At 52.2% G+C, this 68143-nt stretch overlaps 4 protein-coding genes across 10 annotated transcripts; 2 read left to right on the top strand and 2 right to left on the bottom strand.

Annotated features, from left to right (window-relative positions):
• The first annotated feature begins 20588 nt into the window (after positions 1–20588).
• On the top strand, positions 20589–31485 carry MAD2L2 (mitotic arrest deficient 2 like 2). Of its 4 annotated transcripts, none has more exons than XR_010321299.1 (8): positions 20589–21131; positions 21219–21337; positions 23113–23184; positions 23701–23801; positions 24869–24963; positions 25288–25361; positions 25842–25947; positions 26203–31485. XR_010321299.1 is itself a non-coding variant. In XM_003413166.4 (8 exons), exons 1-8 carry the CDS (start codon positions 21092–21094, stop codon positions 26242–26244), a joined length of 636 nt encoding a protein of 211 aa, XP_003413214.1. In that variant the 5' UTR covers positions 20592–21091; the 3' UTR covers positions 26245–31485. The 4 variants fall into 4 exon arrangements, 3 of the variants coding, with proteins under 3 accessions (XP_064137350.1, XP_010591420.1, XP_003413214.1); XM_003413166.4 differs by having other exon boundaries at positions 20592–21131; positions 25855–25947; XM_064281280.1 differs by lacking the exons at positions 25842–25947; positions 26203–31485 and adding an exon at positions 25741–25836.
• LOC100662009 (F-box only protein 6) lies at positions 26201–33820 on the bottom strand. The gene is made up of 6 exons (XM_003413167.4): positions 33749–33820; positions 31348–31642; positions 28975–29101; positions 28227–28322; positions 27223–27358; positions 26201–27109 (listed from the first exon to the last, which is right to left on the bottom strand). The coding sequence occupies exons 2-6, from the start codon at positions 31610–31612 to the stop codon at positions 26873–26875; spliced, it is 861 nt and encodes a 286-aa protein (XP_003413215.1). The 5' UTR covers positions 31613–31642; positions 33749–33820; the 3' UTR covers positions 26201–26872.
• A 4059-nt stretch (positions 33821–37879) lies between these two features.
• Positions 37880–43430, bottom strand: LOC100658974 (F-box only protein 44). 4 transcript variants are annotated; one of them, XM_010593120.3, is made up of 6 exons: positions 43356–43430; positions 42102–42399; positions 40611–40737; positions 40371–40466; positions 40125–40260; positions 37880–39172 (listed from the first exon to the last, which is right to left on the bottom strand). In XM_010593120.3, exons 2-6 carry the CDS (start codon positions 42364–42366, stop codon positions 39029–39031), a joined length of 768 nt encoding a protein of 255 aa, XP_010591422.1. In that variant the 5' UTR covers positions 42367–42399; positions 43356–43430; the 3' UTR covers positions 37880–39028. The 4 variants fall into 4 exon arrangements, with proteins under 4 accessions (XP_010591422.1, XP_064137349.1, XP_003413512.1 ...); XM_064281279.1 differs by having other exon boundaries at positions 42102–42866; positions 43356–43427; XM_003413464.4 differs by lacking the exon at positions 43356–43430 and adding an exon at positions 42573–43059.
• A 513-nt stretch (positions 43431–43943) lies between these two features.
• On the top strand, positions 43944–49939 carry FBXO2 (F-box protein 2). The gene is made up of 6 exons (XM_003413465.4): positions 43944–44053; positions 47469–47855; positions 48298–48427; positions 48497–48592; positions 49106–49244; positions 49455–49939. Exons 1-6 carry the CDS (start codon positions 44032–44034, stop codon positions 49587–49589), a joined length of 909 nt encoding a protein of 302 aa, XP_003413513.2. The 5' UTR covers positions 43944–44031; the 3' UTR covers positions 49590–49939.
• Positions 49940–68143: the final 18204 nt, after the last annotated feature.

Raw genomic sequence — 68143 nt, 5'->3', positions numbered from 1 at the left:
CTGTGCACATGGGACGTAGTCCTCGTCCTCATCGCCTGTACCCAGTTTCATCAAGGTCACCTGCCTCCCCACCATCTTCACCCTTGAGTGCACTCAGGTCCCAGGAGGGGGACCAGACAGGGCAGCTGGGAAAGGAAAACATGGAGGGGAAGGGAAAGGGGCTTATCTCATGCCCCCTCCTACCCCCATCCCATGGTGAGAGCTGGAACTCTGCGCCAAGCTGTCTCCACCCAGGAGGCTCTGGGAACAGCATCATACACAAAGGAAGGCGATTAATCAAGCCTGGAGTCTGCTTTGATTTCTGAGCTCCTGCTTCCATTCAGGGTGTGCTATTTAGGGGCCAGGAGACGAAGGGGGCTCCTGCCCTACCCTCCTGAGACAATGGTGGAGCAGGGTCATCTCAGGACAGCTGTAGGGCAACGTCCCACCTTGCAGAGTGGGTTGGGAGGGGGCAGGGGAGAGTGCAGGGAGGGGGAAGGGCCGACTGGGAGGAGCTGGGCTGGGCTAGCTGTGATGTTCTGATGGAGTCCAAGGCTTAGGATGCTGGTCCAGGCTGTGAGCCAGACCCAACTTTTGGTTAGCAGCCGACTCTGTAACACATGCAGTTGCCATGAGATAGCAACGGGTTTGGTTTTTTAATATTCTCCACTTTTAGTCAGAAGAACAAATCTAATCACTTGCTTGCCTGCTCAAAAATTTTCAATGGACATTTCTGCACCACATAGAAAAAAAAAAACAAGGGATTAAATACCTTAACAAAAAAAGAACTTTCATTTCCCCTCAGCCCAGCACACCCCAGCCTGGGAGCCCTGGGGTGGGCCAAGGGTGGTATCCCCAGAGCCAGTTGGCACTCAGAAGTATTGTTGTTAGGTGCCATCAAGCCGGCTCTGACTCATAGCGACCCCATGTACAACAGAACAAAACACTGCCCTGTCCTGCACCGTTCTCACAATTGTTATGTTTGAGCCCATTATTGCAGCCACTGTGTCAATCCATCTCGTTGAGGTTCTTCCTCTTTTTCTCTGACTATCTACTTTACCAAGCATGATGTCCTTCTGCAGGGACTGGTCCCTCCTGATAACATTTCCAAAATAAGTGAGACAAAGTCTTGCCATCCTTGCTTTTAAGGATAATTTTGGCTGTACTCCTTCCAGGACAGATTTGTTTGTCTTCTGGCCACCATGGTATATTCAATATTCTTCACCAACGCCATAATTAAAAGGCATCAATTCTTATTCAGGTTTCCTTATTCCTTGTCCACCACTTGTCTGTCAGTTTGCTGTAGTGTGGTAGCTTGCATGTTGCTGTGATGCTGGAATTTATGTCACTGGTGTTTCAAATATGAGTAAGGTCACCCACTAAGAAGAAGAACCTGGTGATCTCCTTGTGAAATGAAATCAGCGAGTGAAAACCCTATGAATAGCAGAACTAGGACTTATTTCGTTAGATGCAGACATGGCCTCTGATTTGAAGTTTCCAGGCTGACGTGAAGATTTTAGGGATGCTTTAACTTGCGCTTGACAAGGCCCAATTCTTCTCACTAGGCCCCTCATCAACCCAAGGACACTTCCTAGAATGGCTGCAAGTGGAGAATGCAGATGGCTGTCCCAGATCCCCAATCTGCTCAGAGAACAGTGGGGCTGCCCTGAAGCCAGCTCTGCAAACCTTCAACTCCTGTTGGCGGAACTTAGCACTCCTGGCCCCTGGGGGCAGCTCCTTGTCTTATTTGGTGGGGCTGACTCCCATAGGGCTGGAAAATGGGTAATTATGCATTCCATTAAAATAGTTACATCCTAGATGAGAGTGGGAAAAGCCGAAGGCGGATTCTAAATTCTTCCTGGGTTCTTCCCAAGGCTATTTGGGATGAGACTGTCCCTCTACCCCTGTTGTGGATTGAACTGTGTCCCCCAAATGGCTAGGCCATGATTCCCAGTATTTTGCGATGGACCATCCCATCATTTTGTCATCTGATGTGATTTTCCTTTTTTTTTTTAATCAATCCTACCTCTACGATGTTAATGAGGCAGGTCTCAATCTACAAGATTGGGTTGTATTTTGAGTCAATCTCTTTTGAGGTATAAACGAGAGAAGCAAGCAGAGAGACAGGGGGACCTCCTACCACCAAGAATAAAGAGCCAGGAGGGAACCACACACTTTGGACCTGGGGTCCCTGTGCTGAGAAGCTCTTAGGCCAGGGGAAGATTGATGACAAGCGCCTTCCCCCAGAGCCGACAGAGACAGCCTTCCCCTGGAGCTGGTGCCCTGAATTTGGATTTCTAGCCTCCTAGACCATGAGAGAGTAAGCTTCTGTTTGTTAAAGCCATCCGCTTGTGGTATTTCTATTTTAGCAGCTCTAGATGACTAAGACAACCCCCTGCCCCTGATCCCTCCCACCATTTTACCTCACCATTAGTCTTAATTTTCCTATCCAAGAAATGGGATTATTAGCCCATCGTGAGTTTCGACTACTTAGGAAGTCACTGTTTCTCTGTGTGTGTGCGCGTGCACGTGCACGTGTGCGTGTGTGTGTGTGTGTGTAGAGCAGAGGCAGCACAGTGGGGTAGGGAACAGTGAAGATGAGCTCACTGGTGGTATGTGTGAGCCTTGCACCTCCCGCCCTGGTGGGTACTCACTGGCATATCTGTGCCTTGACAGTCCTGGGCTAGCCCTGTGCATTTCTCTGCCTCCTGGTGGCTCTGCACCTACAAAGTGTTACTGTCTCAATACGAAGTGGCCTCTCAACTCCCCACCTACCCTTCCTCAGGCTCGCTGAGCACCAGGTGCTTGTTTGCCATGGGGACTGCCGGCGAGCGTGAAACTAGTCTCAGCCACTTACTGAGCCCCTCTGAGGGGGAACCTGCTCCTGTCTGAAGACAGGGATGCAGCTTCTGCTCCAGGAAACTTCAAGTCTGAGGGAAGAGACCCTGCCCCACCTCCCAAAATCAGCCAGTCAATGGAGAAGACACAACGCTTGCTCTGGTGAGCTCCCAGTGTACAGACATAAAACCAAAAAAACCAAACCCTTTGCCATCATAGCGACCCTATGGGACAGAGTAGAACTGCCCCATAGAGCTTCCAAAGAGCGCCTGGTGGATTCAAACTGCTGACGTTTTGGTTAGCAGCCATAGCCCTCTCTATCTAAAGGTTTAAAGGTGAAGACAGACCTCCTGCCCCTAGGGATTTCCCAGTCTGATAGGAGGGACAGAGCTCTGGCCTTGGGAAGACACACCTCTTTACTTCAGGAGCGGCAAGTCTGCTGGCAAAGACACAGTCCCTGCCCTCCAGGTATCCCTGCTGCTCTAACTGAGAAGCCACAGTCCTGGAGGGGAGGTCACAGGCCTTTTGATAGATTGAGGCACAGACATAACTATTATTAATTCGAACACACAGATGTCACCTCAAACCATTAAGTTTGAGCCAAGTGAAAACAGCCCTGTGACCTTGGGCACAGCACTTAACCTCCCTGCACCTGTTCTTCTTTAGAAAAGATAAAGGTACGTAGTAAGTGCTCCAAACTGGCTCTTTATTCTTGGTGGTAGGAGGTCCCCCTGTCTCTCTGCTTGCTTCTCTCGTTTAGACCCCCAACTCATGGCAACACCATGTACAACTGACCAAACTGTTGTGATCCATAGGGTTTTCACTGGATGATTTTTGGAAATAGGTCACCAGGACTTTCTTCCTAGTCCATCTTAGTCTGGAAGTTCTGCTGAAACCTGTTCAGCATCATAGCAACACGCAAGCCACCACAGACAGATGGGTGGTGGCTGTATATGAGATATACTGGCTGGGAATTGAACCCGAGTCTCTTGCATGGAAGGTGAGAATTCTGCCACTGAACCACCCCTGCCCCCCAATAAGTAGTAACTGTTGCTTTAATGAGAACAGAAAAGAGGAAGTAAGGCTGCCAGGGGAGAGGTTTTCTGGAAGCATTCGTGCATCCGTGCCTGTGTGTGCCGGGGACAGGCGCAGGTGGTTGTGTCCTTGGATGGGGTGATGGATAGCTTCCGTGGGCAGGGCATGACAGGCTGAGGCCAGCCACCGGAGGCGGAGAGGACCATTGTCTCAGCAAATGAGGTTTGGCTTCCCCACAGGGCCAGCTCCATCTGCTTTTATTGTTACCAACAGCAGCTTCAGGAGTTCCCATCCCCCAAGGCCTCACACCTCAAAAAAGCCCACCTACAGAGGCTCCTGGCTTTGGGCTTCCCTCACACGGTATTCCTCACCTCACCTCCTGAGGCTGAGTCTCAGCTCTTGCTAGATTATGAGTACTATCACCTTTCTTCCTCCTTCCCCAAACATTGTTGGGGGAGGGGAGGGACAACCCCTAACACCCTCTCCACCCAAACTTCATTATGTTGGTGTCCAGACAGTTTAACATCATTTGCTGTTTGGCCAGAACCACCAAACCACCTCTTAATCACCAAGTGACAAAACATCTGCTGTTAGGCTCTGGCAGAGGCCCAGTGTAGAGTGGAAACACACCTGGGATTCAGACAAGCCTGAGTGTGAAGGCTGGCTCCAGTGCTTAAAAGCTGTGTGACCTTGGGCAAGCCAATCAACCTCTCTGGGTTTCAGTTCCCACATCTGAAAAATGAGTATGTTTGTCTGAGTATCATTTACTGGACAGCTATAATTCTATCCCTAGAGCTTTACATGCATTATCTACTTTAGCCCATGGAAGTAGATCATTTTTGCAGATAATAATGATAGCAACAATAGCTCACACCTACTTCGTGTTTACCTTGTGCCAGGCACTGTTCTACAGGTTTCCCGTTTATTACCTCATTTAAGGATTAGCCAGTTGCTGCTGAATGCACTCTGACCGATGGGTTGGTTGTTAATGGTGACCCCACGTGTGTCAAAGAAGAACCATGCTCCACAGGGTTTTCAGTGACTGATTTTTTAGAAGTAGCTTGCTAGGCCTTTCTCCTGAGGCACTTCTAGGTGGACCTGAACCTCCAACGTTTCAGTTAGCAGCTAAGTGCATCAATCATTTGTACCATCCAGGGACTGTTTAAGTATTTATAGCCTCATTTAATTCTCCAGTAACTTTATGAGGTAATGGCTGTATTTGTTCTCATTTTACAGATAGGGACATGGAGACAAAGATTTGAGGGATCTGCCCAACGTCAGGAAACCCTGGTGGCGTAGTGGTTAAGTGCTATGGCTGCTCACCAAGAGGTTGGCAGTTGAAATCCACCAGGAGCTCCTTGGAAACTCTATGGGGCAGTTCTACTCTGTCCTACAGGGTCGCTATGAGTTGGAATCGACTCGACAGCAGTGGGTTTGGTTTTTGGGTTTGGGCCCAAGGTCACACAGGAGAGTAAGTGGTAGAGCCGGGATTTGAATCTGATGCCCTGGTCTTACATGACATTCTGCCACCCCTCTCTGGCTGAGAAAAGCTGAGCCTTGAAGACTTAAGCCATCCACAGACGTAAGTGGCAGAGCTGAGATTTGAACTCATGGCCATCTGACTTCAAAGCACTCCTCACACTACACCGGGTAACTGATACTAGTGCAGCTGCTGTGAATCTCAAGATGACATGTGCTGGGGGCCTAACCCAGAGCCAGGGAGGAAACCTAAAAACCAGCAGGTCCTGAAATTAGCTCATCCCAGTTGCCTTGGGAAGGAGCCCTGGTGGTGCAGTGGTTAAGGACTCAGCTGCTAACCCAAAAAGGTCAGCGGTTCAAATCTAGCAGCTGCTCCGCGGGAGAAAAGACCTGGCAATCTGCTCCCCATAAAGATTGCAGCTTAGAAAACCCAATGGGGCAGTTCAATTCTGTCACATAGGATTGCTATGAGTCAGAATTGACTTGATGGCACACAACAGCATTAACAGCAGCTGCCCTGGGGGAGTCTTATTCCAGGAGAGCCCTCTCCCTTGCAACCCCCACCAATCTGGGGATGTGTAACCAGGTGGTCAATGCCAGGCCATGGTGTTGGGGTGCAAGGGGGACTGCCGAGGCTGGGACCTCTTCAGGGTGGGCAGGGCCTCCCGTGGCTAAGATTCAGCCACCTTCCACGTCCTTCTTGGGGAGAGTCTGCTGCCCCATGGGCCACAGATCGTGGCCCCCACAGAGGTCCACCAAGAGGAAGAGCTGGTGTAGGGGGGTCAAGCTTCCCCATGCCAGGGCCTCGAGGCAGCAAGAGAGGCAGATCCCACTTCAATGGGCTGACAGGGATGCTCCAGTGTGACCCCCCTCTGGAGGGAGTGCCTACTCGTCCCAGGTGTGGAGTCAGGGAAGACGGTGCAGATCCCTGCTCCTCACATTCTGGGCTTGGCTCCCTCCAGGTCACACAGCTGCTGAGTGGTCAAGCCGGGATTCGAACTCAGTTTGCCCTACTCCAGCCCTGGCGATGGAAATGAATACTTCGGCCTTTGCAAGTCACTTCCCTCTTGGTGTGTTTTCTCCTGTATAAAGCAAGCACATGAATCCTCCTCATATCCAAGGCAATGAAGAGCCCCCAGCACCACAAGCATTTTTCCAGGCAGCTCCATCCTCCTCCTCTCCCCTCCCCTCCTCCCTCCCCAGCCAATCGTCCTTTGCTCCAGGGCAACTCTGACCCCACCTGCCTGGGGAACCCGGTGATAACCAGGCCTTGCAGCTTTTCATTCATTCCTGTCCCCTCGGCCAACCGAGGATTCCATTCAATACAAAATGAGCACAGAGCACCTAGTGTGTGTTCAAGGCACTGGAACCATGAGTGGAATAAGACCTAGCCCCAGCCCAGGGAGAAGGAGATCATGCTGTACAGACCACGAGACACAGGCAAGGAGAACAGGAGGATTTCCCATGGAGCACACATCTGCCCTTGGCCTGCAAGGATGTGCAGGCTGTGACTCCACCCCAGGGCAGGGAAGACATTTCAGACAGAGGGAAGAGTCCTCGCAAAGGTTCAGAGGAAGGCAGGGCATGGAGGTGTTTGGGGAGGTGACCAGCCCTTCAGCGTGGCTAAAATGCAAGATGCTGATGGGAGCGTGGTGAGAGGCAGACGGGGTATGGCTGAGCCTTGTGGAGGTCTCTGCAGTTAATTTAGGGGCAGCAGGGAGCCATTGAGGGGTTTGGGGCTGGGGAGAAGGGAGGGATTGAAGGCAGAGATGGTGCCACCATTTTTGTGTGGACCAGAGGCAAGGAGGGGCGGAGCAAGATTCCTAGAGAAGGGTTGCAGGAGCTGCAAAGCTGGCTGTGGGCTGATAAGGCAGGGGGTCAGAGATGGCGGGACTGCCTGGGCCATCAAAGCCAGGCCTGTCTGCCAGGCAGGATCCTGAGCAGGAGGCTGGGTGGCATGGCGTGTGTGTGCATGTCTGTGTGTGTGTGTGTGCATGTGTGCCCCCAGCCCTGTTCTTGCCTCCCTAAAGAGAAAGGCTCCTCTTGCCAGCCCTGGCTGTGGCTGAAACAAAAACTCAGCCAGGGGAGCCTGGAACCTTCCAGGCTGTGACAAGATCCCTCCTCTTCGACAGTTGTCTCATTAAGCCACTTAGCCCACATCACTGCCAGATTCCCAGAGCGATGGTGTGTCACCTGTTATGATGACACAGATGATGGTCAGGGAGCTTGGGGCGATTACACAGCAGGTCCTGGATCCAGCAAGATAATCCTCCTCAGAGGACAGGAAAGGGCTTGTGAGCTAGCACCATTCAAAAAGAAATTGGTGCAAGACAGGTTCAGAACTGGGGCTGAGTCACATGGACACTTCATGACGGATGGCCAGCTATTGGCAACATCGACATAGTCAACCTGATCTCATTTAGAGAGCAGAAACCATTTTCACCCTGATTTTTTGACTCTGATTTTCAGAAGCAAACAGAAAGAGGGAGAAAGAAAGAGTGACCATAAGAGGGTGGGTGCCTGCTGGAAAAGGGAGGTGACGGTGACAGGTCTGTGATGGGGGAAAGGTCTGTCATCGGGTTTCTCTCCAGTGTCTCTAATTCTTGAGTTTTTACCCTCTTCTGTTGCACACTTATCCCCACCCCACCCAGGGACTGCTGACCGCCTCCCACCCCACCCGCACTATATGAGCCATCACTGTGGGTCAGTATCCTGCTGGCACACACATTCCAAAGACACCCCTATTCAGTAGGTCCTATTATTGTTCCTGTTTTAAAGGGGGGACACTGAGGCTCAGAGAGGTGCATTCTTTTGTCCAAAGTGACTCCCAGAGCCAGGGTTTTAACGCCTGTTTGCCTGATCCCAGAGCGATGGTGCTGAACCAGTGCTGGGGCACTTTTTGTGTGGTCAAGTACTGTCCTCCCGTGGGCAGCAAAGACTGCCGCACGTAGGCAAAGGCGAGGGTGCCCGCAGCGCAGGAGGGCAAGGAAGACTTGGCGCGAAGCCCAAGTGCTCTTGCGTCTCAAGCCTCGGCTCCCCGCCGGCTGCCGAGACCCCGGCGTGGGGATGGAGAAAAGTGGGCGGCAGGGAGGGCGAGGGGCTCGGAGCCCAGAGGAGGGAGCCCAGTGCTAGGGCGTGGTACCGGTCCGGGGCTCACCCAAATCCCATCCACCCACCCACAAACTCCAGCCCACTGGGTGGTCTGGAAAGGAGCAAGTGGGCTCTGCTCATCTCTGCCCAGGGCTCAGAGTGTCCTCGAAGCTCCTTCCAACGGTGGCGCACTGGGGTCCCTGTTCCCAGAGATCATCCAGAGACTCAGAGACACACAAAGAGAGAAGCCGTTCCGGGGGTGGTGACCGCTGGGGCCAAAGAGGAGAGTGGGCGAAAGCCGGAACCCGGAGAGGGCGGCGGGGGCGCGCGCGAGGCAGAGTGTCAGAGCGAGGAAAAGTGAGCGTCCGGCGGAAGGTGGGCGAACTGGGAGGCCAGGTGCGGAGCCAGGAGCCAAGGTAGGACGCGGTGAGGAGCGGAGACAGCACACCGACGGACGGGTTCGAGGGCAGGGAAGAAAGCATCATCCTAACCTCCAGCCTCCGTCCCCCGCGCACTCGCCCCTGAGCGCGCCAGGTAGCCCACCTTTGTCTGGGCGCGCTGCCAGGTGAGGCGGAAGGGCGGAGCCAGGGGCGGACAGAGGCTGTGCCTTACCTGTCCGGCCGGCGGGGCGGGGGCCAAGAGGTGTGGGGCCGTGCGCCCGCAGGAGCCGAGCGCAGCCGAGGGCCAAGCGGCAGAGTAGAGACGCCAGGGAGAGGTGCGCGGGCGGCTGGAGGATGTGCCCAGGCTGAGAGGGGCGGCAGGGAAGGGGGCGGAGAGGGAGAAAAGGGAGGGGGCGGGAGCTCGGGGAGGGGGCGGGGGAGGAGCAGCAGGGAGCGGGCGCTGCTGCCCCCAGCCGAGGGGCAGCCCCGGGCCGGGCCGGACCCGGCGCGCTCCCGACCCGCGCGCCCTCACCAGCTGCGCTCGGCGTTCCCGGCCCGCTCCCCAGAGGCCTAGCCACCGCCGCCGCGAGGGCGCGGGGCAGACAAAGGAGGCAGACAAAGGCGGGCGCAGTCGGGCGGCCTTGTGGGCACCGGGCGAGGCCGTCCCACTCCTTTCGGTGCGTAAGAGCAGCCACCACGCGGCCCGGGACGCGCGGGACGGGCGGGGCTTGGGCAGCGGTGGCGCATCTGGAGCCGCCCGGCGGGGAGCGGGCGACAAAGGACCGAGGCGGGTTGGAGGGGGTTCCTGGTGAACCCCAACAATGGATCAAGGCTGCGCGCTCAGCTGCAGCCGCGTCTTGGCGGGCAGGGGCTGGTCTGTCCCCAAAAGGATTATTCCGCCTTGGCTGTCAAATGGGACGGAAGAAATGCCTCGGGCGGGGGAGGCGGGATGGGGCCCGTCGGGGCCTCTGAAAGTGCGCCGAGTGGGGGGCGGGGGTCTCTGAGAGGTCGCTTTTCGCTGTCGGGGGGAGAAGGGTCTTCAGAGCGCTACCGTCTCACCTGGGGCACCGATGGCTGCACCTGTGTTCCCCCACTACAAACCCTGGGAGGGAAGGGAGAAAGACAAGTCCCCCACCCAGCACACACACACTCACACACACTCGGTCCGCCTCGCGCCACGCCCCATCCAAAGCAGCCTGCTGCCCTCCCCAGCCCCGCCCAGCTGGGGCGAAACCTGCCCCCGGGGCAGGCTCATCCATCACCGCGCGGGGCGCGGTGTCCCGCCGACGCTGGGAGTCCCGGAATGCTGGGTTATGGGTCCCGCGGCCCCCATAACTCCTGGCGGGGTCAGTGGGGCCGCAAGCGCTGCAAAGATCAAAGAGCAGCGGGGCGGGACCGGGCGCGCGGGAAACAGAGGGATCTCGCCGGGCGCCCAAAGCTCGCCGGCTAACTTCCATTTCGACCGTTTTCTTCTTTCTCTGAAATGTGGCAATTTATGGCTCAGAGGTTTAAGAGCAACTCTCTGGAGTCAGGCTAGATGACTGCATCCTCTTCTGGTGCCATCTCCTCGTGACCTTGACCAAGTCGCCTAACCCCTGTAAGCGCATTCTTATCCGTAACTTGCAGGGCTCAGGGATGCGTGTGTAAGGAGATAACGTTCCCAAGGGCCTGGCCCATAGGAAATGCTCCAGGAAAATTACCCGCCATTGTTACTGTAGCATTCTTAGCCGAAGTGGTGAGAAGGCAGGACTGCTTACTTACTGGAAGGTTTCAGTGATCCATCCCATAAACACCTACTGAGCACCTACTACGTGCCAGCACTGTTCTGGGCACTGGGGTTACAGTAGTGAATAACCTGGACAAAAATGCTCTCACAGAGGTGCATTCTACTGAGGGAGACAGAAGAAAAACACTGTATAAATAAATATATACTGTGTCAGGTGGTGATAAAAGCTATGAAGAAAAATAAAGCACTTGTGAAGGGGCAGGGGCATTATTTTCCATAAGTTTGTCAGAAACAGTCGCTTTGGTGAGGTGATTTATTTCCCCCCAAAGAAAATGAGGGAATGAGCCATGTGGCTGTGGGAGAAGAGCGATGCAGGCAGAGGGAAGACCAGTGCAAAGGCCCTGGGGCAGGAGCGTGCTTGGTGTGTTTGAGTGAGGCTGGGGCCAAGTGAGTGAGGGGGAGTATTGGAGATGAGGGAGGAAGACCGGATAGGATCACGTGAGCCGGAGAAGGCCACAGTAAGGACTCAGGTTTTAGTCTCAGTGAAATGGAAGACATCGGTGGGGGGGGGGGTTCGAACACAGCAGACAGGTTCACTCTGATTTTTAAGGTAGAAAATAGACTGCAGTGAAGCAGGAACAAAAGCAGGGATACCAGCTAAGAGCAGAGTCAGTGGCAGGGAAGAGGGGATGGGGGCTTGCGCCTGGGTAGGAGGCTGTGAGGATGATTCTCTTCCAGAGTGAAGCTGTGGCCCTGCATTTGCTGAACCAGAACCCAAACATTGGAGACGAGGGTTCAAATGGCACCACGGTACAGAGGCATAGTGAACGGGAGGATGGAGGGGGGACTTGCCCCCAGGCACAAGTCTAGGGGGCACTAGACAGGGCGTGGAACGATTCTGAGACACCATAAAATGACAGGCACCTGCCTGAGGCAGCCAGACGAGAGGGGAAAGGCATTTTTGCTGAGGCGTGCTGCTATCATCATTTATTCGTCTTGAGATTGGGGGAAGACACAATTTAGAGATTGCCCTGGGCGCTCGAATTGAGGGGGCAAAATTTATAGATGTTGCAACATCATGATAAACGGAGAAAAGATTGCAGTTGTCAAGGATTTCGTTTTTCTTGGATCCACAATCAACATCCATGGAAGCACAGTCGAGAAATCAAAAGACGCTTTGCATTGGACAAATCTGCTACAAAAGACCTCTTTAAAGTGTTGAAAAGCAAATATGTCACCTTGAAGACTAAGGTGCGCCTGACCCAAGCCGTGGTGTTGTCAGTCGCCTCATATGCGCGCAGAAGCTGGACAATGAATAAGGAAGACTGAAGAAGAACTGATGTCTTTGAATTGTGGTACTGGTGAAGAATATTGAATATACCATGGACTGCCAAAAGAACGAACAAATCTGTCTTGGAAGAAGTACAAACAGATGCTCCTTAGAAGCAAGGATGGCGAGACTACGTCTCACAACTTAGGACATATTATCAGGAGGAATCGGTCCCTGGAGACATCATGCCTGGTAAAGCGGAAGGCCAGTGAAAAAGAGGAAGACCCTGAACAAGATGGACTGACAACAATGGGCTCAAGCATAAGGATGATTGTAAGGATGGTGCAGGACTGAACAATATTTCGTTCTGTCGTACCTAGGGTCACTATGAGTCGGAACCGACTCGAGAGCACCTAACAATTTAGAGGTTGCCTCTGGGCGCTCGTTACCTTTACTAAGTCCCTGCAGCAGTGGCTGTTCCCCAGGTGGGTGATCTTGTGAAAATGCTTGCACTCTCTGTTCTCCAGGTTCTCCCAGAGTGATACAGTAGAAAAAAGTAGCTGTTAGTAGAGTTCTGGATTCCTATTCCATCTGGATCACGGTGACATTGGGCCTCAGTTTCCCCATCTGTAAAATGTGACAGTTGAATAGCTAAAAAGTGGAAACAACCCAAATGTCTATCAACTGATGAATGGATAAGCAAAATGTGGTATATATCCACAAGGAAATGAAGTACTGATCCATGCTACAACCTGGATGGATCTTGAAGACGTTATGCTAAGTGGAAGAAGGCAGACACAGAAGATTCCATTTACATGACATGTCTAGAATAGGCAAACCCGTAGAGATATAAAGTAGATTAGTAGTTGCCAGGGGTTGGGGGATGGCGGGGCTTGGGGAGTGACTGCTAACGGGTATGGGGTTTCTTTTTGGGGTGATGAAAATGTTCTGGAATTAGATGGTGATGATTGATGCACAACTTTGTGAATATACTAAAAACCACTAAATTGCCCACTTTAAAAGGGTGAACTTTATGGTTTGTGGATACAGCTGTTATTAACAAAAAAAAAAAGGTAGAAATTAAGCTGGATCAAGGCTTTTTACCCAGTGGTCCAGGGTGGCTTTGGAGGGGCTGGGAGTTCCTGAAATTGTGTAAGACATTTAGTGTCTCTGTGTATTTCTCTGGGGAAAGGTTCAAAGTTGAAGAGATGATCTGTAAGGTGCCCCTGACCAATGAGGGATCAGTGACTGAATGACTGGAAGCAGCCTGGGATAGTAGCCTAAGGTCAGGGCTCTGGCCTGGGTCTGAGGTCAGTAGTGGACCTTGGGCTCTGAGGCAGCTGGGTAGATCAGGCCTCATCAGAAGGCCGGGCAAGGGAGGAGCTGTCAGGGGGCCACAACCCTTTGACTTTAGGCATCTTGCTCTTTGAGGATGCATGTCCAATCTTAGGGCACCTTGAGGGTTGCCTGCTACCTTGAGAAATGGGAATGGTGGGAGCACAGTTAAGAAAGGGTTTTGAGGAAGTGTTGGAAGCATGGTGGCCGGTCCAGAACGTTTGTTCTATGGGCTTAGATAGTGCGTGTAGTTTTTTAATTTTTTTTTTATAATTTATTTTGTTGTTGAGAATACACACAGCAAACATACACCAATTCTGCAGTTTCTACATGTGCAATTCAGTGACACCGGTTACATTCTTTGCATTGTGCAACCATCCTCACCCTCCTTTTCTAAGTGCATATAGATCTTAATTGTTGTTATTGGTTGCTGTGAATTGGTAGGAGTACTGGCGGTTTTGCCTGAACTTGCCTAACTTCAAGGGGATAACGCAAATCAAGATCGGTCCGAGGCTGATCGCTATGAGGTGGAGGTCAGACATACCTCCACTCTCTGACACCAGCCATTCCTCCCATGTCACTCTCTACTTCTCTTCTGGGTTCGATAATCCATTGTAATGACCACACAGAACTCACAGACCGTACTTACTGTTAAGTGGTGTATTAAGGAAGAGACTACAATTCAGGATCAGGGTCAGGATCAGGAAGCATGTAGGCAAAGTCTGCCTTCTTCAGTGTAGGACAGCTCTCTCGGCTCCTCTCAGTTGTGCAGGCCACCTCCTGGCTCCTTGAGGACAGACTCCTCTTGGCCCCCTGAGGACAGGCTACTTGGCCCTGCCAACTTTCACTGCCAGCTTGCCACTGGGCCCCTTCTGGACCTGTCCCCATCGTCAGTGTTACAGTCTGTCGTAGTTATTGAGTGCTGCTTTAACAAAAATACCACAAGTGGATGGCTTTAACAAACAGAAATTTATTCTGTCACAGTCGAGGAGGCTAGAAGTCCGAATTCAAGGCACCGGCTCTAAGGGAAGGCTTTCTCTTTTTGTCGGCTCTTGGGGGGAAGTTCCTTGTCATCAATATTCCTCTGGGTCTAGGAGTTTCTCAGCACAGGGACCCCAGGTCCAAAGGATACACTCAGTTTCTCACTCTTCTTTCTTGGTGGTAAGAGGTCTCATTTTCTCTCTGTTTGCATCTTTATATCTCAAAAAAGATTGACTCAAGATACAACCTAATCCTGTAGATTGTGTCCTGCCTCCTTAACATGACTGCCTCTAATCCTGCCTTATTAACATCGTACAGGTTAGGATATACAACACATAGGACAATTACATCAGACCACAAAATGGAGGACAACCACACAATACTGAGAATCATGGCCTAGCCAAGTTGACATGCATTTTGGGGGGACTCAATTCAACCTATAATACAGCCCTTGAGCTGTGTTACAGCATTTTTAGGAGATTCCTTGCCTTCTTTCTCTTTCTTCTTTTTCTTGCTCTTTGTCTTCTTGCTTTCTGTCTGAAAAACCTCTGTGGGGTAGATTGCTTATATACACAACTCATTGTCAATTTCAAAGTATGGTCCCTCCCAGTGGAGGGGGGCGGGCACAAACTGACCAAGCCCTCTCCATAGGCCACAAACATTTTATTTGCATAGTAGGCTACAAGTCACCGCATTTGCATAGTCCATTGAACAATCTCTGCAAGGTACGTAACAATCACAGGGCAAACTGCAGCCTAGGACCAGACAAAAAGCATCAAAGCCAAGTTGTTTACAGCTTACCCAGGAAATGTCAATCAACCTGGACAAAAGTAACAAACCCTCTGGGGTAGAAAACTAAGCAAAGGTAACTCCTCAGGGTTTAGGGGGAAAACCTCTCAAGCTGTTTTTCCAAAGAACCAAGGCAAAAGCCCATATAAAAGAACTCATTTCATAATGGAGGATGTCCTTTTCTAATAATTGGTCTTTCCTGATGACATGTCCAAAGTAAGCAAGGCGAAATCTTGCCATCCTTGCTTCTAAAGAACATCCTGGTTATATTTCTTCTAAGACTGATTTGTTTGTTATTCTGGCAGTCCACTTTGTGTATTTGGTATTCTTCATCAACACCACAATTTGAATGCATCAATTCTTATGTCTTCCGTTTTCATTGTCCAGCTTTCTCATGCATATGAGGCTATTGAAAAGACCATGGCTTGGTTCAGGTACACCTTAGTCATCAAAGGGACATCTTTGCTTTTTAAATATCATTGTCATAATGGCTATAATTGAACATTTATGTGCTGGGCATTCTGCACTTTATATTTTTGCAAACAATATCTCATTTACTCTTCGCTAAACCCTGTGTGACTGGTGCTGTCATTATCCCCACTTTACAGATGAGAAAACTGAGGTTCAGAGAGGGAAGGGTCTTGCAGCTATTTAAGGGGCAGCGCTGGGGATGTGTCTGTGAGGGAAACAGCAGGTTGGACCCACGAACAGGCCCTGGGGTGGGAGTGTGGTAATGTAACTGAACGCCTCTCAGGTTCTCATTCTGTCCTATTAGCCAATTGAAATAAGACAGGCACCGGTTGCAAAGGAAACAGAAAGTGGCAAGTTCACTGTCTGAGCAGGTAAGGAGCAACACAAGGTTTAGTGACCAGAAGACTGCAGGCTCCCTGAGTTGGGGATTTGGGGATCTTTTATGGGGAGACTGGTTCCGGGTCTTACACCTCAGCCACCCTTAGCCCACCCATGGTTGGAATTCCCCTCCCATGTACAGGTTTGGGAGTCTGGTTGCCAAGTCATCTTGGGCCAGATATACTGGTGGATGGACCTCTCACCCCAGAATGGGCTCTGAGTACAATGGTGGGCTGGTAATTGCGCTCCCCTCCAGAGGAAGGTTCTGAGGGCAGGTTCTTTGCAAGTGTGGGTGGCCGGTTAGAGTTGGTTCTCAAGGTGCAGCCTTCTGGCCTGCAAAATGTTACTTAAGAAAATGTTGCCTAGTGCATATTGCAGTTAGTCCTGAAGAAAAGGGAGTTAATGGGCCTTGCACAACAACTCTGTCTTACCTTGGGGTGTCTCTCAGGAGCCTTTAGCAAGGGCTTCAGGACAGCACCATGTTGAACATTCCACAGTCCTGGCTTTGTTTTCAAAAAGTAGCTCTTCCCCACACCATCACCACCTGCAGCCCAAGCGCTGAAATCAGAGGTCTTTGCCCCTCCTCCATTTGGTTCCTGGGTGGCTCAAATGGTTTGCCCCAGGGCCTTTGCCCTGGCTCTTCCCTCTGCCTGCATCGCTCTTCTCCCACAGCGCATGGCTCATTCCTTCATTTTCTTTGCCAAAAAAGTCACCTCACCACAGATACCTTTTCTGACAGCCTTATGTGAAATAACACCTTCTCCTTTGTTGTTGCTGTTAGGTGCCATCGAGCTAATTTTCAACTCATAGTGGCCCCATGTGACAGAGTAGAACTGCCCCATAGGGTTTCCTAGGCTGTAATCTTTACAGAAGCAGATTGCCAGGTCTTTCTCCTGCAGAGACCCTGGGTGGGTTCCAGTTGCTGACATTTCAGTTAACAGCTGGGTGTTTCACTGTTGCCCCACCAGAGCTCCCTCTTCTTAACATGCTTCATAGCCCTTGTCACCACCTGACACGGTATATATATATATTCACTTGTTTACGCGTTAATTTTCTGTCTGTCTCACTTGAATGCATGCTCTGTGAGAGCAGGGATTTTTGTCCTTGTTGTTGGCTACTGTATCCCCAGTGCCCAGAACAGCGCTGGCACGCAGGTTAGTAGTCCGGCACAAACGGTCTCCTCCCTTAAATTGGTCTCCTTTCCCCCTTCCTGGGATGTGTCTGATATCGCTACTGCAAACTGCATACTTGCTTCAGTCTAGCAGCCCTTTTCTTCCTCCTCTATTCATTTTGCCACTTCTAATTGGTGGGGGACTTGGAAACCATTCAGACACAATTTTTCGTTTGAATCGTGTATGAAAAAGGTTCCAGGGTAGCCCAGATGATTTGCACTTGGCTACTTACTGAAAGGTTGGCAGTTTGAACCTACCCATTTGGTGCCTCAGAAGAAAGGCCTGGTGATCTGCTTCTGTAAAGATTACAGCCAAGAAAATCCTATGGAGCTCAATTCTACTCTGTAACTGATGGGGTCATCATGAGTCAGAATTGACTCGATGGCAAAGGGTTTGGTTTTGGTTTGCCCTTCATCCAGACTACATTTTCAAGTCAGCCTCTGCCATTTGTTTTATTCATTCATTTAACATACAGTCACTGAGAACCTGAATTGCACCAATATTGGGCAAGGTGTTGTACTAAAGGGATGAATAAGGCTGATTCACTGCTTAGGGTGTGTCCCAACAGGCTGATCCCCCAAGCATCAGGGTATTCGTGGAATTGCCACCAGCCTATATATGGCTGCCTCTCTGTGGCTCCCCTCTCTCCCACTGTGTTTGGTGTCCTGGGAACCTCAGACAGGGATGGGATAGATGACATGTCCCATGATCAGCCTGGCAGGTATAGGAGGGGGGTTTGGAAGCATCCTGGGGGTCTGGACACGTCAAGTTCATTGCCTGTGGGTTTACCCAGTTCACTCCTTGTGTGTTTGTTCAGCAAGCCCCTAGGAATCTGCCTTTACCCCAGGGTGCTCACACCCTTTGTAGCTCGCCTTCCCAGTTCGCATTTAAATGTCTCTTGGGAGTGATTTTTCCTTCATCCTCACTGCAGACCCTCAGGGACCCACTCCAGTTGGCAAATAAGCTCTCGCTCCTTCCAAACATCCATCCTTCCCTCCCAGACGCCCTCTTACATATTGTCATTATGGTGGAAAATATGCAAATAACTTTGACAAACAGTCTCCCAGCAAACGGGTATTCAAAAATGTAATAAATTAACCCCATAATGCAATCTGGGGGCCAGGACCATCTATCATGCTGATCCGATTAAGATATGAATTAAGCAGATGCCACGGAACCTGATGGAGATGACAGATGGGTCCTCACAGCACTCCCTCGTGGGCCCCTGCTGACTTGGTCCCCTGCTCCAGTCCCAGCTTCTCTGCCCCCGTGGACCCCAAGTCCATCAGAGGTTTAGGGAACATCTGGTCCCTCCTGTTCATTTCACAAATGAAGAGACTGAGGCCTTTTAGGGTTAGGGGTCAGATCAGTCTGAATCCCAGCCTTAGTTTCCCTGTCTATGACAGGCACTGAATCCCAAGCCCCAAATCCAGGCGTTTTTATCCACAGATTTCTAGTTGATAAGGTGGGTTCTCTGGTACAAAGAAAGGCAGTTGAGACCTCAGATTCCTAGGGGGAAATGGGGGTGTCGAGTGGTATATTCTCTGAGGTTCTTTGACTCTGTGTGTCAGGACACCTCTGTGTGGCTTGTCCTGTGACCTCTCAGGACAGGGAGCTGGAGGTGGGGTACCATGGAGGGAGGGCCTGGACTGAGCCCCCTTACCCCTCACACTGTGCCCTGGGGGCCACTGCACAGGAGTAGCTGGGCTCTGAGCTTCCCAACCCAAAGGGACACTTTACAAGGAAGTGCCCCCTACCACTCTCTGTCACCAGTGAAGAGCTACTTGAGCAGCATCCAGAGAGGGACAAAGAAGGACCCTCTTACCCCGGGTGCCAAAGCATCAGCAGTGATTACATCCCAAGGAGCCAGGGGACATGACCTACAAGCCAGTGAGCTGGATGACTGGCTCCATGTAGAGGTGGTCCTCTCCTACAATGCATGACTTGGACAGGGTCCCACGTCTTTAGAAGGATCTCTGTGCCCAACATGTGCTGTCAGGTGCCTCAGTTCTTAAACTAAATCATCCAACTCTTTGGGTTAAGCACTGCAATCTTAAGAAATGGAAACATTCCCTGGGAACAGCCCACCCCAGGGACACCCCTTGTGGGTGAGTCCCACTTTTTTGAGGGCATCAGAGCCCCTGGGAAGCTTGTTAAAGGACCAGTGCCTTGCTGTGCACCAGGACTCTGATCCCATAGGTCAGGGCTCCTCAGAGATTCTGATGTGGATTTCTAATGATTGTATTTTGAGAAATGCTTTGCTAGCATTCCTGGCTTCATTGGTCAGGCTATGTCATCCTTTCCTTCCCTGCGCCCCGTCATAAGGGTGTAAATGAAGGCTTGAAGCAGCTGGGTGTGTGTTTGTGTGTGCAGGTGTCCAATACCGAGCTGTAAATGTACATGTTTACACAGCAGTGTACAAGTTGCTGGCTAGATCTGTGTATAAACAGATGGGTGTGACTCCTAACAAGCCCTTGCATCCCTGGAGGTCAGAGGCAGGGTCCCTTTGGCTTCTGGCCCTTCTTGTGGCCCATCACTCCACAGCCACCGGTCTGACCTTAGCTTTCCCACCTGTCAAATAAGGGGGGACTGGCCTTTGACAGCCCTGTAGTCAGAATAGGAGTCAGAACTGGGTCTGAATTTCGGCTGTGTGATCTTTGTGAATTCAGGAACATCTCTGGGCCTGTTTTATCATGTATAATATGGGGCTGTAAAATGGGTTCTTAGGTCCTAGGGTTAACGAGGAATTAAATAAATCAGTGTCTGACACATAATAAACGCTCAAGCTATGTCAATAATTAATATTATCAGTATCACCTAAGGGCCTTTCAGCTCTTCCAGATTGAATCCTGAGCTCCGGGGATCTCAGGAACAATAAAGGGAAATGGCAGAAGGGACCTCCTTGACAGCTTCGTCCCCCTCCCATTCACTAGCTGTGTGACTCAGGCAGGTAACTTCACCTCTCTGAACCTCATTGGGCTCATCTGTAACAATAGGACAATCACAGCCACTACTTCATGCAGTTGTTTTGAGGATTCGGTGAAATAATCCTCGGGGACACTTAGCCCAGTGCTTGGCATACGGCTGGAGCTCTAGAAAGGTCGTCTATTGCTAAGACGCATAGGGTTGGGAGGTTGTGTGCTCTTGAGCGGTAAAGCCGGGCTGCATTTAGGCTCGGGGGCTGTCCCCGCTGCACCCTTGTCCTCTCTGACCCCGCCCCGGAGCCGGCGGCTTGGCTCTTGGCTGGGCAGCTGAAGGTCCAGAGTTGATGACTCTGTTGTCAGCAGTAGGTGTCGCTGCCCTTATTCCCAGCTGTGCCCTTTACCTGGCTGTCAGCAGCAACACCTACCTGCTGCCCCCTTCCAGCGTTCCAAAACGAAAGAAATGGCCTAGAGAGGAAAAGACGTAGAGATCCGATGTGGAGACCAAAGTTATCTTTTCCTGCTCCCACTCGTGGAAGGAGGGAAGTGGCGTGGCGCAATGGCAGCCACTCAGTGGCCCGGGATCGCCTCTCCAGGGCAGGTCCCCAGCCTCTCCCAAGCCCCGCCCCCGAGGCCCGGACCCGCCCTGTGCGGAGCCTCCGCGGGACTGGGCGTGGGGTGGGCGTGGCCTGAAGGCGGACGCTAGGACCCGCCGGAGCGCCACGGACGTCAGCGAGCTGCGCAGTTGCCGCGGGTAGAGCCCCGGGCGCGCGTGTAGCGGCTGGCGGCTCCCAGCGCCCGGGGCGGAACTGGTACCGGGGAGGGCAGAAGGGCAGGGTCCCCGGTGGGGAGGGATCTGGCGGGCCAGGGCGGAGACTCAGTCCAACCTAGTTTCACTTTCCGGGTGTCCCGCTCTGCGCCCCGGCCCTGCACTTGCAGCTGTCTCTGCACCCGCAGCCCGGCTCTCCTGCGGGCAGAGCGCCGGCCTTTCCTAACCCCGAGACAGCGCGACGACGGGGGCCGGCGGCCGGTGGACAGACGCTGGTCGGCGCGCGCCTGATGCCCCTCAGCTGCGACGCCAGCGTGGAGGGGTCCCTTCCAGCTGCTCTATGTGAAGGCGCTCGTCTTGCCCGAAGCCTCCCGAAAGAGGGGAGGGGACAGGAGGTGGAGGCGGGCCCTGCCCCTGCCTGGGCCTTGGGAACTACAGCCTGTCCCTGTTCCTGCCCCAGCCCCAGGTGGCGGGAAGGATGACCACGCTTACGCGGCAGGACCTCAACTTTGGCCAAGGTAGGGAGGCTGGGCCTGTGGCCCGGGGTGGGGAGGTGGGTCTGGACCGCCCGCCCCTGAGCGCTTCGAGTTCTGCCCCCTCTACAGTGGTGGCCGATGTGCTCTGTGAGTTCCTGGAGGTAGCAGTGCACCTGATCCTCTATGTGAGAGAAGTCTACCCGGTGGGGATCTTCCAGAAACGCAAGAAGTACAACGTGCCGGTCCAGGTGCGCCCCGCGGTCGGACTGGGGCCACCGGGGAATTCCTTGCGCGCCCGTGTCCACTGTGTTGCCCCAGAATCGCAGACTCGGTAGAGGATTTTTTTTTTTTAACCTTCTTCCACCTTCAGGCCCAGCCCACTCATTCCCCAGAGGCCGCTCACGCCTTCCAGTTCCCCCAGCAGCTGCAGAAAGCTCGACAACCCCCCATCCCCCCTCACCTGTATGGCATTTGCATCCCTCCCCTCAGAACCTGGAGTTCCCCCTGCCAAAAGTTAGGGCCGTGATTAGAGTTGCCCTGGTGGCATGCTTGCATTTTAAAAGTGCCCACTGAAGGGATCGAATCATTGGTTTGGAGAGGGGATTTCCATAGTCTCAGGCACCTTCCCCTCCCCTCACTCACCCTGAACTGTAATGGGTTGTTTTTGGTTAAAAAAAAAACAAAGCAGTAAATGTGCACTGCTCTGTTTCCAGTGTCTAGATGTGCCTGCCACTCAAGGCACTCAATAAATACTAGAATAAATGCCTGAATACCAGAAGGTGGGGGAACCTTAAAGAATATACAGGGAAAAGGAAAAATGAGTTAGCATTTATTTAGCACCCACGGTATACTTTATTTATTTTACTTAATCTCACTCGTTAAAAATGTTTCTTGTGCTTTAAGTGACAGTTTACAAATCAAGTCAATCTTCCATAAAAAATTCATACACATCTTGCTGTGTACTTCTGGTTGCTGCCCCCCTAATAAAACAGCTCACTCCTTCTCTGCACTCTGTATTCCCTGTGTCCGTTCAGCCAGCTTCTGTCCCCCTCATAATCCTCACTTTTTCCTCATGAGATCTTCACAGATGAAGTAATTGAGGCTCCAGAAAAACCAAAAACCAAACCTAGTGCCGTGGAGTTGATTCCGACTCATAGCGACCCTATAGGACAGAGTAGAACTGCCCCATAGAGTTTCCAAGGAGCGCCTGGTGGATTTGAACTGCTGACCCTTTGGTTAGCAGCTATAGCACTTAACCACTACGCAACCAGTGTTTCCAACTGAGGCTCAGAGAGGTTAATTGCCTGAGGCACACAGCTCCTAAAATTTCAGATTCTTTATTTTGGAAATTTGATTCTATTTCTGGATTCTTTGGAAAAATGCCCATGTGCACAAATACACACAACTTCGTGTACAGTTTTAGGGACATCTTAGACTCTGGAGGGGTCTTGGATTCTGAATTGTTGCTAACTGCTGTTGAGTGGTTTCCTGACTCATGGCTACTCCATGCACAGCAGAACAAAACATTGTCAGGTCTGAGCCAGCTCCTTGATCTGTTGCTGTTATAATCCATAGGGTTTTCATTGGCTGAGTTTTGGAAGTAGATCGCTAGGCCTTCATTTTCCGGTCCATCTTAGTCTGGAAGTGTTGCTGAAATCTGTTCAGCATCATAGCAACATGCAAGCCTCCACTGACAGATGGGTGGTAGCTGCACATGAGGTGCCTTGGCTGGGAATCGAACCCTGAACTACAGCATGGAAGGCGAGAATTCTGCCACTGAGCCACCGCTGTTCCCGGATCCCACATTAGGAGCCCCTAATGCTGAATTAAATGCTAGTGCTGAGGTTGAACGTTTATCTTCCGCTTTCTCTTCCTCATCGATAAATTCACAGTTCTTAGCCTCATTACAGGAAGTTGGGTCTCTCAGGGTAGGGAGCCCTTAGGGAGTTGCTGGGCCTGGGTGTCGGGTGGTTCCGCATCCATGCTGTGGGCCTCACCAGCCACCACTGTGGGTTGTGCACAGATGTCCTGCCACCCGGAGCTGAACCAGTATATTCAGGATACGCTGCACTGCGTCAAGCCACTCCTGGAGAAGGTGAGGGCACCAGGCCTCTGCGGACCGCTCAGCCCCCATCTGCTCCTCCCCACTCATAGGCCAACTCCAGATGGGGTGATGCTGGGCCTATGTGGGGTCCCCATGGCTCCAATAACCAGAAGCCTAATCCTGAATCTGGAGGCCATCCGCATCCAGGGACAGGTCTTGAGGCATGTGGACCACATTCAGGGTGACTTGGGCCCAGGAGCTTGGGTTAGTGAGGCTGGCTGTTGATGCCTACCCAGGAGGGTTCTGTGTTCTAGCCACCTCTCTCTCTCCCCCTGACTTCCTTAAGTTCTGTCTGGGCTCGGCCCCCTCAGAGTTTCCTCCTATCTTGTTCTGGTCCCCAAGAATTTCTGGGACCCCGTGCAGAGCCCAGGCACCCTCTGTCTCAGCCTATATCATCCATGGATAGGATGCCAACTTGAACTTCTGAGAGCATGCTGTTTCCATCCTTCCTTAGGCAGGGGCGGGGTGGGGTTCGGGCTCTGTAATGGGTGATTCCTGTCCTTGCAGAATGATGTCGAGAAAGTGGTGGTGGTGATTTTGGATAAAGAGCACCGCCCAGTGGAGAAATTCGTCTTTGAAATCACTCAGCCTCCCTTGCTGTCCATCAGGTGAGCTGCCTCTGCTAGCTGGTGTGAGGTCCCTAGGAGTACCCACCTCCCCTGCTCCCCATCTTCCACAGGGAAGCTCCTGACTCCCTTGGTCAAAGACCTGAGAGGAGAAATGACAAGATGTGCTTACCTAACAAGGCTTCGGCCTGTGAGAGGCCAAGACACAGCCCAGCTGTCTGGTGGCCTCTGTGGACAGTACACAGGTTACACAGACCTTCCTTTTTCACACCTGGAAAGTCACAGCACTGGTGAATGGCTGGTCCCCACCTCACATCTCTGAAATCAAGGTCCAGAGAAATGATATGAGCTGTCCAGGGTCACCCAAGTTGTTGGCAGAGTCAGGACACAGACCCAGTTTCCCGGCTTCCCAGCAGAGCATCCAGTCCGTAAAAACAACTTGAAGTTGACTTTGGCCAGGTTTGCCTGGGCCCTGGGATCTGGCACAAACTTGTCTCACTTGCTGTGAGGCCTTGGACAAGCCCTTTCCCTTCTTGGCATGGTGTCTTGGTGTGAAGAGGATGTGTGAAGAGGCTTGTGTTGTGTCCTGGTTCTCAGGCCTGGCTGCATGTATTATTTTTTTTTTTTTTCCAATTGCTGCTGAGTCGATGCCGACTCGTGGCGACCCCAGGTGTGTCACAGAAGAACTGTATGTACTTCAGAGGGTTTTCAGTGGTTGCTTTTTCAGAAGTAAATTGTCAGGCCTTTCTTCTGAGGTGCCTCTGGGTGGACTCAAACCTCCAGTCTTTCAGTTAGCAGTCAAGCACGTTAACTGTTCACTGTACCCAGGGACTCCATTAAAACCACCTAATGAGCTCCCTTCCCCCTGCCCCTGCCCCGATTCTGAGTCTGGGGTGGCACTGGTCATTAGTTTTAAACTTTCCAGGTGATTCTAACTTTGCAGACTCAATAGGTAGCCCAGCTCTTAGAAGCCAACATTCTCAGAACCACTGGAGGGACCGTGGCCCCCCAGGCCTATTTCCAGGGTTGATTGCCTAGGGTTGTGGGGGGAGCATAGGTGGTGGGAAGGGGTCCCAGTATGGTGGGAGACGCTCCTCTCTTGTTCCCAGTTCAGACTCCCTGCTGTCTCACGTGGAGCAGCTGCTCCGAGCCTTCATCCTGAAGATCAGTGTGTGTGATGCTGTCCTGGACCACAACCCCCCAGGTGTGCTCACCCCTACTCCCTCTTAACCTGGGTGCTTCCATAGTTCCCTGGGGTTGGTCTGTGCTTGCTACACTGAGCCTCATCTCTTCCTTCCTGCCTTCAGAACCCCTCTGAAAGTCTACCTCCTCCAGGAAGCTTCCCTGATTTACTCTACCTGGCTACCGTCTCCCCTCTGACTCTGCATTTCTTTAGCGTTTTGTTTTCACTCTGTTCTGTGGGGCTGGGGCCCAAGCCTGGGCAGGTGGCCCAGCTAGGGAGGTGGAAAGAGGCTGTGCCTAGTGCCTGGCATGACAGCTGGCCTTGACCTACCTCTTGCCTCTCTAGGCTGTACCTTCACAGTCCTGGTGCACACGAGAGAAGCAGCCACTCGCAACATGGAGAAGATCCAGGTCATCAAGGTGAGATGACACTGGTCTGGGGGTGGGTGTAGCTGAGAGCCTCTGAAAACCTGGTGTTGCTGTCCCGCATGGCAGAGTGTGGCCTGTGGGACGTGCAGCCACTCCAGTGCTTATAGCTGGGCCTCCCTGTATGTCAACTATGTGGCCACATGCCTGTCACTGCCCCATCTCTGAGCACTCAGAGATGACAGGAAGGCCAAACCACCTGCTGGAGCTGTCCTCTCACCCTAGCTCCTCTGAAGCAGGGCTTCTCAAGGAGGGGGTCCTTGCCCACCAGTATCAGAATTGGTGCTTGGGGCTTGTTAAATCACACAAGGTCCCAGCCAGACCTACAGACTCGGCTGCTCTGGTGGAGCCTGGGAATCTCCGCTGTCAGCAGCTCCCTTGTGATCCTGCTGTCCCCTGAAGTCTGAGGACCCTAGCCCTGCAGAAGGTTCCAGAATGATGGCAGTCCAGCCCCCTTCTGCCCTCTCACCTCAGTCCGCCTCTCCAGGACTTCCCCTGGATCCTGGCAGATGAACAGGATGTCCACATGCATGACCCCCGGCTAATACCCCTGAAGACCATGACGTCAGACATTTTAAAGGTGGGTTTTGGGAGGCTGGTGTGGGCAACCAGGTAACTTGTACTCAGAGAGGGCTTGGGAGGTGGGGCTGGTTCTGAGGGCTAGCCAGAGGGTCTGTAGATCAAGGCTTGGGGGAGATGACCCTCACTTAACCCCTCGCTCTGGCTGCACCAGCCCCACCCTTGGCAGAGACCTGTCTGCCAGGGGTTTGGGGGTCTTCCAGAGTAGATACCCTGGCTGTCACCCTGACCAAGGCCGTTTGCTCTTGTGTATCAGATGCAGCTCTATGTGGAAGAGCGAGCTCACAAAAGCAGCTGAGGATACGCCTGGCCCTCCACTGATGCCACACCTGTCGGACTTGAGGGCCCCCAGCCTAGGGCAGCACTGCAGGCCCCCTGATTCCAAGTGCTCTTATTGCCTCTACGTGTAGACCGCCGCCCTCAGCCCAAGGCTGTGCAAGTCTGATCACCTTCGTGGACTCTGGGAGGACAGTGAAGGGTGCTGGGACCTTGAATTCTCAGCTTCCTCCAGTTCAGCTGGCCAACACTGTCTCCAGTACTGTGCTGTGAACTGTTTCAATAAAGGGGCTCCAAGGGCTGAGCTGGGCTGTCACTCACTGGAGTGGGAGGGACTGGTGCAGCCAGATTAACCTGGGGAAGGGGCTGCTTCTCCACCAAAGTGCCAGGCACCTCCTGCCCCCACCCCTAAATCCAACCCCAGGCTGATTTTAATGTAAACATTTATTGTGACAAAATGTTGAAACAATATGACAGTTAAGTCAGCACAAACTGGTGGGTCTGCCCAACACTGGAACTGGGCAGTAGCTCCCAGGACAGGGGCCTCACTACCCAGTACAGGCTCAGGTCTTGCCTGGAGGGGACCTCTGGCCCTCGGCTGGCCCAGACAGAGGACGGACGGACGGATAGATGGTTGGATGGGTGGCCAGTCAGATAATGGAAGGATTTCTGGAGAGGACAAGTGGGCAGCCTTCTCCCACCCCTGCCTTGTCTTTAGGCTGAGTTGTTGGCGAGCCCGAGTTCGTGGTCATCTTATGGCTGATGACTATGCTGCTGTTGGTGACACGGGGCCCGTACCAGCCGGCCCAAAGCTGGGTGTCCTTGCCTCCATGCTGGAACAGGATGTGGCGGACGCCTGGAGGGTAGTCCGAGAAGGTGTAGGAGACCTGGGGGAGGGGAGAGGCAGTGACCACTGGGACTGAGAAGGAGGGCGACGGAGGAGCCAGGTCCCATTGGGGAAAGGTGGGTGGGCAGGGCAGGCAAGCAGGTGAGGCCTCACCTCTGTCCACTTGGCGTCGTTCCATTGGTGGATGATCACGGGTGGTGGCTCGAAGGAGGCCAAGACAATGTAGTCAGCGGAGGCCAGCTGCACTCGGAGGTGATAGGTGCAGCCACAGTCTGCTCTGGCAGCAAACCTAGGGGAGGGCAGGCCTGAGGGCTGGTGCTGGGGGCGGGGCCAGCAGCAGGCCCTCAAATGAGAACTAGGGGTTGTTTTTCCCTAAGTTTGGCTGAGGTCTTCCGTCTGTCAGCAATGCCCTACCCATGAGGCCCAGCCTGTTTTGGGCTCCCTATGCTCTGAGGTGGGAGGCAGCAGTCTATCCATCTGAGAAAAGGGACAACTCTTAGGTATTCTAGTGAAGATGTCATCCCCAAAAGTAAAAGGTCCCCTACAGAGACCAGGGCCCGGTCCCTCAGAATTATGTCACCTGTACATTATAATGGATCAGGCAGTGGACTTAGTGGGAGATTCATGGGGTTGGCTTGCGTGATGGGGGTGCCACAGAGCTCCACCTCTGCTTAGCCCTGTCCTCACCCTTCAGACCCCACCCCTTCACACTTCAAGCAGTGGCCCTAGTGTCTGGCTGAAACTGGGGTCCTGCCTTCTGCTATGGGCTGAGCCAGGGCCTTGCAAGCTCTGTGCACACAGTAGGCACTGGGTAGAGTTGTAGGGTAAGTGATGAAAGGAGGTGGGCAGGCAAGAAAGCATGTGAATGTCTATGAGGTTCCGGGGAGGGCTGGGGTCCTGGGCATCTCTAGTGACAGCTCATCTGTAGCCCTCAGTCTCCCCAGCTGTAAACTGGGCTAATGTCTCTCACAGCATGATGGGGAGGCTGAGAGGAGCTGCTGGACGGGCAAGTGCTGGGTCTGCCTGGCTCTAGGACAACCCTTGCCCCCAGGACATAGCCAGGCACAGACTGGGTACTCTCTGAGGGTTTTCTTACCCACTGAATGTGGCAGGAAGGGAAGGGTGCAGAGTGTGGGGACATCATGGGCCCCACTCACCAGTCCTTGACGACGATGTCAGGCCGGAATGTGTCCAGCAGCTCCTCCCAGTAGCCCTCGGCCTTGAGGTCCACCAGCTGGGACTTGAGGCACATGCTGGGGACAGAGGAGAAGGCTTGTAGTCCCAGGTGTGTTCCACATGGCCCTGCCCAGGCCCTGGCAGCCACTGTGGCCCCATGGAGACAGTCTGTGAGCTAGCCTCAGGCTGGTCACCTTGGCCCTGGCAGTTCTGTCCACACCTGGCAGCATCCCCCTGACTACTGCAGGACAGGTACTGGTGGTGCTGACTCCTGCTCCTGCCCCAGCACAGGCCTGTGGGGACCATAGCAGGACATCTGATCCACTTGTGTGTGGGTGGCATTTGATCCCGGCCCGTGCAGGCACGATGCGGTCCGATGCCAGCTTCCTGCATTTGGCCCAGGACACCAAGGAGACTTTGGGGTACCCTCCGTGAGCTCACGTTCCTACATGAGGGGCAACCTGTAGACATACAGATTTACCTTAACTGTCTATTGGAATCCTGGCCTCCTGAAATGACCTCCACCCCCACTGCCTACTGACCCAGCCTCTGAGTTTCCTCCTGCTCCAGGAAGCAGTAGACCCTGAGCTGGTGTTGGAGCCAGCTCCCTCAGGCTTCACAGGGAGACCTTTACTTAGGCCTGAGATTTGGCAAAAGATGTCCTGGTCCTCTTCTCCCTCAAAAATCCTGCCAGAAGCCCACAAGCCTGCTCGGTTCAGTTTGTCTTACCCGTAGGATGTGACAAAGTACTTCTTGACTTTGGGGTCAGGAAAATTTGTCCCGTGTTCTCCAGGGAGACTCTCCACCTTCCAGTGGTCACCTTCATTGGAGTCAATGCGCCAGAATCCCATATTCTCTAGGAAAAACAGAAGCTGAGGTGACATCCCCTACGTCAACTTAAAGTCTGGCCTCCCCATCAGGCTCCAGAAGGGAGGGAGGATGGTTAGCATTCCTTCCAAATGGCAGGGCTTGGCTTCTGCTCAAAGATCTCTGGGGCTGTGGACACCCAGGGGTTAACCAGTTTGTTCTTTCTGGGTTAAACAGCCCAGGTCAGCTCCTCATCATCCCACCCACCTTGAAGCACCCCTACAAAGCTCCCCTCCTCCATACTTTCCCACTCTCCTAACCATAGCCTCTCAGATCTGGGACCCTCTCCCTCCCACTTGGTCCCCAGCTGGCTTGACGTGAAGCTGGAAAAAAGAACATTTCCAGAAATTCTAAAACAAACCTTTCCTCTCTCCCATTGTTGCTCTGGGGCTTAAAAAATTAAATTTCATCAAGGCCTGTAATGAGCCTACTTGGTTCTCAATGGCAGGTGTAAGTTTGTCCGGTGGCTAATGAGCTGCCCTAAGGAGGGAGGAGCCCTTGGTTAACTGAGATCTGCGGAGTCTGAGAGGCCTGACTAATGGGTTTGTTATGGGTGTTGGGAACCTACTCTGCTGATGGGATTCAGCCCCCTCTGCCTAGGGCGAGAGATAACAGGAGGACAGGGAACCTCTGGGGTGGAGGCATGCCATGACCCCAGTGTTTGTGGAAGGATTGCTTGGCAGGTTCAGAGGTGCAAAGCTGTCCTTCCCAGCCTTCCCCTTCAGGATGAACTTAGAGGACTGTAGGAAACAACAACAGCTCTCTCCCAAGGCTGTCCATAATAATCTAGGGGAGCGTTTCCTTTCCTGGTCCCCTCACCAGGAGCCCACACCTCTTTCCCAGGTGCCTAGGGGGGCCCCCAGGTGAGAACCGGAGGAACGATACAGAAATCCAGCAGCTGGGTTGGCACTGTGCATGGGCATAGGGGGAGAGCAAGGCCAGGCTGACCGCTGCTGGGCCCAGGGTCAGTGCAAGGCCAGGCTAGAGTGGCTCTGCAGGGAAGTGGGAGCTGAGCTGAGCAGGGGTGCCCGTCTGGGCAGCTTCTGAGCAGAATCGGGGGCAGGCAGAGAGACTGTGTTTGGGGCATTGTCAGTCAGTGGGGCCTTTGAGAAGGGCCATGAGGCGTTTATCAGTCCGGCCCAGCCTCAGAGCTGGGGAGTTCTTGGTCCTTTGAATATTCATCTCAGGGTCTCAAGCTTCCCATCTATAAAATGGAGCCAACCCTACTTATTCAGGTAATTCCCAGGATCCTTGTGAGGATAGAGAGAGAAAATGATACAAACACTATGCCTCTTCATCAACCGCTGCTGCAGCCCCAAGCAGCACAGTGTCCGGCACAGAGTAGGTGCTAAGTGAATGAGGGGGAAAAACCCTGGCAAACACAGGAGAACATTACCTATAACTTAAACAGGAGTCTCTAACTATGTTATCACAGTTGCCTCTCGAGATCCTTGTTTGCTTCATCTGTATAAGGGAGATATCTGGACAGTAATTACATGTGTGGAGTCCCTGGGTAGTGCCAATGGTTCATGCACTTGGCTGCTAAACAGAAGGTTCGAAGTTTGAGCCTGCCCAGAGATGCCTCGAAAGAAAGGCCTGGCAATCTACTTCTGAGAAATCAGCTACTGAAAATCCCTATGGAGAAGAGTTCTACTCTGATACACACATGGGATCATCAAAAGTCAGAATCAACTTGGTGGCAACTGGTTTTAATTACAATTCTAAGGACCTCAGACTAGTGCCTGGCACAGAGGGAGCCCTCAACAGATGCTAGGTAGCTCGGACTGAACCAAAAGGGCACGGTGGGTCTGCATGGTGTTCATTCAGCAAAGATTTCTCGAGCACCTGCTGTGTGAAGGCATTGTTACAGGTGCTGGGTACAGAGCGGCAGACAAGATCCATTAGGTCCCTGGAACTTGATGTTTGTGGCAGAGGAAAAAAAAAAAAAAGTAAAACATCAATAATTACAGGGTATGCAAGTGCTCTGAAGGAATGAAATGGGGGTGGCATGATAGGTGTGGGAGTACTGTTTTTAGATGGGGGTCAGGGCATGTCTCTGACCTGAGACCTAAAGGAGAAGGAACCTGGCAGACCATGCCAAGGAGGGTGCTGGGTGTTGCCTGTGTGGGAGAATAGTCTAGGTGGTGTGGGAGTAGCAAGTACAAAGGCCCTGACGTTCAGGAAAGGGAGGGAACCAGGCCAGCGGCACCACCCTCCCCTCCCCTCACACCCCACCTTCAGCGCAGGGGTTGCGCAGGAGGTTCCTGCTGAGGCTGCGGAGGAAGTAGAAGATCTTCCAGTCAGCCACGGGCTCGTCCCAGTCCTTTGTGATGAAGCCATCGAGCAGGCTCTTGCGCTTCCAGAGGGTCACCACATCAATGAGGTCTCGCCACAGGCGACAGACTGGTCGGCAGTTCCGCAGCAGCTCCCGGGCAGGCACGTGGGTGAACAGCTCCATCAGGATGGTTTCTGGCAGCTGGTTGATGCTGACCACGGCCATGGCTGTGGTGGGGCAGGTGCATGCACAGGCCTGCAGGGGGCGACAGTTAGACTTCGCTGTCATCCTCCGCTTCCTCTTTGGTGCAAGATTAGACACGGGGCTTTTCTAAGGGTCCTTCCAGCATATGGTAAAAAAATCAAAATACGAAGTGGTTGCATACATTTGGAAGAGGGCAACAAAAACATTAATAAAATTTTTAGGGACAATTTCTTTAAAATGCCCCCACCCCCATTACCCAACCCATTAGGAAAATAATAATGGCTTAATTTTGGAGCCAGCAGGCCGGGTGGATTTGGTTTTCTGAGAGCTCTGCAAACTTCTGCGAAGGTTCCTGGTAACTGTTGTTCTGGTAACTGTTGTTCTTTTGTTTTAATGCTGTGAATTCGCCGTTAGAATATAAACTCTTTTCCACATACCCAGACCGTGCCCTCCAACTGTTCATTAAGTGGTAAGGCTAGTGCCTAGAAGCACCCTCCTTCCCCCAGATCACTTGCTTTGGCCTGGAAGCTAATGAGACACAGGAGGTCCCTCAGCTCCAGGCTGGACTGCGTTGAGATGTCAGGCTGGAGCCACTTTGAAATGCCCAGAAAACAAAAAGGAGATTAAAGCATTGGAGCCAGACTGCCTGGGTTCCCATTCTGGTCTGCACGGACAGGCTGGGCGGCTTTAAGGAGATGGTAACTGTCTGACCTGAAGCTAGGAGGCCTGAGTTAGCATAAGTAAAACATTTAGCACAGGGCTGGTAGAGAGAAGTGTTCAGCACACATTACCATCACATTATAAATATTTCTGTCACACTCCTATGGTGGGTTGTAGTTATTGTCCCAGGAACACATTCCTCCTTTTACATCTGAATTGCACAAGGTTTTTGGAAAACTCCCAGACTGTGCCACAGCCCTGGCTTGAATGTGTTGCCTGAATCTAAATCTACACACGTCCCAGGTGGGTCGGGCTGGGCAGGCAGCTGCCAGGCTTTGTTCTATCACCCAGGTAGGTCTCATCTGATCATGATTCATGAAGGAGGGAACACTGTCTGTATACAAGAAGGGAAAACTAAGGGAACTTCTGGCCTCTTCTCATTTTCCACAGAGACTTAGCCAAAGAAGCCAAGCACTCCCATCCCAGAAAAATGAGGATGGGTGCGCCCCCTGTCCCCACACTCTGGCTCCTGCCCCTGGAAGGGCATTTTAGCGTGGCACATTAAAAACAATAAGCACATAAGTAAGATACCAAAACCAAAACCAAACCCAGTGCCGTCGAGTCGATTCCGACTCATAGTGACCCTATAGGACAGGGTAGAACTGCCCCATAGAGTTTCCCAGGAGCGCCTCGTGGATTTGAACTTCCCCATAGAGTTTCCCAGGACCGCCTCGTGGATTTGAACTTCCGACCTTTTGGTTAGCAGCTGTAGCACTTAACCCCTATGCCACCAGGGTAGTCCCCAACAAAAAGCCCCAAGGTGGCCCTGACCCTGGCCCCACCCGGCACCGTCATGTTTCTCCCCAGGCCAATGAATGTGGGAAACTGGGGCGTGGGGTGGGGCGGATGATAAAACGCGCCGGTGCGTAAGGAGCTACTTGTAATCAAGAAACCCTTGTTCGGAGCCTGCGACTTGTATTTGGCCTAGACATGCTTCTCCCAGTTGACAGTGTTTTAAAAAGGACATTTCATATGTTAAAAATTTTATTACAGTTGGTTCTGAAAGCTCACTGGGTTTTAGTTTTTCCCGTCATAGCACTTTGCACAACCTATTAGTATCTTGGAAACCCACTTCTAAACAGCACTCCGCACACGGATTAGGCTCCCCACATACTAGCGCCCTTCTCCAACGACACTCCCAACGACCTCCTCCCCCCACCCCAGGCACTGCGGTTATCTCCGTTCCAGGAGTAGTGGCCGCGGGAGCCGAGCCTCGGCCTGGGCCGAACCGCGGAGGGCCCTGGCCAGAGCGGGGGCCCGGCTGCCCGACATCCCGCGCGGATCCAGCAGCAGCGAACGGCCCACGCCGCCCGGAACCCCGCCCGACGCCGCGTCAGCGGGCTGTGACAGCCCCAGCGCCCCCACTCCGCCGGGGACCCACGTCCCTTACCGCACCTGCCGCCCCACACCACCCCCTGACCCTGGTTAGGCAGAGACCTGGGTGCGGGGCGGGCGCCCGGGCGCGCCCGGAGCTGGGGTCGGCCTGGAGTCAGCCAGCAGCCTCGGCGTGCTTCCGCTCTCAGGCCGCGCTCGGGCCGCCCCCTGGGCCGCCCGGCCACGCCCGCGACGGGCCCGCCCCCTCCGGCTGGCCACGCCCCCGTCTGCACCGGGCCCAGCGAGGGGCCCGGTAAGGGAGCGTCGGGAGAGAAGGCTGGGCCTCCTGCCCTTTTACGCGCTGACGGACACGGGACCTCGGCCTACGATTCCCGCCTTGCTGACTTCTTCCCCAGGCGCGGGGCGGCTCAGCAGTCTGTACTGACTTGTTAGGTGCCCTTTCTTGGGTTCCGACTCATAGCGACCCCATGTACAACATGTACACGTACAACCCCATGTACAACAGAAGGAAACACTGCGCTCTCCTCGCAATTGTTACTATGTTTGAGCCCATTGTTGCAGCCACTGTATCAATCCAGCTTTGCTTTTTGTCCAGGGACTGGTCGCTCCTGATAACATGTCCAAAGTACAGGAGAAGTCCCGCCATCCTCATCTCTAAGGAGCATTCTGGGTGTACTTCCGAGGCAGATTTATTTGTTCTTGTGATATACCCAATATTTTCAGCCAACACCATAATTCAAAGGCACCGATTCGTCTTCTGTCTTCCTTTCCTGTGCATAAGAAAAAAAAAAATTGAAAATACCATGGCTTGGGTCAGGTGCACCTTAGTCCTCAAAGCAACATCTTTGCTTTTTAAAACTTTGAAGAGGTCTTTTGCAATAGATTTGCCCAATGCAATATATCGTTTGATTTCCTGACTGCTGCTTCCACAGGTGTTGATTGTGGATCCAAGTAAAATGAAATCCTTGACAATCTTTTCTATGTTTATTATGATGTTGCTTATTGGTCCAGTTGAGAGGACTTTTGTTTTCTTTATGTTGAGGTGTAATCCATACCGAAGGCCGTATAGTCTTTGACCTTCATCAGTAAGTGCTTCAAGTCCTCTTCACTTTCAGCAAGCAAGGTTGTGTCATCTGTATATCACAGGCTGTTAATGAATCTCCCTCCAATCCTGCAGCCACATTCTTCTTCATATAGTCCAGCTTCTTGGATTATTTGCTCAGCATGCGGATTGAGAAAGTATGGTGAGAGGATACAACCCTGACACACACCTTTCTTTCTTGACTTTATTAAACCATGCAGTATCCTTTTGTTCTGTTCTCTTGGTCTAAGTACAGATTTCTCATGAGCACAATTAAAGGTTCTGGAATTCCCATTCTTCGCAATGTTATCCATAATTTGTTATGATCCACACAGTCGAATGCCTTTGCATAGGCAATAAAACACAGGTAAACATCTTTCTTTGCTTTCAGCCAAGATCCATCTGACAACAGTAATTATATCCTTTGTTCCATGACCTCTTCTTAATCCGGCTCGAATTTCTGGCAGTTCCCTGTCAATTACTTCTGCAACTATTTTTGAATTATCTTCAACAAAATTTCACTTGCATGTGATATTAATGATATCGTTTGGTAATTTCCACGTTTTGTTGGATCACCTTTCTTTGGAATGGGCACAAATACGGATCTCTTCCTGTCGGTTAGCCAGGTAGCTGTCTTCCAAATTTCTGCGCATAAATAAGTGAGCACCTCTGTTGAAACATCTCAGCTGGTCTTCCATCAATTCCTGGAGGCTTGTTTTCCCCCCATGCCTTCAGCGCAGCTGGGACTTCTTCAATTCTTTTGATACAATGACCCTTTGTGTTCCTTCCATCTTCTTTTGATGCTTCCTGTGTCATTCAATATTTTGCCCATAGAATCCTTCAGTATTGCAACTCAAGGCTTGATTTTTTCCTTCAGTTCTTTTAGCTTGAGAAACGCTGAACATGTTCTTCCCTTTTGGTTTTTGAACCCCAGGTCTTTGGACGTTTCCTTGTAATTCTTTACTTTGTCTCCTCGAGCCGCCCTTTGAAATCTTATATTCAGCTCTTTTGCTTCTTCATTTCTTCCATTCGCTTTAGCTACTCTACGTTTAAGAGAAAGTTTCAGAGTCTCTTCTGACATTCATTTCTGGTTTTTTCTTTCTTATGACCTTTTCTTCATGTGTAATGTCCTTGACTTCATCCCACAACTCATTTGGTCTTTGGGCACTAGTATTCAACGTGTCAAATCTATTCTTTAGATGGTCTCAAATTTAGGTGGGATATACTCAAGGTTGTATTTTGGTTCTCATGGACTTGTTCTAATTTCTTCAGCTTCAATTTGAACTTGCATATGAGCAATTGGGAAGCCCTGGTGGCATAGTGGTTAAGTGCTATGGCTGCTAACCAAATGGTCAGGAGTTTGAATCTGCCAGGCGCTCCTTGGAAACTCTATGGGGCAGTTCTACTCTGTTCTATAGGGTCGCTATGAGTCGAAATTGACTCCACGGCACTGGGTTTGGTTTGGTTTTGGGTTATGAGCAATTGAGGAAACCCTGGTGGGATAGTGGATAAGTGCTATGGCTGCTAACCAAGAGGTCAGCAGTTCGAATCCGCCAGTCGCTCCTTGGAAAGTCTATGGGGCAGTTCTACTTTGTCCTATAGGGTCAGTATGAGTTGGAATTGACAACAGTGGCTTTGATTGGTTATGAGTAATTGATGGTCTGTTCCACAGTCAGCCCCTGGCCTTGTCCTGACTGAAGATATTGAGTTTTTTAATAGTCTCTTTCCACAGGTATAATCAATTTGATTCCCGTGTATTCCATCCCATGAGGTGCACATGTATAGTCACTGTTTATGTTCAAAAAAGGTATTTCCAATGAATAAGTAGTTGTTGGTCTTGCAAAATTTTATCATGCCATCTCCCTAGTCATTTCTATCACCAAGGCCATATTTTCCAACTACTGATCCTTGATTCCAACTTTTGCATTCCAATCACCAGTAATTATCAATGGATCTTGATTGCATATTTGATCAACTTCAGATTGCAGAAATTGGTAAAAATCTTCAATTTCTTCATCTTTAGACTTACCAGCTGGTATATCAATTTGAATAATAGTTGTATTAACTGGTCTTCGTTATAGGCGAATGGGTATTATCCTATCACGGACAGCGCTGTATTTCAGGATAGAACTTGCTATGTTCTTTCTGACAACGAATATACCATTCCTCTTCAATTTGTCATTCCTGGCATAGCAGACCTTATGATTATCTGACTGAAAATGGCCAATACCAGTCCATTTCAGCTCACTAATGCCTAGATATCAATCTTTATGTATTCCATTTCATCTTTGACTTCTAATTTTCCTAGATTTATACTTCGTACATTCCATGTTCTGATTATTAACGGACATTTGCAGCTGTTTCATCTCATTTTGAGTCATTCCATTGACTTAGGTCTCCTCTTTTGTTTTTCCCTCAAGGGGAAGCCTGCTGAGCCCCCACCCAGGCACACCCATCCCCTGTGCTGGCCCCCTCCTAGCCCTTCTACCTGGTCTCTCCACTTGTAGTGGTGGAAGTGGAGCCAGCTCCCACCCCATCCTGGCGCTCCTCTGTCAGGGATGAGAGCTGAAATTCTGGGCATGAGCCTGGCTGTGTCTTTCCTTTGGGGTGTGACTTCAGGCGGTCCTCAATTAACTTAAAGGTAAACACCTCTCTGGGTTTTGGCCTGGATTAGTTTATGAATTCCTGCCTTCATTCAACAAATATTTATCAAGCACCAACTTTGAGCAGTCACGTGGTTGTGCATGTTGTGCACTGCACAAGGGCACCTGGCCCAGGCCACATAGGTAACTCTAGCCAGGGCTGCATCTTCCACAAGGTAAGGCTCCCTTTTTCTAACTTGTTGAAGTGCTGTACAGCTGGTGGTGGTTCCTACATTGACCCCAGACAAGGCCCTAACCTACCTTATTATTAAATGAGATCCTTAGATTTAATGAGTTATTTACTGAGTACCTACTGTGTACGAGGCAATATTTTAGATACCTGGATTTTATCCAGTGTCAGTAAAGCTCTTGCCACAGAGAGAGTGCTCACCAGCAAGCAGTGCCTGGGACAGCACAACCGACCCATCATAGGGACAACATCCACAAACCCCCTACTCCCAGCCTTGTGGCCAGGCCTCTTCAGATGTTTGGGCAGCAGCTTAAAGGGTCTGTCTCATGACTCCTGTTCTGTGATCTGAAATGAAATGCCAACTCCTGTCTGTGCTGTGGGCAGAAGCCACACACTGCACCTTCTGCAGGGCCCAGGGCAGGGCCTCCCACCAGGTCTGCCTTTCCTTCCAGAAATCGTAGTGCACTGTTTGGGTTGGGAACACTTTATTTGGCTGCATGCACAGGGGTGGGTGGGATCAGGAGGGGACTGCTGTCCTTCCAGCAGGAGTGGGAGGCAGGAGGGTGGTGAGGAGGGGAGATCTGGGAGTGGCAGTTCGAGAGTGGGGTGGGCGCTTGGAACAGTCTCCAGGCCACAGGGAGCCTGGCCGGGGTATGGAAGTGGACGAGTGATCCCTGGCAACCCCCTACCCACTCACCCAGGGCTTACTTGCTCCAGCTCTCACAATCAGAGCTCAGTCCTGCCCCCGACCTGCCCTGGGTCACCCTGGGCAGGATTCAGGGGGTCCTTTGGGGAGCCCAGCCTCTACCTGGTACTCATCTGGCTTCTGGGGCTTCACTGATATGAGGACAGTCCAAACTCAGGCTGGACCCCTACCCCACCCTGGGCCAGCCCATCTCAGACTAGGCCTGAGCCTCTGGGGCAAAGCTAACTCTTCAGAGCAAAATGGCTTCGGAGTGGCAAAATGTAGCCATGGATGTGATTGAAGGGCCCTCCCTCTCCTTCCCTGTCTGAGTGACATAGTCACCTCCCAGCATCTGAACTATCTGGGGCAACCACCAGCCTGCCCAACTCCCTGCTTGTCCCTGCTCCAAGGGCTCCAAAAAGCAGAGAGAAAGCCCCTAGGAGAAGAAGGTAGAGATGCAGATCTAGGTTGTATCTGAGCTTGGAGACTCACTCTCAAAGGAGCCTGGGGGAAGACCCTGCATCTCTCTAGCCTCAGGGGCCCTGTCTGTTAAAGGGGTCCATGCAGGCCTCCTTGCCATCGTTTAAGCCAAGACCTTGGGTGGGTGGTGAGCTGGCCCCCCGCAGGAGGCAAGGGCTGCACAAATGGAGAGGCACCGCAAAAAAAGGCAACTGGGGGGCAAGGATGAGCTAGGGGGGTTGGGGCAAGGGTCTGCCCTCCAAGCCCTGTCCTTTTCTGACAGCAGTTTACCAGTCGGGGTTCGGCAGGTGGGGGCTTGGCAGCGTCAGGGCAGTGGGGGCCCGATGGTGATGCTGCTGTTGGTGACCCTTGGGCCGTACCAGCCGGCCCAGTAGTGAGTGTCCACGCTGCCATGCTGAAACCAGATGTAGCGGACGCCGGGTGGGTAGTTGGAGAATGTGTGGGAGACCTGGGGGCAGGCAGAGAGAGGGAGAAAGGTCAGAGAAGCTGACCCTAGGGGTAACACTGCTGGAGGGAGCAAGGGAGTGAGGAAGGGGTGGAGCTCTTAGTGCTAGAGAAAGAACTCTGGACTAGGAGTCAGCAGAATCGGGTTTCAGTCCTAGCCCTATAATTTTGGGCAAACCAACTCTATTCTCTAGGTTTTTGTTGCCTCATCTGTGAAATGGAGCGACGTCCTGCCACATCTAGTCTGCAGAATTATCATACAGATCAATGGAGCTGAAGGCAACCTTGTAAAGGACCGAAGGATTCCTAGACCTGCCACGTCCAGTAAGGTTGTCACTGGCCAATGTGGCCATTAAAATTAAAATAAAAAATTCAGTTCCTCAGCCCCACTAAACAACTGGCTTTTAAAAGCACTCAATAGTCACACATGGCTATTGGCTACCGTCCTGGACAGCACAGATACAGAACATTCCCGTCATTGCGGAAAGTTCTATCAGACAGTGCTGGTCTAGATCAGAGGTTGACAAACTTCAGCCAGCAGGGCAGCCACTAATTTTTGTAAGTAAAGTTTTACAAATTTCATTTACATATTGTCTAAGCGTCCTCTAACGCTGCAACAGCAAAAGTGAGTAACTGGGACAAAGACGGTATAGTCTGCAAAAGCTAAAATATTTATATCTGGCCCTTTAAGAATACCTCATTGACTCCTGGTCTACAGAAATAGCTGATATTACTAATCAATAGTAGCCAACTTTTTTGGACATTTCTTCGGGCCCGGCTCTACCAGCATCATCCCACTGACTTCTTTCAGAACTCTGTGAGCTCCAGAGATGAAGCAACTGAGGCTTAGACTAACCGAAGCTCAGGTGAGAAGAGCTGGGATTTGAAGCCAGGCCTGTCTGACTACAGTCTCAGCCTTGGGCAGTGTCCCCCACCTCCACCCCCGGCCCACACACCTCCCTCCATTTGGCATCACTCTTCTGCTGGATCATTGCTGGGTCTGGCTGGAAGGTCCCCAGAGGTGCGTGCGCTGATGACAGGAGCTGAACGCACAGCTGGTACTTGGACCCGCAGTCCGGCCTGGCTGCGAACCTGCAGGCAGAGGGAGGGCCCATCAGGACCTCGGAGGTGGGGGGCAGGGTGGGGGTGGGGCGACGGAGTGGCAGGCCCCCCCTCCCCAGACCCTTGCCCCAGGCACTCACCAGTCCTTGACCTCGATGTCTGGTCGTGTGGTGTCCATCAGCTCCTCCCAATAGCCTTCCGCCTTGAGGTCAACCACTTGGGACTTGAGGCAGGTGCTGGAGGCAGGTGGAGGGATGGGAGGGGCTAGGGCTCACCATTAGGGCGCTGGGGGCTAGGACAGCCTCTCCCAGGGGTAGAAGAGACCCCGGGGGAAGTGACTGGCTGCCCCCCACCCTGAGACCCCCAGCATTGAATCTTACTAATAAGAAGTCACGAAGTATTTCTTGACCTGGCCATTGGGGAATTCCTTCTTCTGGTCTCCAGAGAGATCCTCCACCTTCCACTCATCGCCACCATTCACATCCAGGCTCCAGAATTCAAAACCATCTGACAGGAAAGCAGAGTTCACATCAAAGGGGAGCCCCTTGGTGGTCACCTCTCAATTGCCCCCTCCTCCCTGTTCTTCCTGGATCTCCCCAGCCACCCTACAGCTGCATGTTGTGGGGCACTGCAGATCAACAATGCCCACCTCCTGTTAAGTACCTCCTGTGTACCAGGCACCAGGCTATGTGATTTCCACAAAACCAGACCTGGTCCTTTCCATGATGGGGAACGCTCTAGCCTAGGCCAGACAGACCTGGGTAGTAGTCCCCGCTCTACCACTGCTGGGCTTAGTGACCTCAGGCACATCGCTTTCCTTCTCTGAACCTTGGTTTTCTCTTCTGTAAAGGGGGGTCAGAACAGGGGCTGGCAAATTTTTCTGTAAAGGGCCAGATAGTAAATATTTTAGGCTTCACAGATCACGACTGTCTCTATTGCAGTCTTTTATTTTTTTTTCTCCTAACCCTTTAAAAATGTAAAAACTGTTTTTAGCTCCTGGGCCAAACTTGGCCAGTGGACCACAATTTGCCAACATGATTGCTGGGAAGTCAAATGAAACAAGGCACCTGAAAACTCTGGGCAGCCTGGAGGGGTTATTTTATCATCAGTTTGTTCCAGAATTTGTCCATGTACTGGAAGACTAAGTTCCCAAATCTTTTCGACTAGTTACAACCCATCAAGGTCTGATAACTGCAGAAACCTTGTTTTACTGTTACTGTAACATGCTGTAAAGAAGGCTGGAGCTCCCGCTCCTCCACAAGCAAAGGCCTCTTTGCCCTCTGGGATAGTCTCAGTAGGTCTAACCCTGGAATCTGGGATCTAGGCCAACAAAATATGGCTCTGACTTCCTGGTCTTATATCTTTGGCATGAGTAGTCCCAGTCAGCCAAATTTCCCTCTCCTCGGAAAGGTCACAGGGAAAATAATCTTAAGAGTGGGATGAGAAATGCCACTCTTCACCTCAGTTTGCCCATCTGAAGAAAGGGTACACTAACAGTACCTACTTTTTACAGATATTGAGAGGATTAAAGAAATTAAACCATTCAAATTAGCTGGTGCCCAAACCCAAAGAAACCAAACCAGTTGCTGCTGAGTCCTGACTCATGGTGATCCCATGTATTTCAGAGTAGAACTGTGCTCTGTAGGGTTTTCCACAGCTGTGATCTTTCAGAAGTAGGTCATCCAGCCTTTCTTCTGAGGTGCCTCTGGGTAGATTCGAGCCACCAACCTTTGGTTAGTAGCCAAGAGCTTAACCGTTTGCACCACCCAGGAACCCCAGCTCATAACACATCCGCAACAAACGTTAGCTGGTATCATGACTAGGGCCCACACTGGGGCAGGAGGGCATGACAGATCCACTCTGTCCCCCACCTTCAGCGCAGGGGTTGTGCAGAAGGTTCCTGTGCAAGCTGCGTAGGAAGTAGAAGATCTTCCAGTCAGCCACGGGCTGGTCCCAGTCCTCTGTGATGAAGCCCTCACGAAGACACTTGCGCTTCCAGAGGGTCACAAGGTCGATGAGGTCACGCCAGAGGCTACAGACAAGGCGGCAGTGCAGTAGCAGCTGGCGGGCGGGCAGGTGGGTGAACAACTCCAGCAGGATGTTCTCAGGCAGCTCGTTGATGTTCCCCACGGCCATGGCTGGTGGCTTTCAGACACTGTCCTGTGGATACTGAAAAGCTCCGCTAAAGACCAGGCCTTTTCCCCAGGACCCAGTATTTGCAGTACACAGTGGGGGTGGTGGTTCTTATCCCAGCTCTGTCATTTACTATCTCAAGAAAGTCACTGTGCCTCTCCAAGCCTCAGTTTCCTACTCTGTAAAATGGGGCCATGAACAGTACTTACCTCTTAGAAGGCTCAGTTCAACAGACGGGGGCACAGCAGGTGCTCAATCAAAGATGAGCTCTGATTTTCTCACTGCACCTCACAATGGCCTCTACGGAGCGTAAGGGGACCTGGAGAGGTGCCAGGACCTGCCCAAGGTCACACAGGCAGGGGCAAGGTGGGAAGGGGCTTGGGTCTGCTCTGGCTCTAGAGCCAGCCTTTTTTCATTAGACTCCTCTAAGGTTAGAATAACAACCTGCAGCTCCGCAGGCACTCCTGCCTGCCACGTCCTTTATTCTCTCCCATCCTCAAGACCTGCAGAGGGGAAAGTGGGTGTGGGATGGGAGTAATTATCATTGTCTCCGATGGAGACGCAAAGGGATCAAAAAACTTTCTCAAACTCACAGGCGAGATAATCTGCTAAACAGACTGGAGCGTGGGTGGGTGACCGCGAAGGGCCTTTGCTTTTGCTATCCCCAACCCCATCCCCGTGGGTGGACTTCAGCCCCAAGTCCCCAGCGAGCCCACACCCACCCCCCCATCGCCACACTATGGCTTTAAATGCTTCCATGATCGGGACTCGAGCTCCTGCGCCTCGATGCGGAGACCCCAGCCCCCGGTTCACGCCCGCGCCGCCTCTCGTGACTGCAGCTCAGCCTGGAAAAGCGCGGCGGCCTCGGCCTTGCCCGCGCCGGGCCTCCCTCTGGGCACTGCGGAGCGGCCGGAAACTGACGAGCACCCCAGCCGCTCCCCACGGGCAGGTGCCCTAGCCCCGGCGCCCCCGCTCCTCCTCCTACTGGTCACCTGCGCCCGGCCGCCGCTGCGTGATCCCGCTCCGCACCCGGCTGTGCTAACCTCGTCCTGAGGTCTCCGGCGTTGCGGCCCCGCCCCTCACCAGCCCCGCCCCGCCCCTCACCCAAGCCCCGGCCCCGCCCCTCAATCAGGCCCCGCCCCGCCCCTCATCCAAGCCCCCGCCCCGCCCCTCACCAAGGCCCCGGCCCCGCCCCTCCGCGCCGCTCTGCTGAGCGCAGCGTGGGTGATGCGTCCCCCATCGCAGCGTAGGAAAATTACCTGGAAGGGGACCGGGGCGAGAGGAGCCTCCAGTCCTCCCCTCCTTCCCCCGGGTGGCAGGTCCCGCACCCTCTGCGTGACCCAGACTCTCTCGGTCCCCGCGCCGCCTCCTCACCGCAGCCACCCAGGATAGTGCTGGAAGACGCACCCCCAATACAAAAAAACCGACCCCTGACCTTTCCCAGCCTCCTGGGTCCGCGGCCTCGGGCCCACCGGTCCAACCGCTGGGCCTCCCGGCGCGGGGCCAAAGGCGGGGCGGGGCGGGGCGGGGCGAGGCGGCAGCCTTTAAGAGGCACCGCCGGTCGAGGCCGACCCAGACTCTGGCAGTCCCTGGACTCGCCATCGCCGCCGGGGACTCGGCAGCCGGGCAGCGCTCCGGCTCCTCCTCTCGCGACCGCCCTCCGCAGCGATGGACGGAGACGGTGACCCAGGTAGCCGCCGCCGCCCGGACCCACTCGCTCCAGCCCGGGAGGGGAGACTTGCAAGCGGTGGAGTGCAGCAAAGAGGGGGGTCACCGAGAGCGAGGGAGCCCCCCGAGACCCAGCACGGCAAACTCACCCAGGCAAACAATTGACACAATCCCAAAGAGCATAGTCCCCACTCTGGTATCTTGGTCTGGCGTGAGGCCCTCTGAGAGATGTCAGGCAGGGAGGGAGGACTCCTGGATCCCATTTACCCAGGAAATAACATTGGAGTCATCCCACGTTCCCACTTCCCAGTTTCCTGAGGGGCTGGGGGCTGGGACGCGTCTAGGATGGAGGAGGCTGCAAGCTTTTTTCTTCCACCAACTTCTTCCCTTTGCCAGTTCTGGTCCGTAAGCTACCTGAATTCCTGTGGGTCTCTCATAATTAACGGCCTCCCCCCATCCCAGCCTTCCTCTTGTGCTCCCTTGTTGGGGGAGGGCCTTCCTTTCACCCCGGCGGTAGGAAGCCCAGAGGAGACCAGGCCAGTTAGGAGGCAGAGTTTGGGGCCAGCTCTTGGCCTGTGCTCAGGGCCCTCTGTGTCTGCCCAGTCATCTTCTCTGGCACCAAAGACCCCCCATCCCCCCAACTCCCACTGTGCCCACAGGGATTGCCTGCTGAGTCAGGGTGGGATCAACATCACCCCTTTCTCCCCAGGCCCAGCTGAGGGTGGGCGCTGCTTGGGGAAGGCACTGGGATACCCAGCCCTGAAAATCCGGCATCCCAGGATCCTAGTCTGTGCCCCCCTTGCCACACCCTTTGTGGGGCCCCAGAATTGGCTCCTCCTTTTTCCCAGGGCCCAGCTATTCCCTGGACTCTGGGGCCCAATCCAGGTGAGTGACTCAGCCTCGGAGGCAGTGTCCAGGGGCCAGATAACTTTCCAACAGCAACAATGTGGGGAGTGTTGTGCGTATGAGAGGGGGTGGGGGCACGGTAATTGGATCTGGGGCCTCAAGTGCCAGGCCCAGGGCCAGAAGAAGGGGACTGGGTGAGATGCACCTTTCGGGGAGCATCAGGTGTCCACCGGGGCCAAGGCAGGGGTGTGTGTGGCGGGGGGTGGGGTGGGAAGGTGAGGACACTGGGCCCAACTCTCCAGAGAGCGGTGGGCAGTTCATGGGCAGGCGAGGTGGCTTCAGAAGTTGGCATTGTTCTCTCTGCCTCCGCTCTGTTCTACTAAGCGTCTCTGGGCCTCAGTTTTCTCTTTGCCAAAGGAAAGGGGTATACTCCCCATCACAAAGATGTGGCAAAAAATTATATACGATGAAGAAGGGAAAGTGCTGTGTTAATACTGTACTAAGATTCACTCAGTGTTTGCTGAGGACTCACTGTGTGCTGGGCTTCCAATCACCTGGGGGATCTTGTTAAAATGTAGATTCTGATTCATTATATCTGGGGTGGACATGCAAATTCTCAGTACAGGGTCAAACCCAGAAATAACTGGTTCAAAGCCCTGGCTCTGAGAGGAGGTAGTAAGCCCAGATCCAGCTCTTAAGGGGCTGACTGTGTGGGAGGGGCAGAAAAAGTTGCATGTGAGGAGGTTAAGGGTTGGGGGGTACGGGTCCTGGGCCCTCCCACCTGCCACCTCCCTGAGTGCCTGGCCTACTTCCATATTGCACCCCACTCCGGCTTTGCAGGGCCCAGCTTTCAGGAACTCCCCATCCTGGGTCTGTGAGGTGTGGCCTCCCCCATCACTCAGAGTAGCCTCATCTCCTCCCCACTGTTCCCTCCCCACCCCCCACCCCCCACACTGGGCACTCAGTATCTGCTTACTCAAGGCCGGCTGGGATCCAGGACACAGCGCCTCACCTCTGCTCACCTTGTGCAGCTTATAATGTCCTTGCCCCCTCTTTAGGGGTTTTGAGCATGAGCCCAGTCCAAATGGCATGGCACAAGATTACCCCCATTTTATGGATGAGGAACTTGAGGGCTAGGGATGGGAAAGAAGGGGTGAAGGAACCATCCCTTCCCAAGCACCTGCTAGATACACATGGTCACACTCCTGTGGCTGTCTGATGGACCGCTGCTGTGTCACTGGCCCCTGCTCTTCCTTCCCCGGCCTCAGATCCCATGTCCCCTGCCCTAATACTAACAGTGTGACCTTCAGCAAGTCACTTCAGATTTCTGAACCTGTGTGTTTTCATCTGAAAAGTCAAAATCATAACAGTGCTTACTAGTTCAATGAATTATTTTATCAGGGCTGTTGTGGTAGTGGTTAAAGGTGGCTCTGGAACCAGACTGCCTGGGCCCAAATCCAGACCCCAACCACTTACTAGCCATGTGATCCTGGGCAGTTTACCTCTCTGCTCAGTTTCCTCATCAATGACATAGGGACAGCAGGACAGCAATAGCAGCAACCTCAAAGAGATGTTAAGTCCTCACGGATTTAAGGAGTCCTGGTGGCACAGTGGTTAAGAGCTACGGCAAGGTACAGCTGCTAACCAAAAAGTCAGCAGTTTGAATCCACCTTGGAAACCCTATGGAGCAGCTCTACTCTGTCCTATAGGGTTGCTATGAGTCGGAATTGACTTGATGGCAATGGTTTTTCAGTGGCTTCACAGACTTAAAGAGTAAATAAAATTGTAATGCTTAGAGCAGTGCCTAGCTCTTTCTAAGTGCCCAATAAACATAGCTGTTGGCAGCCTGCTGGACAGGGTGCCAGATGCCAGGTACTAGGGGTGAAGCAGGGAGTTTCCCAGACCTAGATCCTGCCCTCATGGAGCTTGGTCTAGTCAGGAGAGAGGCGTTTATCACACCATCTCACCCTAGGACAAAAGCTAGCTAGGATGGATATGGCCTGTAATGAGAGAAGCCCAAGAAGGCTACCCTGAGACGATGACAGAGCTGGGCTCTCAGAGGATGGTTGGGAGGACTGAAGGAGTTCAGGTGTGAAAAGCTCGTTAACCAGTTGCCATCTAGTCGATTGCACCTTATGGCAACCTTATGTGTGTCAGAGTAGAACTGTGCTCCATAGGGTTTTCAGTGGCTGATTTTTTGGGCACTAGATTGCCAGGCCTTTCTTCTGAGGCACATCTGGGTAGACTTGAACCTCCGTCTTTTTGGTTGGCAGTCGAGCACATTAACCAATTGCACTACCCAGGGACTCTGAAACAGTCCTTAGGACAATGCAATAGATGGATGCCATTAAGAACCATATCATCATTGCTGTTATCTGCTCAGGTATAGGGTTTACTGACCAAGCAGGGGAAATTGAGGCCTTTGAGGCCCCTCTTCGGACTTGGGGGCTGGTGCCTTGGGCCTCCTCTACTGGGCACCAGTCCTTGGGTTGTCTGAGCATGGGGGAGTTGGATACCCACCACGTCGCGGGTCTGGGGAATGGAGGGGCAGTCTGAGGAGTCACAGCTCCCTACCCGCCCCCTGCCCACAGACAGTGTAGGCCAGCCTGAGGCGGCGAGCCCGGAGGAGGTGTGCGCGGAGGAGGGGAGCGCAGAGGAGGACCGGCCCGAGGAGGAGGAGGAGGAGGAGGAGGAGGAGGAGGAGGAGGAGGAGGCAGCGGCGTACCTGGCCGAGCTGCCCGAGCCACTGCTGCTGCGCGTGCTGGCCGAGCTGCCGGCCATTGAGCTCGTGCAGGCCTGCCGGCTAGTGTGCCTGCGCTGGAAGGAGCTGGTGGACGGCGCCCCACTGTGGTTGCTCAAGTGCCAGCAGGAGGGGCTGGTGGCCGAGGGCGGCGCCGAGGACGAGCGCGACCACTGGCAGCAGTTCTACTTCCTGAGCAAGCGGCGGCGCAACCTGCTGCGAAACCCATGCGGGGAAGGTGAGGGGCCACCCCAGGGGGCCCGCTCTGCCTGGGTGCTCAGCTCCTCTTCTGTAAAGTGGGCCATCTCAGTACCAACCTGTTTGGCGGGTTAAATGAGATAAAGTGCTTGGCACAGTGCCCAGCACAGAGCAGCCCCAATAAATACTCCTATTATCTCCCTGGCTACCTGCCTCCACCCCAGCGCCCTAGGGGTCTCCTTCCCAGGTCTTTCTACCCTCAGTGAGCTGGGAAAGGACAGGTCCCATGGAGGAGGTTGTCAGGAGGGAGACTCGGGGGCAGACAGGAAGTGTCCACCATTCAACCCTCACCATCATCTGCCCACCCTGGACACCATTAAAGTTCCCCGTCTCTCTTGCCCCGCACTGTGGGAGCAAAAGCCACGCTCCCACGCCCTCAGCAGGGATGGGGTGACCAGGATGGCGCCGTTGTTTCCCCACAGAGGACTTGGAGGGCTGGTGTGATGTGGAGCATGGTGGGGACGGCTGGAGGGTGGAGGAGCTGCCTGGAGACTCTGGGGCGGAATTCACCCAGGATGAGAGCGTCAAGAAGTTCTTCGTCTCTTCCTTTGAGTAAGGAGAAGGTGTGTGGAGGGGCTGGGGCAGGGGGCATCCACTCCGTCTTGACCCCAATTCTCCCAGGTGGTGTCGCAAAGCGCAGGTCATTGACCTGCAGGCCGAGGGCTACTGGGAGGAGCTGCTGGACACGACTCAGCCGACCATCGTGGTGAAGGACTGGTGAGTGGCCGCGGGGCTAGGGCTGCTCAGAGAGGAGGGAGTGGGGGCAAATAGGAGCCGGTGCCCTGCCTCAGGGGTGGTTGCCCCCAACTCTAGGGGTCATGCTCACGTAGGCCAAGGGCCTTTGAGGAGTGACAGCTTCCGAGTTTTCAGGAGCAAGTGGAAATCTGCTCCTTCCCTCCTGAGATTTAAATGTTGGCGAGGCAAATACGTATATTTAAAAAAAATTGCGTATCAGTCTTCGGTTCAAAAAACGTGTGTTTTTTGGCCCCAAGGTTGGGCCTGGTGGACCTGGACTTTAGGCCTGGTTGTTGGACCTTGAGCGAATCACCTTCTCTGTAAAATCGTTTTGCAGATAACGGTTTCTTTATCTGTAAAATGGGCTAATTGGTCGCACTGGCCTGCTGAGATTGTTGGCCTTGCATTAGAACGTTTGTAGAAGGCCCAGCCTATGGTTCGCGCCCAGCCGTGCTGAGGCCGCGCCCTGGATGCACCGTTCTCCCCTCTGGAAAGGTACTCGGGCCGCAGCGACGCCGGCTGCCTGTACGAGCTCACGGTGAAGCTGCTGTCGGAGCACGAGGACGTGCTGGCAGAGTTCAACAGTGGGCAGGTGGTGGTTACCCAGGATGCCGACGAAGGGGGCTGGACCGAGGTGAGCTGGAGGGGCCGGGCTTAGACGCTGGGGGCGGGGCTCGTGGAGACCCCGCCCACGGCGCGTGTGGGCGGGGCAGGGCTGGGACGGCGGAGGGTCGCACTGGTGCTGAGAACGCCCTTGGGGATCAGGGGTCGGTTCGTGCGCCCGCGTAGGGGGGCCTGGAAGCCCTGGGGCCTCCCAATGTGACCTGCCTGCCTACCTTCCTAGATTTCTCACACTTTCACCGACTACGGGCCCGGCCTCCGCTTCATTCGCTTCGAACATGGGGGGCAGGACTCTGTCTACTGGAAGGGCTGGTTCGGAGCCCGGATGACCAACAGCAGCGTGTGGGTGGAGCCCTGAGTGACCATGCCCCTCAGCTGCCGGGGAGGGCAGAGGCCGGGGGTAGATAGGTCTTAATTTAGTCGGTAGCATTCTTGCCTCCCCTACCCCACTCTTCTCCCGACCTTTGCCCCCATCCCCCGCAGCCCCACTCCTCTCCTGCCCCTTGTCCCAAGCCCAGCCCTCCCACGCTAGGAGAGAGAGTGTTCTTTGGGTATAAATCTGCATATATTTGCATCTCATTGCTAGCCCGCAGCTAGAATGCAAGCTTTCAGAGGATGTGGGCCTGGGGTGGCCCTCACTGCTGTATCTCCCGCTCATAGCACAGTGCCTGCCTCTCTGTGGGTGCTCAATAAATACTGTTTGTCGAAGGAAGGAATGAATGATCACATGGATAAATGAATACCCCTTCCTTTGCTCACTTCCCGGTCTCCTGCGGGGCCCTGGCTCAGGCTGGAAAAATACTTGGTGAGGCTCCAACTGCCCCGGTTTCCAGGGCCCTTGGGCCTGTGTGGAGCCAGCCAAGCCAGGGCCACAGGGCCGGACAAAGGCCAGAATTGTGAGGGCCAAGGAGGGGCGAGCGGGGCCTGGCGCCTGGTGACACCCAAGCTGCCCAGGGATGGGGGGTGCCCTCCAGGGCTCCCTGCCCAGCGCTTATTCCAGGCCTGGCTGCCCCTCCCCGCCTCCTTTCTGAATGCAGGATGGTGGTGATGGCTGTGGCGTTAGGACTAGAATACAAATTCTCCTGGGCACAGGGGTGGTGTGTGGTGGGCTGGAGTGGGGCCCAGAAGGGGTCAGCAGAGCGTCCCTCTTGGTTCAGGCCAACTCATGCTCTCACTGGCCTGGTATTGGCTTGGATAGGAGCCATTAGCATCTGGTCTCTCATTGGTCAATTTCCAAGCCCTGCCCAGGGGGGTCCTTTGCTCCTTGCCAACCCCTGGCATTGATTCCCTTGGGAGGAGGGGCAGGAAAGTCAAGAATGTTGTGCCAGGCTCTGTGCCTCCTAGCAGCCCTCAGACCCAACTCCTTTCCAGGACTCCCAGCAGCTGGCCCTGGGGGTGGTTGAAGGTCTTGAAACACCTGCCCCCTCTCCAGATGGTGACCCATAAAATCATGGTGCTGCCACAACTTTCCTTTGAGCCTGAGGCCTGATGCTGGTCAGGTGGGCTTGCAGGGTTCAGGCTGCTGGAGCCTGTCTGCAGTTGTTCATTTGTTCACTCATTCATTCACTCACAATTCCTGGAGCCCCAACTCCTGGCTGGGCCCTGTGCAGGGCCCTGAAGTTACAGGAGTAAGACGCTCCCGCCCGAAGAATAGTCTGTCTGGCCATATGAGGATGGAGCCCCCTTGGAAGGGATGTATCTGGTGCCTTAGGGAACCTCTAGTCTAATGGTGGAGGCCCAGCCCCTGCCCTGGGGCATCCTCAGTCCATAGGTGAGACAAAGCCCTGACCTCAGAGAACGCCCTCAATCCTTCTTAAGGGTTTTCCCTATCTGGTGGGGGATGCACAGCCCACACTCAAACATTAGTTGCCATCAGTCAAGGGGAAGCACTGCGTTGCTTTGGTAGCCCGGTTTGTTGAGGAGCCAAGAAGAAAGAGGCCCAGATCAGTCTTCACCCCCCACCGCATGACCCTGATAGCTCTAGTGTTTAAGTAAAGGCAAGGCTGTGTGCTTTGGGGCATGGGGCTAGGATGGGCATGGGGAGAGCCAGAGCCTGCACTGGGCCATGAGAGGAGGCTGGACGAAGATAGGTGATGGCAATGGAAATGAAGGTCAGGAGTCTGGCCCTGGCTGCCTTCAAGGACTGTATGTCAGGGCAGTGTTGTGGGGAGCATGGAAGGTCCTGAGTTTGAGGTACCCACAGGGGGTCTGAGCATCTGAAGTTAGGTAGGCTGGAGGTGCCAGTGCAGGAGCTGCAATGTTGTGGCCAGCAACCAAGGCCAAGGGTACTGTGAGGGCCTGGGAGCAAGTCTGGAGCGAGGCAGGAGAGAAATGCTGACTTTTGGGGCCAGGATGGGGAGGCAGAGCAGTCGGGGGAGGGGGGATGGGTAGGAGGGTACAAGTCCAGCAAGGCCACCTCCAGCCAATGCCTTGGTCTCTGAGGAAGGAGCCAGAATCCCAGAGGCTAGGTTCTCTGTCTGAGGCTGCTGTGATCTCCCAGGGTGCAGAGCCCACGGAGGGGACCAGAGGGGCTTGGGAGGCAGGACGGTTGGATACGCCCATGCCATCTAGCTGGAGAAGTAGAGCCATCTGCTCCTGAGTTGGCGAAGGGCTGAAGCTTCAGGAAGCTTGAAGGCTCACCGTACACTGGGCACATCCTGTCATTGCCATAACCCATCGAGGGTTGAGGGGGAAGGGGACATTATCATCCCCCTTCTGCACATGAGGAGACTGAGGACAAAAGAGTTTCCTGGCAAATGACACACACAGTAATTGGAGAAACACAAGTTCTAATCTAGGTGCACCTGGCTCCAGTGAGCGTGCTGTTAACCTCTCGGCTTTATTACTCTGGATCCTAGAGGGCAGAGCCCGGACCCTCGCGTGAACCAGTTGCTGTCAGGTTGACCCTGATTCATGCCGGTCAAAGTAGAACTGTGCTCCATAGGGTTTTCAGTGGCTGATTTTTAGGAAGTGGATCATTAGGCCTTTATTCCAAGGCACCTCTGTGTGGACTTGAACCACCAATCTTTCGGCTGGCAGCCGAGCACATTTACTGTTTGCATCACCCAGGGACTCTGAATGTTGTTTAAAGTCAAATATCAGCTTCCTTTAAAGCAAAAGCTATGAGCTGTCCAGCAGGGGGCACTCTAGGCTGTATCAGAATAGTGAGATGGCTGACCAGTTGGTTCAGTGGTACCCAAGCATCAGCTGGGGAGAGAGGCCTGCATGTCCCCTGAAATCCTTTCCACTCAATCAGATATTTACAGAGCACCTATTATGTGCCCTTCTGGAATTTACATTCTAGATGGAGAAACATATCAATGCAAATAACCAAATAAACGAACAAGATAATTACCAACATGATATAGCCCTTAATATACATATCAGGCACTATTATAATAGCTTTCTATATATTGAATTCTCATAAGAAACTTAAGAGCTGGGAACTATTATTACTCCCATTTTTACACATGAGAAAACTGAAGCACAGAGAGGTTAAGCAACCTGCTTCAGGCCACACAGCTAATAAGTGATAGAACTGGGCTTCTACACAGCCAGTTGGGCACTTGACCGCTTGCACTATGGTAAACGAAATAGAGAGTGAGGGTGGGGTTACTACAAGGTGACCAGGAAGGACCTCTCTGAGGAAGTGACGTGTGAATAGAATGATGAGAAGAACCCAGTCATGCAGATATCTGGGGAAAGAGCATTGCAGGCAGAGGAATCAGAAAATGTAAAGACCATGAAGGGGCAATGGAAAGGCAGCCAACGTGGCTGAAATTCAGTGAACAAGGAGGGAATGGTTGATATGAGGCTGGAGATGGAGGCAGGCAACCCTGAGAATTTCCTGAACACCTACTGTGTGCTCTGCCTTGGGGCTGGGGCTAGGGGGCTAGATATCAGCAGCTGACAGTCTAGTTGATGAAACCAGATTTCCTGAGATTAACGGGATGATGATGACAACGACGACAACAATAAGCATTGGGTGAGGACTTATGGGTGCCTGGTCCTGTGCTCAGCGCACAGGCTCACTTGATCTGCCCAACAGCCCTTTCTGGTTGTTACTGTTAGCTGCCATTGAGTTGGCCCTGACCGATGGCTACTTCAAGCACAATGGAACAAAATGCTGCCCAGCCTTTTGCCAATTCTATGATGGGATCCAGATCGAACCGGTTGTGATCCATAGGGTTTTCATGGGCTGATTTTCAGAAGTGGGTTGCCAGGCCCTTCATTCTAGCCTGTCTTAGTCTGAAAGTTCTACTGGAACTTATTCAGCATTGTAGCAACACACACATCCACCGACAGACAAGTGATGGCTGCACAGGAGGTGCGTTGGCTGGGAATCCAACCCAGGTCTCCCACGTGGAAGGTGAGAATTCTACCCCTGCACCACCTCTGGTTTGTACAGAACCTCTCTGGTAGGTTCTGATATTCCCATCTTATAGGTTAAAGAGCTAAGACTCAGAGATGTTGGGTAACTTACCAAGGGCCATACAATGAGGAAGTAGTTGAAGCTAAGTTTTCGGCTCCCTATGGTACAAAACCAGAGATGAGCAGGTGCCAGGGGACAGAGCAGGTGGAGAGGCTGGCTCCAAGTAAGGAGGAGTGGGAAGAGTTGGCAATGACAAGGAGGCTAGAGCGCTCCCATGCGCAGTGTTACCTCACGCAGAAGGAGGGGGTGCTAGGTGTTTCTGAGAAGTTCTGGTTAAGGGGACTGTAAAAATATATTCTCTTTTTTATTTCTTGGCGGAGCCCTCTGTTTAATCATTTTGCAATGGGTAAAATTCTCGTTTCCTCTTTCTGATTCATTTACCTTATAAATCTGGAATTTTGTATTAAAAAAAAAAAAAAACCAAAACTCAAACCCACTGCCTTTGAATTGATTCTGACTTGTAGACCCTGTAGGACAAAGTACAGCTGCCCTATAGGGTTTCCAAGGCTGTAAATCTTTATAGAAACAGACCGCCACATCTTTCTCTCAGGGAGTGGCTAGCGGTCAAACCATCGACCCTTTCGTTAGCAGCCAAACGCTTGACCACCGCACCACAAGGGTTCCTTGGATTTTCCTATGCTGTATATACAAAAAAAGTATGTGTTATTTATTTCAAAGAATGGTCAATTCCTCTAACCGCCACTAGGTGTCAGCATTGTCAAGGGAGTCCAAGGCTGGCCTAGTCCTGCCCAGTTTCTCCCCAGAGGAAGGGGGACTGGGAGTTGTAATTTGAATCCAGACCTGTGTCTCTTTCCATTGCCAGTGGTGGAGTCCTGGTTCTCAGAGGCTGGGCCCTCTGCTCTGCCTTGGGGCCGCCCTTTACCCCCAGAGGCTCTTGAGAAGCATTTAGGAGGCTGAATCATTGGAGGCCTGATCCCTAAAAGACTAGGAGGGGCTGCAGGTCCCGAAGCTTTGGGCCCCAAGTGGGTCTGGAGTCTCAGCCCTTGGCACACCTTGGCAGAGCCCCAGGCTTTCCTCCAGTCCCCTTGCCTGCAGTGAACACAGAACACCCAGGCAGATCCAACCCTGATCTGGTGAAATAATGGTTTTGCTATTTTTTTCTCTGTAGATTAAACCTAATCTTGTGTTGACTCTGCTGAACAAGGAGAATAATGAAGAAGGTTAAGATGAGATGGTATTCATTCTCCTCTAACAAAAGCCAATTAATTGTCAGCAGGATTACTGCCCTGAGCCTCAGCAGGTGCCACCACACTGCAGACAGGGCAGGGCAGGGCTGGGGTGCAGCTCCTAGTGCTTCAGCTGGAGTTGGCAGGGGATGCAGCAGGAGTGATTTCAGTTAGCTGTAAGGAAGGACTGTCTGGATGAGGGAGGGGGCTGGTGCCGAGGAGAGGGATGTGAAGAGCGTGGAATCACTAAGACATGGAGGGAGGCCAGGGGATTCCTGGACCACCCACCCATCTTCATCCCTAGCCACCTGGGCCCCCCTCTGCCTTTCCTCCCTCAGGGGCATCTGTCTCTTTGGGGCTTTTCCCAGCCTTATGGGCTCCATTTTGATGTTACTGTTTTTTTTTTTTAAATTTTTATTGAGCTTTAAGTCAAAGTTTACAAGTCAAGTCAGACTCTCATACAAAAATTTATATACACCTTGCTATATACTCCTAGTTGCTCTCCCCCAGTGAGACAGCACACTCCTTCTCTCCACCCTCTATTCCTGTGTCCATTCAGCCAGCTTCTTCCTGCTCTGCCTTCTCATCTACACTCCCAACAGGAGCTGCCCGCATAGTCTCATGTGTCTACTTGAGCCAAGAAGCTCACTCCTCACCAGTATCATTTTCTATTTATAGTCCAGTCCGATCCCTGTCTGAAGAGTTGGCTTTGGGAATGGTTCCTGTCTTGGGCTAACAGAAGGTCTGGGGACCATGACCTCCGGGGTACTTCTAGTCTCAGTCAGATCATTAAGTCTGGTCTTTTTATGAGAATTTGAGGTCTTCATCCCACTGTTCTCCTGCTCCATCAGGGATTCTCTGTTGTGTTCTCTGTCAGGCCAGTCATCGGTTGTAGCCAGGCAACATCTAGTTCTTCTGGTCTCAGACTGATATAGTCTCTGATTTATGTGGCCCTTTCTATCTCTTAGGCTCGTAATTACCTTGTGTCTTTGGTTTTCTTCTTTCTCCTTTGCTCCAGGTGGGTTTGGCGTTACTTTTGATAAATGAATCTGTATGCAGGGACTTCGGCCTCCTCGCTGCTGTGATTTCCTTTCTCCTGTCCTCTCCCAGGAATTAGGAAAGCCACCTTCCATGGTTAAGAGCATGAATTCTGAGACAGAGACACTTCGGTTGCACCTGGCTTTTTACCTCATCTGCAAAATGGGACCTGCAATCCCCACCTGCCGACCTGTTTTGATGTCCTAGGAATAAGGCATCCGAGGCTCAGGGCCCAGCTCTGGGCACCTGCCAGCTTCTCTGCACAGTAAGGTGGGGTTGCTGGTGCGCTGGTCTGATAACACGGAAGCTGCTGTTGTTGAGAGGTGGGCGAACTAAGGTTTGCTGAGCCCCAGCTCCATCTCATCAACTCCCCACAGCAGCCCTCTGTGGGAGGCTTGGTTTTTGTCACCCTGATTTATTGAAGAGGAAACCAAGGCTCTGAGAGGTGAGTACTCTTGGCCAAGATTGCAAGTCTATAACCTGCAGAGAGCTGGCTGGGACCAGGCCTGGGTCCAAGGGGCTCCCAAGCTTGTGCCCCTTCCCAGCACCATGTTGCTTCATGCCCATGAAAGGCACTCAGTAAATACTTACTGAATGAATGAAGCACTCGTCAAATGCTGTTTCTGGTCCAGTAAGTGCCTGTTTCAGACTCTCCCACATCTTAGTAACTCCCCGAAGTAAATGGATCGTGCGTGATTTGCAAAATTCTTCTTTGTAATTCTTGGCAACTCACCCATCTTACTACTGCTATTAAGAAAAATCCACCCTTCCATTCAGGTCACAGAGCTTGCTTCGTTTACTTGGATTGATAAGGTTTTATTCTTTTCTGAGCATGGCAGAAGTATCCGCCAGGTCTGCACTTTATAGTCCCTGATGTCTCACACCTACTGAATGCTCACTAGGTGCTAGGCATGTGCGTAGCACGTGTGTTGTTTTATTTACTCCTCCTGCATACCTACATTCTATTATCATTCCCATTTTAGAGACTCTGATAAAACGGACGCTCAGAGAGGGGCAGACTTTCCCAAGGTCACACAGCTAGGCCTTCGAGGAGCTGGAATCCACCTGTGTTCTCTGTCTCTCCGTGAGGGTTCAGGTCAAGCAGGTGGGGTTTTCTGTGTCTACAAATGGTACATTTAGGCTTAGCCTCAGGGACAGACCTGTGGTTCTTATGTGAAAGCACTTAGCATTCAAGCATTTATTGAGCATCTTCTGTGTGCTAAGAAGTCCCTGGGTGGCTCAAGCCGTTAAGCACAAGACTGCTAGCCAAAAGGTTGGCATTTCGAACCCACCCAGAGGCTCCTAGGAAAACAGACCTGGCGACTGGCTTCTGAAAGGTCACAGCCTTGAAAACCCTATGGAGCACAGTTCTACTCTGCACACGTGGGGTCACCATGAGTTGAAATTGACTTGACGGCAACTAACAACATTCTGTGTGGTAGGGACCTTGTTATGCTCCGAGGATACAACTGTGAGCTCACCAATTGAAGGGAGGAAGTAGAACTGAATTCCCAGTTCTGATCCTCCCTGGCTGTATGACCTTGGCCAAGTCACTTAACCAGTCAGAGTCTCAGTTTCCAAATCTGTGAAATGGGGATGTTTATAGTACCTACTTCCTAGGGCTGTTACGACCGTCAAATGAACTACTTGTAAAGCACTTAGTACAGTGTTAAGTAAATACAATGAACAAGCCTAGCAACTACATTCTGGTTGTAAAGGATGATGGGGAAGGCCAAGGAAGGGCAGCAAACATAGAACGTGGTCAGGGAAGGCTTCCTGGAGGAGGTGGTGAGTGAGCTTTTGGCCTGAGGAGCAGCAGGAAGGTAAATTACTTGCCTTGCCAACTCTTAGTTTCCAGTGCTGTCAGTAGGAGCTTCTGTACTAACTGGTCTTTTCCTGGGCTTATTGTTGTAATTTATCAATGTGCTAAGCACCATAGTCACATCTGAATTCGAATAGAAATTTCTCTCCTCTGGGACCTGTGACTGAGGGGATGAGAACAGAGGGTCCTGAACAGTCTCCAAGATGGGAGGACAGGCCTCTAGACAGAGTGGGCGGTGGGCGGGGAGGTCTCCAGCGGTGTAGAGTGTAAAGAGGCCCTTGAAGCTTTCATAAAGACAAAGATGTCTTTGAAAAAAATAAAAAGAAATAGCAAGAGGGAAGCAGGCAGAGAAAAAGATTTTCTCAGCTGATGTTTTTCAGGGAATTAAATCTTGTTTTTTGTCACTACAGAGTGGAATAATCCAATATATTAAAAAGGAAGGCTTCCCCACCTCCTATTTATTGCTGTGACTTTGACCTAACAGTCTCGGGTCTGCATTGGAATCAAACCATCCCAGGGAAGGAGAGAGGAAGGGAGAGAGAAGTCAGCCCCCTGGATCAATTACTCTCCTTTCCAATCCGGAAAAATGAATTATTCCCCCCAAAGCAGACTCCTCATTCGATGAATTCTGCACTGCAGAGCTGGCAAGGTTGGACCAAATTGAATTTGATCTTTGAGAGACATTTAAAACCAGTTAGTGTGTGTGTGTGTCTGTGTGTGTGTGGTGGGGGATGTTCAACAGCCCCTGGAGCTTATATCACCCGGGCTGGGGAAGCCCCCTGCTCTTAGTCCTTAGTGGTGAGGAGCCCACAAAGCAGGTGTCCTGCCTGCCCGAGGGGCCATCTGCATTCTGTAGGGATGAGACATACTGTTCCCAGCCTGAGAGAGAGGTGAGGTTGCTTGTCTGCAGCCACACAGGGAGCTGGTAACCATGGCAACCTTTTTTTGTCACTTGACCTCTAGGTCCTGCTGGAAATGGCCCGGAGTCCCCCTCACTCTCACCCAGGGAACCCCAGGTAGGACAAGTTCGTTGGGAACTTTCTACTCTGGAGCACTGGTTCTGCCCATTCATACCTTTGGGACCTGGTGCAAGTAGCTTAACCTCTCTGGACCTCAGTTTTCTCATCCAAAAAATGGGGTGAAGTAACGTCCTTGTGTTGGTGACCCCTCTGTCAGCTACAAATGTCAGAAATACAATTCAAAGTGGTTTAATAAAAAAGCAGATTTGGGGGGCTTGCATAATGGAAAAGCCCAATATGGACTTCTTTTATATTCTTTCAGGTATGGCTGGCTCTAGAGGCTCCAACAATACATTTAGAACTCAGCTTTTCTTTCTGTCGTTCAGCTCTATGTGGCTTCATTGCAGGAAGGCTCACTCTAGAAGGGGCAGGGCGCTCCTAGGACTACACCTTTCCAGCATTAAGTCAGTGGATTTGCACGCCTACCTCTGAGCCATTTACCGTGGCTGGGGGAACACTCACTGATGGCCAAGGCCTGGGGTGCAGCCACCCAACAAGAACTACATGGACTATGAGAAAGGGGCAGGCGTGGTGTGGCTGGAAGAAGGGGGACTGGGTGCTGAGCAGAAAACCTCACAGAGTCCCACCTTGCACATGCTGTGAGCATGGAAGAGGGGTGCTTGGTACAGGGCTTGGCACAGATTCTGCATTCAACCAACCCCAACTCTGTTCACCGTGGTTGCTCCCAGTTTCTACTTGGGGGCATGCAGCGTCCCCCTGGGCAGGTGTGAGGGCTGTCCTGCCTCCTTCTGCCACTCTTGAGGTCTCTGGCTCCAGCTGCTCCCCCAGGCCATTCCCAGGCCAGATCCCAGGCTCTGGCCTTCTGCCTGGCCAAGGTTCCCCAGGGAGGGGCTCACTCCTCACCCTACCCAGCCTGGGAGCTGTAGAGCCTGCACTTCCACTAATGATGTGGAGAAGAGAGAATAAAACTAGCCTGAGATAGAGCTATTTTAGCTGAAAAGCCCTCCCCCTGGATTTGAGCATGTTTTTCAGGGATAATGAGCTGGGGCTGAGGGAGTCACGGTGGGGAGGGGGTATGTGTGAGGCAGGGTGGGGGGAGTACTTCTGGCCCAGGCTCCAGTTCTGTAGGGACTGGACTGGGGGCCCTGAGGAGAGGGGTGATCGAGGGCTCTGTGCCCCCTGAGCTGAGTTCATCCCACAGCAGCACTGCTCATACTTTCATTACTCCCTCTCCCCCACGCCCCTCCCAGAGTCTGATCCACCCCATGTAGGAAGTATCCCCAATGGTCAAGATGATCTTAAAAAAGATCTTACCAAGCTTTATTATCTCTAGCCTATATTGTGAAAACACTGGGTATCTGTTTTATTTTTCCCCAAATATAAAGCCACATTATAAAACTGCAGTTGCCTTTTCCTGTTACAACCCTCCTGCCCCCATCCAGAGAGATTATGACCTCCTCTATGATTCTGCCCTATTAGGTGAATATTTGCTCCCAGGGATCAAGGAAGGAGGAGGAGAAAGATGCTAGGGAAGAGCAGTGTCTTGTCTCACACCCACCATGGACTTCCAGAAGGCTCTATGGTGGGGTTTTTCACTTCAGGCAACCCCCTGCACCTTTCCAGTTCCTGATGAGGAAACTAAGGCAGTGCTGGGGAAGGAATGAGCATGGGGTCTTTGCTTTTCTCCTTGGGAGTCACCCTTCTTCTCTGTCTGGCTGTCTCAGTTCTGGGACCAGGTGTATGGTTGGGGTGGTGGGGAAAGAGGTCAGCATCCCTATCCTGTTTCCTTGGGTGGAGAGGAAAGGCTGGGAGGAGAACCAGGATTCGGGGAGGTGTGTGAAATGATACGGAAGGCTCTGGAGCAGGGAGAAAATGAGGTCATAAGTGAGCAGAGCTGGCAGAGAGACCTGGCTCCCACGGGGTCCTCAGGGACCTGATCTGATCACCTAGTCTCTGCCCATGGCGGAGCCTGAGGGGAGAGGTACTGAGGAGCACAGAGGGACGGGCTAGGAGTTGGGGCTCCGAGAGTTCAGGCTGGATGCGGTAACTGACTGTGTCCCTTCCTGACTGTGTGACTCTGGGCAAGTCTCCAGAGCTCTCTGGGCTTCAGTTTCCTCATATGCCAAATGGGGACAAGATTGAGTCTACTTCACCAGGCAGTCATGAGAATGATATTGGGTTGACGCGTGGAAAGCACTTAAAATAAATATCAAATCGTATTAGTATCCAGGACTCCCTGGGTGGCACAAACGGTTGAGCACTCAACTATCAGCCAAAAGGTTGGGGGTTCGAACCAACCCAGAGGTACCTCGGAAGACAGGCCTGGTGATATGCTTTGAAAGGTCACAGCCTTGAAAACCCTATGAAGCAGTTCTACTCTGCACACATGGGCTCACCATGAGTCAGAATCAATTCCACAGCAACTAACAACAACATTAGCATTTTCCCCTAAAACACAGAGGCTACTCCATGGAAGAGGGGTGCAGAAGCCTTGCAAAGGACAGGGACTGAGGGCGCCCAGGGTTTCCTCTTAAAGCCATGTCATAGATTGAATTATGTCCCCCCAAAATGTGTGTTATCAACTTAGTTAGGCCAGGATTCCAAGTGTTCTGTGCTTGCCCTCCATTTTGTGATTGTAATTTTATATTAAAGAGGATTAGGGTGGGATTGTAACACCCTTACCAGGTCACCCCCCTGATCCAATGTAAAGGGAGTTTCCCTGGGGTGTGGCCTGTACCACCTTTTAACTCTCAAGAGATAAAAAGGAAAGGGAAGCAAGCAGAGAGTTGGGACCTCATACCACAGGAAAGCACCACTGGGAGCAGAGCATGCCCTTTGGACCTGAGGGTCCTGCGTCTGAGAAGCTCCCAGACCAAGGGAAGATGGATGACAAGGACCTTCCTCCAGAGCCGGCAGAGAGAGAGCCTTCCTCTGGAGCTGACGCCCTGAATTTGGATTTTTAGCCTACTTTGCTGTGAGGAAATAAATTTCTCTTTGTTAGAGCCATCCACTTGTGGTGTTTCTGTTATAGCAGCACTAGATGACTGAGACAGGCCCACAAGGGCTTGAGAAGGGGTCAGTGGTGCAAAGCCCTTGGCCATGCTCTGTCCGTCCCCAGTTTCAGAGCCCTGTGGGAGATAAAGGCCTTGGCTCTTGGACTTTGGAAGGACCCTCTCACCACACCTTGGATATTTGAGGGCCTATTATCCAGACAGGGGTATCACTGTCACTACATCTAGACAAGGGCAGTGGAGAAAGGTAGAGGGGGCATATCAGATGAAAGCTAGGTGGAGGGAGGGGTTGGAGGGAAAGGAGAGGGGTGCTGCAGAGCTAGGCATGATGTGGGGGGAGGGACCCCTCTCTTCTTGGTGCCTCTTCAAGAATGCAAAATTTCTCTTCTAAGCACACTGGAGATGGCAGAGATGGCGAAGCAGCGTCAGAGAAACAGCAGCAGCAGAACCAGGAGACCAGTGCAAAACAGTGCTGGAGCTGACCCAGAGAGCAAGGCAGCTGAGTGCCTTTGTGCAGTAGGGGTGCCTAGGGCACTTATCGGTGGAGCTAGGCTTGCTGAACCACGTAGCTAGAGGGCTGAGTGCCTTCTGGCTGAAGTTTACTGGCAGAGTGGGGTGCCTTCAGACACTTATTGGTGAAGTTAAAGAGCTTTGAAACATTTGCCCCAGCAGAGCAGACGTGGATGGAGAGGCCCAAGGACCCAAGAGACCAAGGAACCAGGAGGCAGAAGCTGAAGAGACAAGGAATACAAGAAGCAGAGATGCCTCACCCTCAAAGGGTAGAGTCACAACTCAGATGCACTAGGAGAGCGGGGCCGCCCAAAACCAAGGGAGCAGAGTTGCCATTCCAGTGGGCCCGGATGGCGGAGCTAAAGCCCAGGGCCGAGGGGCCTTCACTCAGAATCTGGAGAGTGTGGCCAATACCTGGAGTCTGGAGGGCAGGGCCATTGTCTAAATGGTCTCAGAGAACAGAGGATTATTTTCAAGCCTTGAGGGCTAATGTAATGTGTTCTGCTGACTTGCTTGGTGCCTCTTAGGACTTCTTTCCCTCATTTGTAATGGAAATATCTAGTTTGTGGCTGTTCCACCATTGTACTTTGGAAGCAGATAACTTCTATTCTAGATTTCACAGATGAAGAGGAATTTTACAAAAGATGAGATTTTGAACTTGGAGTTGATTTAAGACTTGTGCTATGATGTGATGAGGAAGATGTGTTTTGCATATGGCAAGGACATGAATTTTGGAGGGTGAAAGGATGGAATGTCAGGGACTGAATTTTACCCCCCCCCCCAAAATCTGTCAACTTGGCTGGGCCATGATTCCCAGTCTTGTGTGATTGTCCACCATTATGTCATCTGATGTGATTTCCCTAAAAAAAAAAAACTTTTTTTATTCCCTAGGTGTTGTAAATTCTGTCTCTACAATGTTGATGAGATGGGATTGTTGGCATTATGTTAATGAGACAGGATTCAATCTACAAGATTGGGTTGTGTCTTGAGCCAATTTCTCTTGATATATAAAAGAGTGAAGCAAACAGAGAGACACGGGGACCTCATACCTCATACCTCAAGAAAGTAGTGCCAGGGGAAAAGTGTATGCTTTGTTCTCAGGGTCCCTGTGCCAAAGAAGCTCCTAGTCCAGGAGAAGATTGATGACAAGGACCTTCCTGCAGAGCTGACAGGGAGAGAAAGCCTTCCCCTAGAGCTGACACCCTGAATTTGAACTTACAGCCTACTAGACTGTGAGGGAATAAAGTTCTGTTTGTGGAAGCCGTCTACTTGTGATATTTCTGTTATAGCAGCACTAGGTAACTAAGACAGTGGCCTTGGACAAGTTACTCCATCTCTGAACCTCAGCTTCCTTCCCTGTGAAATGGGATAGCAATACTTACCTTACGGAGCTGCTGTGGGAGTCAATGAGGTGAGTGGTTGAGAAAATGGTTTGTGAACACTAAGTGTTCTGCAAACACAAGTTTCTGGCAGAGTTGAAGAGTCTTCTATAATACCTTCTCTTGGAGGTCTAACCACTCCCCCAAACACCCAGCCGTGGAGAAACTGTTTTAACCAGATTTTGGGCAGCAACCTCATGTCTCCTCCATCACCACCACCAACTGTGGTGAAGATGACCCAGGATATTCACCTGGTCTGCCAGCCTTGGGATAAATAGGGGGCTCTAAACTTGCAAAGGAGTCCTGGTGGTGAAGTGTTTAAAAGCTCATGCGGCTAATCAAAAGGTTGGCAGTTTAAATCCACTGGCTGATCTTTAGAAACCCTATGGGGCAGTTCTACTCTGTCCTATAGGGTCACTGTGAGTCAGAATTGACTCAATGGCACACAACAACAACAACAGACTTGCCAAAGAACATCAAGGATTTCCAGGGACCACCACAAGCTGGAAGAGGCAAGGAAAGACCTTCCCTAGAACCTTCCGAGAGAACATGGACTTGCAGATGTCTTGATTTCAGACTTCCAGCCAACTGTGAGACAACCAGTTTCTATTGTTTTAAGCCACCCAGTTTTTGGTACTTTGTGATGGCAGCCCCAGGAGACTCATACAACCCCTGCCTTCCCCTTCCCTCGGTCCTAATTCCACTGGAGCAGAATTCAGCTTGGAGGTGAGGGGACAGGCAGTCCATGCAAACATACACCAACTGGCCACCTGAGGTTTTCCCAAAGTTAGCTCCCTCCTGAGGTATTGGACTCCAGCCCACATGGTGGCCAGAGGAGGCAGCCTGTCCACACCCCCCACAGAACCCAAGAGGAGAACAGGGATCAAGCTGGTACAACAAAACCCTCGGACGCAATCTGCCAGGTCTAGCAGCTGCACTTTTGCTTAGCTGAAGTTGATGTTTTCTCAGCTGACATGAGCTGGTGGCACAGGATCCCTTGCAGGTCAGGGACCAGTTATGCTTTGCCTTTGAGGACCTCGACCCCTACCTTGGGTTTTAGTCGCCTTGGGGTCTGGGTGCAGAACATTGGGGGTAAGTTCTGGTCTTTGTCACACTCAGGTCACCTGCAGTGGCTGCCTGGGGTGGGGGGAGGCTTCCAGAAAAAACAAGGTCAGGAGGAGGGAAAGAATACATCTGGAACTGAGGCCAAGCTGTTCAGCACTGCGGACAGTGCCCTACCGGCCTTAAAGACCCAGAGACCAAACGTAACCAAACCCTTGCCATTGAGTTGACTCTGACTCATGGTAACCTCATGTGTTACAGAGCAGAACTTCTCCATAGGGTTTTCTTGGCTGCAGTCTTTAAGGAAGCAGATCGCCAGACCTTTCTTCCATGGCATTGCTGGATGGGTTCGAACTGCCAACCTTTAGGTTAGTAGACAAGAGCAAACTATTTGTGCCACCCAGGGACCTCCAAGAGGCCAGAGACTTGGAAATCCTGAATGGAAGACCTCCAAGTCTCAGAGGGGAACACAGACAGAGAAGGAGAGAGGGGAGGTACTGATGCTGGGTGCTTTTATTCATTTTATGTATTTATTCATCTTAGTCTCATTTTACAGCTGGGAGAACTGAGGCTCAGCAAGGTTAAGTAAGTTGCCGAAGGTCACACAGCTAGTTAGTGGTGGAACATTGATTCCAATCCAAGTTTGCCAGGCTCCAGAACCCCCCCAGCCCCCCGCTTTCTGCTTCTCTAATCAGATGGGAGAGGCACAGCCTTCACATACTTGTGGCAAAGATGACCTTAAAGCTGCCAGCATTTGTACCAAGGAGGCTGGGTTTGTGAAGTATTTTGTGAATCCCACTGGGTGTGCATGAGGGTGCCTTGAGTAGGGTGTGATTGTTTGCAAGAGATCATGAGACTCTCCGTGGGAGCTGGAGGATGACAGTTGGTGTCACATCTTGGAGACCCTCCTGACTCAGTCCGGGAAGGAAACCTAGAATCCACTGCTAGCTTTTTTTTTTTTTTTTAAGCGCTTAAAGAACAGACCGGAACTGATAGCTAAATTAAACCTGCTGAGAGCGCCTGTTTAATTGAAAATGCCATCTGTAATTTAAATGTCAGAATTGGGATAGTTATTATGACCGCCTTGAAGACTGGGGCTCATTCCACAGCTTCAAAACAGACCAAAAAAAGCAGTAAATGGACCATGGCCTGTGGTGTCGTGGAGCGATTAATAACTTCTCTGGTCCCGCTGGGCTCTGGCTCCTACTGCAGCCCCCACAGAGGGAGTCTGGCTGGGAGCTGGGAGTACTGCACTTGGGCTCTAGGACTCAGCCCCCTGCCCTGCCTCCTTCACATCTCTGCTTCAGCCTCCACCAGCTGAAGGGTGAGCTTTCCAGAGTGCAAGCCTTATCTGGTCTCTCTTCTACTTAAAATGCATCAGGGTCCCCCTGGCATTTCTAGGATGAAACCCTAACCTCTTAGGCTGGAAGGCAAGGCCTTGCCCACCCCTCCAGCTTTAGCTCCTGTCATTGTCTGCTACAGACAGCCCAAATGCCCCAGGCTTTCTTACAGGCTGAGCCGTCTGCCTGCAGAGCCATTCCTTTTCTCATATACCTGGTGAGCACCATTTATCATTCATGGCTCAGCTCAAGTGTCATCACCTCCAGGAAGCCTTCCTTGAGGGTCTGTGCCTCCCCAAAGTGCTGACCAAGTAAGGTTAAGTGCTTTTTTCTTGGTCTCCCATGGCCCCTTTGCTTACCCTATAACTGACTTACACCATGTTGTTTTTTCCCCACTGTCTTTATACTATGAGCTCCCCAAGGACAGAGCTGATGCCTTGTGTATCTTGAGACCCACTGCCCAGCCCTAAGCAATCACAATACTATTACTACCACTACCAGTTACTGTTGAGTCGATTTCGACTCACGGTGAATGCGTGTGTGTCGGGGTAGAACTGTACTCTATTGGGTTTTCAAGGGCTATGCTGTTTTGGAAGCAGACCACAAGGCCTTTCTTCTGAGGCACCTCTGGGTGGATTCGAACCACCAACCTTTTGGTTAATAGCTGAGCACTTAACTATTTGCACAACCCAGGGACTCGAGGAATCACAATAGATAACATTTATTGAGCACTGACTGTGCATAAAAAAAAAAAAACCCAAAACAAAAACCCAAACCCGCTGCCGTTGAGTCGATTCTGACCCATAGCAACCCGATAGGACAGGGTAGAACTGCTCCATAGGGTTTCCAAGGAGTGCCTGGTGAATTCAAACTGCCAACCTTTTAGTTAGCAGCCATAGCTCTTGTGTATCAGGCGCTATTATTAGTTCCATTTTAGAGACAGAAAAACTGAGGCATGAAGAGTAACTTGTCCAAAGCCATGTGACTACCAATGGCAGAAGTGGGACTTGGACTGAGGCAGTCTGCCTCCAGGGGCCAGGCTTTTAACCACTTAGCTATAGTGCCTCATGCAGGGCCCTGAGTTTAGAGAGCGTTCATTGAACAGTGAATGGCTTGTTTCCTGACCTGGAGAGAAGATGCCATAACAAAGTGATTGGGCATAAATTCTGAACAGAGTTCAACTAGCCAGTGGTGATCATTTTCCTGTTCCTGAAGCTCAGGCCCTGGTGCTCAGGCCTCCCTTCATGAGGGACCTGAAGATGGAGGTCTCTGAGCCTAAGGCCCCATGGCTTCAAGGGGGGAGTCTTTGTCCCTTCTCCCACCCTTTGCAGGCAGCTCTGCCTGCTCCATGCTCTGCCTGTGATCCCCAACTGCACTTAATGAAGCAGTGGGGTACAGTTAGACAACCAGGGTTGGTGTTCTAGCTCTTCTACTTACACCACAGGACCTTGTGCGGGTTACTTCACCTCTTGGATCCTCAGTGTCTCCATCTGTAAAATGGGGTAGCATGTTGAGATCATGAGATCATGGAGGTACAGTGCTTAGTAGAGGCACATAGCTCAAATATATGATAGTTGTAAGATTCATTCACTCATTATTTCCTTCTTGGCCCATGTCCAGGGGGAAGATACTATAGCTGTTCTGTCTCTGCTCCTGGGCTCTCAGCTCCTAGCTCTGGGGCATTTTAAACTGCTAAGTGGAAAAAGAGCCTCCAAGATCACTTTTTTTTTTCTTTTTATTGTGCTTTAGGTGAAAGTTTACAGCTCAAGTTAAAGTCTTGTTCAAAAATTTATACACGTATTGTTTTGTGACATTGGTTGCAATCTCCAGAATGTGACAGCACCCTCGTTTCTTCCACCCTGGGTTCCCTGTGCCCATTTGTCCAGTTCATGTCTCTTCCTGCCGTCTCAGCCTGCTTTTGGACAGGAGCCGCCCATTTGGTCTTGTATATCTGTGTCTTAGTAATAGGGCTGCTATAACAGAAGTACCACAGGTGGATGGCTTGAACAAAGAGAAATTTATTCTCTCACAGTCTAATAGGCTGGAAGTCCAAATTCAGGGTGCCAGCTGCAGGGGAAGGCTTTCTCTTTGTGTCGGCTCTGGAGGAAGGTCCTTGTCATCAATATTCCCTTGGACTAGGAGCTTCTCTGC

The sequence above is a fragment of the Loxodonta africana genome, chromosome 3 (genome assembly GCF_030014295.1).
Source record: "Loxodonta africana isolate mLoxAfr1 chromosome 3, mLoxAfr1.hap2, whole genome shotgun sequence".
NCBI lineage: Eukaryota > Metazoa > Chordata > Mammalia > Proboscidea > Elephantidae > Loxodonta > Loxodonta africana.
This window is presented reverse-complemented; position numbering and strand designations above follow the sequence as displayed.

Excerpts from the sequence above, each read along its gene's own strand:
- MAD2L2 (XM_003413166.4), top strand. The coding sequence starts at position 21,092 with ATGACCACGCTTACGCGGCAGGACCTCAACTTTGGCCAAG. Across the intron at positions 21,132-21,218 it reads GGACCTCAACTTTGGCCAAG|TGGTGGCCGATGTGCTCTGT; the intron begins GTAGGGAGGCTG and ends CCCCCTCTACAG. Across the intron at positions 25,948-26,202 it reads TGACGTCAGACATTTTAAAG|ATGCAGCTCTATGTGGAAGA; the intron begins GTGGGTTTTGGG and ends CTTGTGTATCAG.
- LOC100662009 (XM_003413167.4), bottom strand. The coding sequence starts at position 31,612 with ATGGCCGTGGTCAGCATCAACCAGCTGCCAGAAACCATCCTGATGGAG. Across the intron at positions 28,323-28,974 it reads TACTTTGTCACATCCTACGG|CATGTGCCTCAAGTCCCAGC; the intron begins GTAAGACAAACT and ends CTCTGTCCCCAG. Across the intron at positions 27,359-28,226 it reads GACATCGTCGTCAAGGACTG|GTTTGCTGCCAGAGCAGACT; the intron begins GTGAGTGGGGCC and ends GCCCTCCCCTAG.
- LOC100658974 (XM_010593120.3), bottom strand. The coding sequence starts at position 42,366 with ATGGCCGTGGGGAACATCAACGAGCTGCCTGAGAACATCCTGCTGGAG. Across the intron at positions 40,738-42,101 it reads GCACAACCCCTGCGCTGAAG|ATGGTTTTGAATTCTGGAGC; the intron begins GTGGGGGACAGA and ends CTTTCCTGTCAG. Across the intron at positions 40,467-40,610 it reads TACTTCGTGACTTCTTATTA|CACCTGCCTCAAGTCCCAAG; the intron begins GTAAGATTCAAT and ends ACCTGCCTCCAG.
- FBXO2 (XM_003413465.4), top strand. The coding sequence starts at position 44,032 with ATGGACGGAGACGGTGACCCAG. Across the intron at positions 44,054-47,468 it reads GGACGGAGACGGTGACCCAG|ACAGTGTAGGCCAGCCTGAG; the intron begins GTAGCCGCCGCC and ends CCCTGCCCACAG. Across the intron at positions 49,245-49,454 it reads ACGAAGGGGGCTGGACCGAG|ATTTCTCACACTTTCACCGA; the intron begins GTGAGCTGGAGG and ends CTACCTTCCTAG.